Source organism: Eutrigla gurnardus (genome assembly GCF_963514095.1).
Source record: "Eutrigla gurnardus genome assembly, chromosome: 17".
Lineage (NCBI taxonomy): Eukaryota > Metazoa > Chordata > Actinopteri > Perciformes > Triglidae > Eutrigla > Eutrigla gurnardus.
Genome location: NC_139928.1, coordinates 8,821,464 through 8,881,567, shown reverse-complemented (window position 1 = coordinate 8,881,567; position 60,104 = coordinate 8,821,464). Strand labels below are relative to the sequence as shown.

Below are 60,104 nucleotides of genomic sequence, written 5' to 3'. Positions count from 1 at the left end.
GACCTGAAAGAGAAACTAGAGACTTTTTTTCCCATTACTCACACGATACAGAAGAGCATTCCATTTTATAAAAGGTTCCTCTTTATTGGTTGGGTTGACCTAAACAGCCAGAAAAGAACCCTCTTTACAGATGATTATAGTACGAACAATAAATAGCTTCTGTTGATGAAAATAAATCAGTCATTAAATAGCTGACACCCTGTGGAAAGCTGACAGTGGCATAGGAAGCACATTCTGGCTGATTCGTCTCGAGAAAAAGTTGTTACTTTTGTCTGAATTTTTTTTATTACTCTCTGAATTCATTAACACAGGATATTTTTTTGTTGGTTCATATCTTAACTCATTCCTTTTTCCCTACATAATAATCAACACACATTTACAAAGATTTACAGCACTGCATTGTGGGAGACGGGACTGCCCATTGGGACATGCTGTTGCCAGGCAACAAGAGGACGAGATCAAGCTAGTCGTTAGTCTCTAAAATGGGACTTGGGAAGGAGGCGGGGACTGGGGGGGGGGCAAATGTACACATGAGGTAAATCAAGGATTTCACTAAAGCCTACATTTTACAATACAGTACGGAGTGTCAATTTCAATCATTTATTGGTCCTTTTTGTACACTTTAAAGGCATCAGGTGTCATGTCGCAAGAGAGAAAGGGCAGTTAAACTTCCAAACATATTAAAAAAAATGCACATGTAAAAGTGACCATGGTGTAACAACAAATTACCTTTCACCATGCTTGTTTTCAGCTCCCCTCAGCTCAAAGACACTGTGGTGGTGGGAGATAAAAAAAAAAAAAAAAACTGTTCCTCTTTCACTGCTGGGATATTTGGATGGGACTGACACGGCCATCATCCAAAAACACTAGAGAATTCAGAAGGATGTGGGTGGCTGTGAGCTGCTGTTGTCATGGTGATGTGGGGGGATTAAGATCAGAGTAAGTCCCACCAATCAAAACTTCGGTTTTGTCAGTTTCAGGAGGGGGCGCTACACACCCGGTCACTGTTATTGTCCCCTAACTTTCATTCTCGATGGTGTCCTCTTTTTCTTTCTCTCTCCCTCTCTCTCTCTCTCTCTCTCTGTCTCTCTCTCCCAGGTGGTGTGAGCTGCTGCTGGAGGGGCAGGTCTCTAAACATTGGGTCCTTTGATTGTTCCCGCCTCCTGTAGTCTCGGGGAGGTGTATGCAGACGCTGCCAGACACATAGCCGCCTCACAAAATCCTGGGAGACCTGCCGAACCCGCCTTACCGGGACGACCGGCCTCTCCGGCGGATCCCTGAGGTCCTCTCTCGCCGTGCCTACCGTCCCTAGCCACGCCATCAAGACCAGGACGACCTGCGGAGGAGGGTGAGGGTTCAACATAGGATTTTGAATTCCTGGGTGCGAGATGAATAATTGCACCATATTTACATTGAGAAAATCTCTCTAAACCTCACTCTGGGCTTGGATTACACATGTGTGCATGTATTTAACTTGTGTGCACAGGGGGAGGTGTGAGTGGGTTTTGGACTGTTTGAATTAAGTGTGTGCTCTTGCAATCCAATTACATTCTCATTTAAGAGCATCTCTTAAATGAACTGGAGTTAATGATGCTTTTAAAATGTGTCTGAGCAGCCTCTCCTGTGGCAAACGCTGTAATACATTCAGTTCCTTCAGTTTCTTATTACACTTCCAAGCTTCATCACAATTAGATGCTGTTTTACAGTACACTCCATGGATGCGTGTTTCAGCTCTTACCTTGTATTCCAGGGGGTCCTGGTGGTCCTGGGTGGGGTTTACCAGGATCTCCTCTGTCTCCCTTTGCCCCTCTCTTTCCTGGGGAACACAAAGAAGGACAAACTCAGATGTAGCCTAAAAAGCTCTGCTTTCAACTGTGCACTCGTCATATATTTCTACCTTTAAGTCCTGTGTTTCCAATCTGTCCAGCTGCTCCAATCATGCCAGGAATGCCACGGGCACCATGTAAGCCATGTGGCCCCTGGGGGCCAGCTGACCCCGGAGGTCCAGGGGGCCCGGGAGGTCCCATTACACCTGCTCCACCGAGCACAGCCCTCTTGGCGCTCACCGCCACTGCAGCCAGCCTCTCTGTAACGGAAGAGACAACATCATCACTTTTGATTAAATTACCTTTGATGACGACCGACTGATTGTTCGGGAGATTAAAGCAGTTTCCAGAAACGGGCAAATCTAATCCCCCCTATGGACTTCAAAGGTTATTATTCAGGTCTAGACACTCACCCTGCAACATCTTCAACACCACTTCAATAATATGCTGGTCAGATGCATCGCGTCCCTGGGGAGAAAAATAGGAGACTGAGCAAAGAGACCGCATCCAGCCAAAAGCATCAGTCAATATTAGAGTGTTTATCATGCACATAGAGGGACCTGGACTCACTAATGTTCCCTGAATGCCTGGCATGCCGGGTACACCTCGCTCTCCATTGAGCCCCCTAGGACCAGGAAGTCCTGATGGTCCCTGGTCTCCAGGTTTACCGGGGTCTCCAGTGGGTCCATTGTGTCCGGGGTCACCAGTAATTCCTTGCTGTGAAGTGAGGAGCAGTTCAGAAGAGGGATTTATGGATGGTAACGAAAGAAGCCTATAAAAAGTTTATGGTTGTCAAACGTAAGTTATTTTAGAAACAAATGAAGGAAAGACATTTCCACACAGCCTCACCTGTCCTTTGGGCCCGGGTTCACCAGACAAACCCTGTCAGAGCAAACAGAGTCCTTGTCATTTTCACATTCATCCCTTCCATCTAGCATTTCCCTTCCATCTAGCATTTCCGCCTCAGAGACACTCATTGAGCAATAATTCAAGAATGAATATTGTAAATGAATGTCTAAAAATGCTGCTTCAAAGAACCAATGTGCATCATTGCTTCACTGTCGAGTAAATAGCTTGTTTGCCATCTGGATTATAATGTGGAGTTGTATGCAAATTCAAAAACAGACTTCCTCTTAGTCATAACTCCTGCATGGCTGTGACATTTTCTGCCATGAATCACTTTGTTTTTGATGCATTTTGAGTCAAAATGTTTAAACTTTCCTATCTAAAGCAAGTTGCAGTGTTTTGTAGACTCAGACTTTTGTGGTTCTTAACAACAAAAGGTGTTGAAACAGCTTTAGGTTGTGAGGTAATGATTTTTTTTTTACCTTTTCACCTTTCTCTCCAGCCAATCCCTCAACACCGGGGTCACCCTAAAAGCGACATAGAGAAAAAGATAAAGAGGGGGCAGAGAGAAGGCTGACTGTAGAAAAGATTTGTCAGCATTGGAGCTGAAATACAACAATATGAGGTTATTTATGTTGTTATCTGGTTTAGAAATGGCAACTCACATCGTCTCCCTTTGACCCAACCTTTCCTTGGAAGCCCTGGAAGGAAAGATGTTTCGAGGACACATTAATGTGGTCAAATATAGATTTTAATATCCTCCATTAAAAACAAGAACTAGATGTTGATTCAAGTTTGTGACATACAGATCACAAAGTAAGAAAGATGTTGTCTCGTCTCTAAAACACAGAAGAACAAGGATGCTGAGATTATCATTTATATTGCTTATTTATATCGACTCATTCAGTGATTTACTGGGGATTGATGTGACTTTTATTCATGGGTAAACACTGCCCCCAATGGGCTAGTCTGGGTAATTAAATCATTATGAAGCGTGTGTGACTATAGGGAATGAGGCACATGCTTTACGGAGTACAATGCATTTGTTCATGCACACACACAGACCTTGTCTCCCTTGGTTCCACTTAGACCCTGGGCACCTGGAACACCGATTGGTCCTCTCTCTCCTTTGTTTCCCTGTGAAGATGCATCAGAATGTATATAGGACAGTATAGCTGCAGATGAGCTAAATACAAATTCAAAGAAGCAACTTACAGCCTTGCCGACTGTTCCCTGTGGCCCAACTGCTCCTCGCTGGCCTCTGTCACCCTGTAGAAGTCAGATATGCGGTTAGTATGCATTCAAGTTCAAGTTCCAGGTTTTAATGCTTCCATGTGACGATTCTGGATTCGCACCTTGGGTCCAGGAACTCCTTCCATACCAGCCTCACCAGGAAGACCAGGCTCACCCTGGAAGCATGCAGTAACAGTGCAGTTAAGTTATTCACTGTCCTGCACAATATAAGAATGCAATTGGAATACTTGGAGAAAAAAAATCCAAATTTTGTGTGTGTGTGTGTTACCAGAGGTCCAGATGCTCCAGGCATGCCGGCATGACCCCTAGGTCCAGGCTCGCCCTAAGAAGGGAAGAATAATGATACGCGAAAGGTATACATTGTTTTATAAAAACAGGAACATTCTTTAAAAAGTAATAAAGGTCAATACAACACAATATGAAAAGGCTTACCTTAGATCCAGATCCACCTTTTGACCCTGGGCTGCCAGGCAATCCCTGCAGTCAGAATTAACAAGACTGAAAATAGCTAAAGATAACTCTTAAAAAAACACATGACATCTGTTTTCTTGTGTTCTGACGTACAATTTGAAAGACTGGGGATGAACCTGAAAACACTCCTGTTAATGATTATGGATATTAGTATGTGGGTGCTGGTAGTTGGTATAATAATAACTATGACAATAGGCCGAGCTGCAGTGTTGGCATACACCTTGCAGCAGGTTTCCTTGCAGTGATTCTGTGTGCGATGGTATATCACCGTATAAAGCATAAAGCAGGGTAAGTTATGGTGTTTGAGTTTGCAGCAGTGTTGGTGTCACTGCAGTCTCCATACAGCAAAGTGTGCATCTCATGCTCTATTACCCCATTGTCAGAACGAGACACACACACACACACACACACACACACACACACAATGTACCCACTGGTCTGATTGTGATAAATCACTCGCGGTGGGAGGGAGAATGCTATTTCAAGGTGGTTTAAATTCTAAAACAGTGTGGGTCAAAGGGTCACTGTTGTCTGGATGAGTGCCCAGAAAACAAAACATATCAAAATTTACAGGCTGCTACACACAGTTTCCTCTGTCTGTGTTCTAGCTTTTTGTTGAATGGGGGAAGAGAACAGATTGACCCCCCTACGTGGTCCGAGTGACAATAAGCCTTTACAGACGGGCTCATTTGCATTCGCAACACTGAAGTATCGCTCACCGCTGCTCCCTGAGGACCAGGAGGACCAGGCGTCCCGGCCTGGCCAGGGCCGCCCTGCAGGGGAAAAACAACAACATATTAATAAATTGCCATATTTTACCAAATTGGAAAGTCTCTCATCATTATCACTGCTGGCAGCCCTTACCTTGATTCCAGGAATACCAGGTGTGCCATCTTTTCCATCAATCCCCGGCAGACCCTGAAAAAGCAGGTGGATGAGTCAGTGGACTGGCACGCTATGAGCTCTGCCGCAACTGTGTAGTGCACAAACAAACGTGCGTTCACTCACATTCTCCCCCTTTTTGCCAACCGCACCTTGTGGGCCCTGGATACCCCGGCTGCCCTGCAGAAGATAACAAAAAACAGTGTCAGTGTATCCGCATTGCACTCCTGAATCACTGTCTCCGTCCAAGTTCTGAGAAACGTATCATCTTTTTTATTCTTGACAATAAACTTAAAAGAGAGAGACACCTACTTTGTCTCCCATGTCTCCTGCCTCTCCTGGCGGTCCCTGAGGCCCCTCCTCACCCTGCAAACAACAGAGACTTAGAGTAGCCAAGGTGTTTTGTGGGAATCTGTTTCAGTATGTCTGTGTGTTCTTACAGGAGGCCCAGGTAATCCTACAGGTCCGCCGATGCCCTTGTAACCCCGAGGCCCCTACGGGAAAAGAGAAAAAGTGTCATCAGTCACTTCAGATCAGGAAGGATGCTAAGTCATGGTAGCCTACTATTCATTGTGATAAAGGGGTAATTAGTGCTTAACTCACTTCACTAATGGGAGCTACACAGAGAGCCAGCCACTCTTGCTTTGGCACTAAGCCGGGGCGCTAACTTGGCTAACGCGGCTAATGTTAACAGTAAGACGGATGGCTACAGCGGATCATTAACTACAGATGGAGGCACCGTAGACCCAGACAAGCCCAACTCATTAGAGGAGGGGAGAGATTTGTGTTAGCATCATTTCCATATGTCCCCATTGCTGGTAATGGATGATGTTTGTGTAGAGGGGGCAGGTCTGGCTGTGCCTCCTTGGTGCTCTTCTAAGAATGAGAACAGCCTTGTACCCAAAGAGAAAGAGGACAAAAAAAGTTAGATGTGACTGTGAAAACACTGGTGGGTACTCACTGCTTCCCCTTTAGGACCCATCATTCCCGGATACCCTCTCAGTCCCATTGGACCCTTAGAAGGAAGCAGGGAAAAACATTGGGTCAGAGACCATGATCAAATATTAAGGAAACGCTACAGCATCATGTTCTGTCAAATCAAGATGATGACATGGAAAAAACAACATGTAAACAAGTTAAACAAGTTGAATTTGCAGCATACCGGAGGTCCTGGGATGCCCTGTTCCCCAGAGATGCCGACTTCTCCCCTGGGACCCTGGGCGTGGAAAGGAAAAAGATCAGGCTTCGTTGTGAGCTCGATTTTTGGGGCTTTGACCCCCGAAAAATATAAGCCGGACAGAAAATCCAGTTAAAACCAATATGCTAGCTGCTTCTAAACTGGTCTTTTGTTTGACAATCTTATATGTTACGGGTCAAGGTTATTATAAACAAGCGCAAGTCAGCCAGCTAAAGCTAGCTGGTCAAACCAACCTCTTAAAATGACATCATCAGGTGGTTATGGAACCTAAACCAGTTAGTTTGGAGCTGGAGACAGGTGTTCGCCGAGGTTAGCATACGTAACTGAAGCAGGGGCTAACAACAACATACAAATACACCTACCATTTCTTAGTAAAGGCTTGTGACTTCCCCCGTCCTTTACGAGCATGTAAAAAAACAGCTAGTGGAGATGTAAACAGCTTGTGCTGGCTTTAACAAAAAGCAACAAGAAAAGAGAGAGCAGCACCCCAGTGCAACCTTGAGAGAGACAGGTCTTTTAAAATACCAGTCTGACTCGGAGGAGCGGTAACTTGGTGCGTCAAGTGTTTTTGAGCGGCTAAGGCTCCTTGTGTGGGAAGATCAGAGGCTAATTCCTGGGGCCTGGCTATCTGCTCACTCGGAGCCCACCGTGTGCTCATTAGCTGTGCTTAATACAGCAAGGTGAGAGGGATACATGATCCCTGGCTTTCTCATCCTACCCTTCACGAACCAGGCTCTCCACCACCACTTTCATCTGGCTCGCCGCATGCTGACTGCAGGGCCCGGGCCAGGCCTGACTAATCACAGCCAGATTAGAGCCAACCCTGTGCCTCTGGGGGGGGCTTCATTAGAGGTAATCCTCGCCTCTGCTGGTCCTGAATGGTCGGCGAGTGTGTAACGTTTACATGTATGGGTGTTTGAGTACATGTGTTTATCCGTTCTAGCAGAGATCGTGCAGCTCACCGATTTCCCTATGCTGCCAGGCTCTCCGAGGACGCCGCCACGTCCTTTGTGGCCCTAGAAGGCAAAAATCATTACGTTGTCATAACAATTCACCAATATAACATAATTATTGATTCTGTAAAACTATGCATATCCGTTCAAGGCGACATGAGACAAATTACACACCTTGACTCCCTGCAGTCCCTGGGGGCCTTTAGCTCCTGCTGGACAGTTGAGAGGGCACTGTTGTCGAGAGGAGGAAACATGGATTATGTAAAGTCAAGTTGTGTCAAAACAGATTTGTAATAACAAGGATGACCTTACCTGGAAGTCTGCACTTCCCTCTTCTCCGCCGAGGAACTTCCCTGGAGGACCCTAGATGGACAGACAGGCAGACAGACAGACAGAGTTATTATAAAGTCCGCCTGGTCACAGTCACAATCTCTCTCTCTCTCTCTCTGTCTGTCTGTCTCTCTCTCTTTTATAGATTGAGTTAGGAAGTAAAGTATCTGTACAGGTGATTTATTCACGCTACTGTCAAATGAGACAGCCCACTGATGTAATGGGGGTTTATTTACCGTAGGACAACACCAAAGCTAAACAAATACACTCCCCCGGGTCGGGAACATCACTCTCAGTGTAGACACACCCCCTTCTTGGACCCACTCAGGAGACTACATACATCGTTGGAATATAGCCTTTAGAGTTTAACGCTGAAAACTGCTTGTGGTATTTCAACACTCGCTGTCTGTTGGGACCTGCACAAGCAGCAGGGAGCTCTGACTGTGCTCGGTGCTTCATTATCAAACACTATATCCGAAAAGCGTGTTAATTGCTGCTGATTTTGCAGAAGAGAGCCCACTTGATCACAGCTGTGATGATCACTGCAACACTTCTGGTAGCTCATTTTTCTCTCATTCTTTTTACAGCTGATGTCACCAATCTCACTGAAAATAACCTCTTTTGAGTTCATCCAAGTGGCATAGTTGTATTCAGTGTTTATCCATCAGACCATAATAGCTTATTGCAGATATTTTGGAATTGATGTATATGTCAGCGGATACAAAAATCAATTACAGCACAGATATGCCAAATATTATGTTTAAAGTTTAGTTTGTCCACAAGAGGAAAGTTACAAGTGTGTGCGTAGTTCTGTAAAATGTTCAGCACAACACAAATATTAAAAAAATTAAAGGTTCCATATCAAATAGTTTAATAAAGCAAAAATGTTTTAGATTTTATAAACTCAAATAAAAAAAAGCAGCATTGTTATTGCTATTACTGATGCTAAAGAGCAAATTCTTTTTCCACCCTAACCATGTTGAGTTTTTAAAACGTCAACAGTGAGCTGATTGGTGTTGGCACTAATCGCCACTCCTTCAGTCCGCATGTCGAAGTGTCCTTGGGCAAGATACTGGATCCCAAATTGCTGCCGAAGGCTGTGCCATCGCTGTGCGAGTGTGTGTGAATGATTCGATTAGATCGGTTCTACACCTTGTATGGCAGCCTCTGCCATCAGTGTATGAATGTGTCAGATTCTGTTCTATGTTGCTATTGTAATGCACTCTATTTACAGAGGATGGTCCTGTTATTTCCTCCATCACCACTACAACAAAATTATACTCAGTAGCACTCCAAGCTCTTGATCTCAGGTTTTCCAAAGGCATTTTTACCATCAATATAATAAAATCTTTGTTCCAATAAAATATGAGAGATGAGAGATACATAGGATATTTCCTGGTCAACTATTCCTTGGTGGACACTTACTGGCTTGCCAGGAGGTCCGGGAAGTCCTGCGGCTCCAGCTGATCCACTGACACCCTAAACGAAACAGAGGTAAAGAAGCTGTGAACAATAATGTAAAGGGTCTGGTAGCTTAGCATGTGTTTATGAGATGTTTGTCAGGCAGGGTAATGCATTGAAGCTGGTGTCCTACCTTTGATCCAGATGATCCAATTTCCCCCGGAAGACCAATTGGCCCTGGAGCACCCTAGACAAAGAGACACAGAGAGAACAATGCATACACATGCCAGCAGCCACAAACTCCCACACCTCAAAGCCATTAAGTGATAAAGGCAGTTATGACATATGAGCTACTTACAGCCAGTCCTGGCAGGCCGGGTCCCTGCGTGGATAGAAGGGTCGAGGGGTTAAACTACTGCACGACAAGTGGAACCAATCCATCAAAGTATCAATTAACATTTGTGAAAGCCAATTAATACTGGCAGCAGTAATTCAGTAACACTTGTGTACAGTGTCAGAGTGCAGCGTAAGCACTGCTCAAAAAGAACAAAGGCACAGAACACAATCACTTTATGTTTGCTGTGTCTTTTGCTTGGAATTAATTATTAACAAAGTAATTAAGTAAATAAGCCTTCTTTGAGGAAGAACAGCCCACAGGGCCTGATCTCCAGTCTGTGCAGCGTGAGACAGCTGAGTGTACAAGCACAGCCCCCAGACAGGACGCCTGTTACTGCTAAACAAGGGATTTAACTAATAGTGTTGCATCCAAGCATGACATTGGATGACTGTGGACTTAATGTTGGAATACATAGCACGATGTCAGATGGACATCAAGCACCACCTAGTGGCATTAGACAGTGTTACAGATTACGTGCTGGGACATTGATTGGCCTTGCATGTGCTCCTCAGCAGTTTCATTTAATGAAAATATATACATAAAATGTGGATTATTGATAGCACCTTTCTTCTTTATTAACAAGTGTTTAGGAATAAGGCTGCAGAAGGCATATGCCACATCTGGGTAAAACAAATCAAAAAGTGGGCACAGCTGGTCAGGCATTCGGGCGTGGAGAAAAAGGGATTCGGGAGGTCTTATGAGACCAGCTGGGTTACAATATGCTTGTTAGGAAACTGACTCAGCATCAAGCAATGTCTAATTCAGCCCATCAAAACTCATTTTCATAAGTGTCATGACAACCCTACGAGATCAAATGTTATCTAATTAGTCATAATATACGTGTATATCCAGAAATAATTATATATAAGCACTATAGCTGTATTTTATACCACTTCTACTCGAAACAATCCGAAAAATGTCAAAAAAAATGAGTGCAATTTTGTATAGCAGAACATTGTTTTCTTCCTAGTTACCCAATGGATCATCTTGTGACCCAACTTGACCCCCAGGGTTGAAACTAGCTTCACCTCGACCAGCTACAACAGTAAAATGCTACATATGCATTAATACGTCAATATGAATCTAATAATGCAACATTATTACATTCATACAATTTCACTCAAATAATAGTTGTATATTTTTGTACTTTGTCAGGTTTGAATGCAGAACTTTTATTTGAATTTGAGTATTTGTGCATCATTGTGTTGGTACTTTTACCTCTATGTATAATATATGAAATAAAACATAAGATATTCACTCATCATACTTAATAGTAGGAAGAAGGTGATAGACAATAACTATACTGTTTACTTACAGGAGGTCCAGGTTCGCCACTTGGTCCAGGTTGACCCTGCAGACCAAAACAAAAGCAACAATGTAACTATGGTAGCGACGTGCTAGGATCTTCCACAAATAGATGACAATGTCCCTCAGTCACGTATTGACCTCAGGGGTTAATTGTTGGGCTCCACATGACTGTGACAAGATAATGGGAACATGACTTCGAAACGGACCCTCGTGCTTAGGTTTTCCACAGAATAGCATTCTAACAGTGTATTTGTTCTCATCATCTTTTCATGTGGAGGTTTAGACACTTGCCTTGGGCCCAGGGCTCCCAATAGGACCTCGATCACCCTTCGCTCCAATCAAACCCTGCAGACAGACAGAAAGAGATGTTGGCAGGCCGATATGCTAGAGGTCAAAATAGCAAAGGAGGTTGGAAAGGAAATTACCCGGGTACCACTGTGCTTTCCACGGGCTATATGGGACTTGAATTCACCTCACAAAGGGGTCAATGCCAGATTTGATCCAAACTGACACTGTTCTTGTAAGTAATTATGAAACAAACCTGAGATTGAGATTCCAGGACGGATTACTGGCTAAACCTCTGAGGAATGCATGTGAGTATGCGTGTGTGTGCTTCAGTAAGCATGTGGCCAAGAGGCTTTGACACTCAATTCACCTCCAGCAAAGACTGAAGCAGCAACTGAAGCTGCACCACACTGAAAGTATTGTGAGGTAAATAAATATGTGCCCCAAAAGCTATGGAATCAATTTAAACTCATCTTTACGAGGTGGATGTAAAGTGGATCAGAGTTTAAATTGATGTCATAGCTTTCTCATTACAAGATGCATAGTAACCAGTGTGTCGTCAGCAAGGGATGACTGAAAATGTGAATATAAGAATTAATTACTAAATCCCTGTGTTGACAATGAAGCAATAGACGCCAATTAGGACCTAGCCCCCAGAGGGAACATTGAATGCTTCAATGGGAAAATAACAAATGAACAGTTGATGTGTGTACAGTAACTTAATGACCTGCTTTTGATTAAAAACCTTGAGTTGGGGGAAAAAAGAGCAGTGAGACATGAGATGTTTTAAATACATAAATGCTAAAACAAATGACTATTTAACGTTTAATAAAAAAATGTTTACGCCAACCTTACTGACTTTATACTAACGCTACACTGTAGATTTTAGTTTTATTTAATTGTAAACAGTTTTGTTTCTATTCAACATTTCTAATAGAAATGTTAATGTGTAATATGTATCAAACATTTTCTACCTCATATAGCATCTGCAAAAGCCAAATCTCCAGAACAACTGAGTAAATGGAATTGGAGAATAAAAGAAGTATTGTGTCAAAACAATCAAAACTCAAAGTCCTAAATGTGCAGATAGGAATCATATCGGTCAGTAAGCTCACATGTGAACAGTTCTCCATCTCCATGACAACAGGGCAAACTCCATTGGGACTGTGTGATCCTATAAGTACTATAAGTGGACCTGAGCCGGGATTGTTGTGTCAAAGCTGCAAAGCCCAAAACAAAACAAGACTCTCCAGTCAGCACAAATGTACATCACATCACTCCAAACCAAGCTATATATGTTTGTGTGTAGCTTTAAAAGTTTAATCTTGTTCGCTTCAAACATTGTTTTGATTTGTGAGGTTGAAAAATAAATAAATAAATAAATAAAAATGCACTATTGTTTTCTTACAGATTCTTATTTTATGATAATAATAGCTTGTTCCAAACATCATTAGAAATATTTATATTTTTAAAATAAAAGGATTTGGCTGTCTTTTCACAAGTTCTATAACATCCTGTTTCTTCTACGCTGTTTCTAAGTCTTGCTATTCCTGTGAGAAATTGTTTTTCATCTCCTATTTAAGCTGATTTCACAGTAAGCCTTTCCGAATGTTTCTTTAAGGAAACATGTTTTTTATTTCTCCCTCTTTCTTTCACTCTTTTGGATTCTCTCTCTCTCTTTCTCTCTCTCTCTCTCTCTCTCTCTCTCTCTCTCTCTCTCTCTCTCTCACACACACACACACACTTTACTGTTCCTTTACTTACATCAATGCCATTCTCTCCTGCTGCTCCATCAGGACCGGGCTCCCCTGGCTCTCCCTTAAGTCCCTACAATGAATAAAAAAAACACTAGTCACAGACAAAAAACAAGTCTGGATAAATCAAAAATGAACATTTTCATATTATAAAAACTGACAAACTGTCCAGTCCAAACTTACTGTTGGACCAGGGGGCCCAGGTGGTCCATTGTCTCCCTGCAGAGAGACAGAGTGGAGATGTTAGCCCCTTTGACTCAATATTTGTCCATCTAACAGTATGGGAATTTGGCATTTGATGTGGCCTTTTCAACTAATTCATACATACATATGTCTATCAACACAATGCCTTATATTACTGATATTCTGACAGTAGTCACAGGTGCTAATAAACACTGTGGTTCACTATGCATGTTTTCATAAAAAAAATATTCAGGCACCTTTAACGAGTGTGAATCTTCTCGTGGTATTGTTTAGCCCTTTCAACTGACTTGTTATATTGCTAGTAATGGAGGTGTTATTGAACTGAATTATCACAGCTTTATTATAGTGGCATTCAAATGGTGAAGAGTTAGAGGGACTCAGCAATAGATCAGTCACAAGTCAAAATGCATATTCATATAATGAGGGTTGTACAGTAAAGGTTAAGGTTATCGTAAAACTTGCTGATTCAAAGCAATCAAATATCTCACGCCTGATTCAGAACCAACAGCACGGTTTTACAGGCAGTTTGTTTCCTGCTCCACCAGCCAAGCCGTCTGCATTTCCAGCATATTTATACAACCTGTGTCTAGTTAACCCTGAAAATATCTCAAATGTATCACATTACTGCGACACAAACTCAGGATTGAGGTTAGGGTAAGGGTCCCTTCTCAAAGACCCCTCTCTCTGCTGGGAACAGAGCTCTTTTGTGGCACTGTGTTTTCATTTGCAGTGCCCTCGGCTGGTAAGACTCCAGTACTGCAGATGAGCACAGGGCTGGTATTTCTCCAGCACAATGATGCTCTTTGTGACAAATCTGCTGGGCAAACCTGTGCGGATACTCACATCAATGCCGTCCGACCCAGGAATGCCAGAGGGGCCTGGTGAGCCGGCCTGGCCCTGAGGTCCAGGTGGACCCCTCTGAAACACAGGTACAAAGAAAATGTTAAGACTGTCAAGTAATGACGGCAGTAAACCCCAAGAAATTGTTACAGTATTGTGCAAATGTGACAACAATATATTATGAAGTGTAAAATACTGTATCAACCAGAATATTATGGTGACACCAAAAATTACAATAACTTTCAAACACGACAAATATTGTCTTGTAAAATGACATATACATAATAAAACAATAGTAGACTTGCATGACATTGGTGAAGTCAAGTTTTCTGCATGTATTGTGTCAAACCTGTGTTGTATGAAAGCATCACAATGAAAACCAAAACAAGAAAACTCAACTAAAACTGAATAAAATTGGTGTCTGAGAGGTATAAAAACAAAGGAATGAGGAGGAATGTAGGAGGAGGGGTCATGAGACTGGCACTGTTTACCCCCACAATCCCCACCTCACCCCCCCACCCAGCCCCCAAACCACACATCCCAATGTCTCCGTCGCCTATCTGGATTATCATTTCAGAAGATCAATCAGTCCATCAGGTGATAAAAGCCATTCTAAATCCGACCTTGAATCCTTCAACTGTTCAAATGTGTAAAATGTAAAATGAATAATCCTTAAGAGTGAACACTGAGACGTCCGGTGGATAACACATAGGTGTCTGTTTGGATGGGGGCTTTCACACTCAGTGGACAACGTTAGTGTGTGAAAATCTTTTTCCTCCATTCTTCGATTAATCTTCTTCACGAAAAAAGGGAAAAAAGGAACCCACGTAATGGCAAATCCTTTCCTTAGTGTTTCCTCAGTTAAATCTTCAAGAGTGATAAGAGTCCGTACATGATGAGGACGATATTCCACAGAAGATGATCCGGTTTCATGTTGTCTCCACAGCAGAAAAATACATTTCAACATTGCAAGCTCTTTCTTTTTTATGCCAGATGATCCCTAAAATTACAACTGTGTTGGTTCAACCGCCAGCATTTTGATACTTTCAAACAGCACACAACCTTTCACATCACCTCAAGACATCTAGTACCCGCTTGCCCTTTCTAGGGGCCCTAACTCCCCCTCATCCCCCCAAATAAAAGGAGCTTATCCTGAGCAGAGCAGGTCTCAAGCTCCCCTCTCCACTCACCACTTGGGCCAGAGCCAGGCACAGGGTCTGCAGTATCACCCAGGTCTTCAACAAGGCAGAGAGCGCAGCCATGGTCCCTCTCCCCTGTTTGTCTCTCCTCGGTTCACCAAATCCTCTCTTCTCTCTCCTCTTTCCGTTCCCTTACTCCTCTCCAGGCCGGCACAGAGCGGAACTGGTGGAGCGAAGCTGTCCAAGAGGCAAGGGGGGCGGGGGGCCCGAAAAAATCCACCCAGGAGGAAGGAGAGAGCTGAGGGTGGAGAGGGATGGACGAGGAGGGGTGGAGGTGGAGAGGACAGAGACAGAGGTGTAATCTTGCCCTGCAGGGCCGGCCCTCTGAAAGCAGAAGAAAAAAACTCTATGTACCCATCAACAGTGTGGAAAACACACACACACCTATATATAGTTACACACATACACAGTATGTGAAAACTTAGGTTTTCACTTTAGATTTGGGGCAGGAGGGAACTCTCAGACTATGTGCTCAACATGCAGTTTCTGTGATTGGTTGATTTATGAAGAATTAGCATATTTGGTACCATGTTCTGAAGCCAATTGGGCTGTTCAGCCTTCAGGCTCCTCCCAAAAGCTGTGGGCATGGACCAATGAATGAAACCTCAAACACCTTAACACAGGCCTTTGGATCACTTTGGAACTGTCTGCCTTTGTCACCTAAGGCTACTGCATAGTGGTGTACATATCTGCAAACATTTCCCATATGAGTGTTGAGGAAGCGGAAATGCTCATTGGAGGATCCAGCAGTGCACTTTACATTAAGATGATTTAATCAAGGAGGAGGAGTGTTGTGTGTCCCTTTATGTCAGTTGACAGTCATGTCAACTTAACTGACACAAGGGGACAAGTAAGGGATAGCAAATAATCAACCGAATCAGCAGCTCCCCTCTTTATGCTTTAAAGTAATTTGCTGACATCTAGTGTTCATTTTACTAACCTGCTGGTTAGTTCCCACAGTAGTCCAAAGAGGCATTCTGGGGCTGAAGGATCAAAATTCAGGAGATGTGGAAAAAAAACCCCACCAGTATAGTGACCCCTTTTGTTCAGACATTGCATTACACCAAACAGGAATAACCCCCATGTCCACTAGATGGCAGCAAATACACATTAACAACTGCCAGACTGCAGAGCAGCTGAGTTGCCGTGGAAGCCTCCACCTACAACTGGGGGATAATACAAAATGTTCTCCTCAGAGATGATAAAGACGAAGCATTTTTTTTATTAGCAAATTGAGACATATTGCTCACAACAGGGAATCTCAACAGACCCCATTAAATAAATTAGGAAACCAGCTCCGTGGTGGCTTCTGCACTGTATTTGTATACTGTATCACTTACACTGCATTTATCTCACTAATACAAAAACATGTTACTGCCCTTTTTCATACTTTGCCCAAATGATTAAATATTAACTTTTTGCCCAGTGAACACTTATTTTCCAATGTCACATTTTTATTATAGCGAATAGTCATTAAATATAATCATTTGAATTAAACATGCAGACACACAGCATAGTTCTGAGTCTAATGCATCTATTTAAGCACTTATTTTACAACAAACTCAACATCAATTTTCTTAGCCAAGAGTCATTGCACACACAAGTTGTCAAACCTGTTGTTTTCTTTTGTTCGAAAGTAAAGAAAGGCAAACATATTTGACAAAATGACATACCTTAGAATATAAAGCAGTACAATAGAAGACACTTTGAAACATCGTCGTATTCCTTATTTGTTTAAAATTGATCAATTGGTTTAACTAATTTCTGAAGCCATATTGCTGTGCTGAATCCATGAATTGCAGTATATAAGATTCAACATTTTTTGTCCATTTAACTGCATGTCCCATCTGTGCATTCGTGAAATCAGGTTGATTATGTATAACAAGATGGATGCTGTGGGTAACAGTATCCAAAAAGTGTGCACACAACCTGCATTTTGCAGGGACCTGAAGCAGGCACTGTTTATGATCTTCTCATTCATCATGCTCTAGTGAACTGTGAAGTGTTTGCCTCGATGCCACTTCTCCTACGAGTAGGTTTCAAAGTGACAATGTCAGCAAAGTTCTGAAATCCAAATGACAAAAAAAGTGTGTAATCCTTATGAGGCACGTTCCACAACATGTTCAAATTTGCAACATCAAGGAAGGGATTAAGACAAAAGCTTCAACTTTGTCACAGTTTTTTTCTATCATTATGTTTTGTATATCTGTGTTTGCAGTGAGCTGGATGAGAAGTTTGAAACCACACAAAGAATGGTATCAATCTTCTCATCTGACTCTCGGCAAGGAAGCGAACGTGCACATTTCCCGAAACGTTGAGCAACGGTTCTAAACAATTCTCTCAGGTCACCTTCAGCGAACACGGGCTAACAAGTAGTGTTTCAGCCAACCATCTGATACACATCTACTGAGCCTGGCTTACTAATGCTGCTCTGTCGTCGAAAACACTGCCACTGAGAACCGATTTGGATTTGAATTTCAGGACATTGAGAGTTCAAATGCATGGAAATGCGTGCCGTCTACATCCAAAAAACCTGCTGTGCAGATCTTCTCACGGACTGAAAAGAATCATCAACCGGTTGTTGTCATTCTCATTATAAAATGATTCCCCAGACTCCTCAAACTTCGAAAACAGACAAGGAAAACATTGGCCTCTCCCTACTTTCTCAGTCCCTTTCAATCTCGCCCGTCTCTTTCTCCCTGCTCATGTTTAAACTCTCCGCGGAATATGACTAAACTGTTACTTTTCTAAAAGAAAGCATTCGCGTCTCGTTTCACAAGTGCATAGCACACTTATCGCTGTTTATTGAGAGACGTATGAGGTAAGTAGCCACCATAATCCAACCAATAAGTGGTCATCACATCATCTGGCCTCCACACAAATGCACAAAACAGAGCAAAGCAAGTACACACATCCAGGCGTGCTCATGCATTTAAGTAGTCCCTAATTGAAATATTATGAGTGACCGGGGGAGTTTCTTGGTTCTGTGCTGGTATTCAGCTCTCTGCTCCCACTTTTGCTGAGAAAGATCAGTTTCACACAGACAGGCTGTGTCTGCTCACTCTCTAATAAGACACCTGAGAGAAGGGGAGAATGGAAGTCATCATTAGTGTGTGAAGCAAAGACAGGCAGGCACACACACAAACACACACGCCCGCCACACAATGAGCTCAGACTGGGCAAATATTATTATTGAGTGCAGGTGCGAGGAGTAGCGGCGAAGTGATAACGGAGGACGTCATTAACAGTCCGGCAGGGTTTGAGGTTGGCCCCGCGGCCCATGCTGTGTCGGGCCTTCCATCGGAAAAGGCAAAGCATCCAGTCAGAGCAGAGGGAGGAGAGGTACACACTGACACACTGATGATATACATCCATCCATCCATTTTCTACCGCTTATCCTGTATTGAGGGTCGCGGGGGGGCTGGAGCCGATCCCAGCTGTCATTGGGCGAAGGCAGGGTACACCCTGGACAGGTCGCCAGTCTATCACAGGGCCGACATGTAGAGACAAACAACCTTTCACACTCACATTCACACCTACGGGACATTTAGAGTCACCAATTAACCTATCCCCATCCTGCATGTCTTTGGACTGTGGGAGGAAGCCGGAGAACCCGGAGAGAACCCACGCTTACACGGGGAGAACATGCAAACTCCACACAGAAGGAACCCGGGCCGACCCGGGGATCGAACCCAGGACCCTCTTGCTGTGAGGCGAGAGTGCTACCCACTACACCACCGTGCAGCCCACTGATGATATACAGGCAGAGGATATTAGTCTGTCTGGTGTGAAACACATTCATTAGGGTGTTTCTTGGTTATTCCACTGGATGCGAAAATCGCTCCTGTCAGACGGAGGATAAAGCTTCGTTGACATGTAAAATTATCGGGGAATTCAGCACATGAAGACAGTTTGTGGTGCAATTTGCTTGTCCATCATGAAGCTAACGCCGCAGCTTATTTAAGGGGTGTGTGCATGTGTGTGACAGAGATTAATGCTCACACATGCCTTCAGACTTGCCTTCCTCTTTGTTCAATGACTTCAACCCGAAAAGACACTGATTAAAACACACATATATTGTGCGAAAACACTTTCAGAGCAGCCGTCTCAAAGATCCGTCTTCTTCCGCCGAGCCTGCAACCTGACTTGAACCTGATGTAGTGGAGAGACCCAGCTGTGCAGTGAGAACTGGCTGAGAGTCGCAGGCTGACAACGTGATGACTGCTGCGGGGATATAAAAACGCACCGTTTAGCAACCGTTGACCTCCCTCTGAGCTAGGTGAGGTGTTTCTAAATAACAAAGCATGGGTATCATGTCATCATCGCATGTCGGACCAAAGCCCACAGCTGAGCTCCACCACCATCAAGGATAAGGGATGAGGGGTGAAGGGGCGGCAGATTGTTAATATTGCTTTGTTGTGTTTGCACTGGCTAACGGATATTTCATACTCATTATTATGATAACTACATACAGCATTACAGTTGTTTCCCAGCCTCCCCTGAATTTGATTTAAGTTTTCGGGCAATGAAATGCTGTTTTCAGCAAACATAACTGGTGAAATATGTCCTGTGGAGGTGGTCTGGCATGATGTTATGTGGCCTTTAAATCCCACTTAAGCGTTTAGTGTGAGATTCCCAAACTCGAAGCGTCATAAATAACAAACAGTGAATCAGAATTATCACAATGTTTTGCAGATGTAAAGTGCGAACAGGCAGATTATGTCTGGATAATGTTTCCAGGCTTTATAGAGATTATGCTGCCATGTGACAAGCATTTTGAGCTGGCGCACTCTTACGTGACCCTAAAACGAGGAGTTTGACATTTTGGAAATAGGTTACACTTTATTGGGAAGCGTTAGATGAGGAGAGTGATACCACTATGTCTGTATTCTAAAGCTAGAGGCAGCAGACGGCCAGCTAAGCTTAAAGGGGGAATATCATGGCAATGGTCAGGGACATATTTATATTTGAAGTGTCTCAAAAAAATATTTCCTTGCTTTTATTCTCAAAAAACACTATTTTTTAACTGTCTAAAAAAGAAAATCTTACAAGATTAATCTGGTGCCGAAACAAAGTTTGAGTTATGCAACTTAAAGCCTGGGTTGGTAGCTTAGGAGAAACCTGCAAAAGTATAGGCTAATGCTAGATTTTAAAAATGTTCCAGCCAAAAGAACCAGCCGTGTGTTGTAGCCATCAGCACCAGCTCCAAATGCTGCTAAATCTAGCAAGAAAGTTGCCAAATCAGCAGCAATAACGACCCCTTTCTAAAGGCTTCTGTCTAAAGCCACTCCACCTAAAGCATCAGTATGAACATAAGCATATTATAATGTATGTAGACACTGAACATGTCTATTGTTAGCACTGGCAGGTGTTAATCTTGAGCTAGTGGAAGACTCCCATGACAGGAAATGACTACATGGGCACGGGCTTATTATATTCCTGCCACGGCCCTCTGGATTTGAATGTGAAATAAAGTAACAGCTACTTAACATTTCTTACAAATATGTACCGTCACTCTCTAGTAGAGGAGCCAAACTCAGTATGCTAACCTCAACTCCCCCTCTCTGCCTGGTTCACACACAACAGAACACCAACACCCCGCTGATCGCCGTCTGCACCGTTTTCTACACCCAGCCAAGAATAAGCTGGGGCTTTTGGACCTGCACAAGCCTCCTTGAGGAAAAATGAGAGACAAACACTGCGCCAGTCTGACAACTGCGCAGCACAGGAACTGCCATCGCATTGATAGAATGGGAAATAAATCAAAATTAAATCCACAATGGAATGCTGTCAAATATTGATTCAAAAAAGCCCTGAAATCAAAATGAGCCAAGACAACCAAACAATGGTCATGATCAGTCCAGCTCCTTGCCCCCTGGATGACCCCAAATAATTACTTAAAAAGGGATACACGAACATTCAGCAGTATCTTCTCAGATTCAAATATCTGTATGTGCGACAGGAAGGGGACATTGTCAGTGTATCACTATTCTTCAAAGTTATTTAAATTACATAATTAATTACTTACTGTATTTATGATGAGGGATGTGATGTTACTGTGGTGAAGTGGTTCCGTGACATGACAGGAGGCATGAAAACTTCATGTGTGTTTGCTTTAATCAACCCTGATTCCTGCACAGGCGTTCAGGGCTTCGTACAGTAGGCTGACATGTTTTCACAAGTGCACAATACCTTTGTCATATCCAGTTCTCAGTTCTCACATACACAAAATATCATACAGCACACAGACATGGCAAAAAAATAACTAATATAAATGTACAGAATTTTTACAAAGTAAAGGCTTCTAAGGTGAAGATCTAAATGAGAAACGTGATGTGAAGGCATAATATGTTAGCTTTAGAATTATATTGAAATGCTTTAGCTCCTTAACATGCAAGACTGATTTATAACTTAAAGCAAATGACTGTGACTAAAGATTGTGATAAAAACAAATTCATGTTGAAAATTGAAAATACTCGACATTTTGTCAAAACTGCCTTGTGATATTTATATACAAGTAGTCATAATATATGTTTTAAGTAAACTATGTTAAATTGATGTTTTCAGTTTATTTTTTATAAAATAAGTTTTCTGAAATTAAATGTCTTTTAAATTGTACTCAATACATTTGATTGTGCTCAATCTATAATTAGGAGAGACCATACTCAAAAAAAGTAATTTTGCTACACTAAAAGACTGAATAACGAAAACTCCTACTAACTACTACTACTTAAAAATGCACAAAAACACCTCATCCACTTTTAAAGATAAAAAAATAGAAATACAGCTCCATTGCTTGAACTCTTTTCTTTTTTTTATTAAAGTATGAAACCATCATTAAAACATATCCTGGAATGTATATTTCATAGAAATAGGAAAAACAACATCTCACAACTATGACATGTTACAACATGTTACTTGATTATTGGGTAATTAATCAGCGATGATTTTGAACAGAGCTGGAACTGACTCTAAATTTTTAAATACAGTTAAATTTCCCTGTTTTCACAATTATTTGTTTATAGTATGTCTTAACAAAGGTGAAAAATGCAGCTGAAAGAAACAATAATGTAATAAGATCTTAAAAAGGAGCAAATATAATTTAAATAAATACATAAAAAACGTGTGTGTGTGTGTTTGTGTGTGTATAAATCAAATGTCACAGACATGTAGTGCATCGCTAGGTGAGGTAGATACAACAGTGTAGCCACATAAAATAACAATTTGAGCCAAAACCTTGCCTGCTGTCGGTTATGATAGTGAGGAGAGCCATTGGAGTGTCTTCAATGTCTGGGTCCTCTTCACACTGTAAAACACCAACAATAATGTAAGGGTCATTCCAGTAGCAATGTTGCAATGCATGCACTGTAAGTCTCCACACACAACCAAAAGCATATGTTCATATTTTTCTGTCTGTCTTGTACAAAACTCACACAGGTGCAATGATTTCTTCCGTCTCAAGTGGCTCAGTAATCTATTTTTGATTTTACTCAACTGTAATAGCTGGAAGACAAAGTTCCTGGTCCTCATTCTGTATTACAATGCACCTCAAATAACCATTTGAAAACTCATATAAGGCTTTGGCTGACATCATATTACAAGTATTTTTAATATTAGCTCCTCCTACTAAAAAAGATATGCCGTTTAAAAAAAAAAAAGAAAAAAAAAAAGGTTATAAAATAAATGAAAAACCTATCCTCTATTTGAATCTGTAAAACGGTGGAAGTGGCATTCAAGTTGGTTTCCTATACAATTACTCATGTTGTAATTACTCAATGTAGTATTGACATTTATGTGAGTAAACCAAGTACATACGTTGCAAGTCTTGAAGAACTACGAATCATCCTCCTTCAGGTACACTGGGTGGGCCGAAGGGCCAAACTGCATTGCGTGTGTTCAGCATGTTGTTCCTAGGTTGACAACAAAGAAATTACAATCATTATATACATATTTTCCCAGCACATGAAGCTGAACAGTTCCATTTATGTTCAAATCTCATATTTCAATGAAATTAAATTAAAATAATGCATTCATCCAGCTGCAATTTCCAAAAGAAAAAATACAGACAAACATAGTGACTAAAACAATGCATTGGCAATGGAAACTGGGACTCCAAACTATGGTTTTGTTACACCTGTTCAGGAAACATCTGATTAAACATTCATGAATTGTTTGTGAAAACGACTGCTATTTAAATTAGATGGCACTTTGATCATAGTCATCACAAAAACATTACATTTATAAAAGAAATGTACCAATCCACCATGTCTGCCCAAAGTTTATTTTAAACTTACGTGAAGGTCAAAAGTCCTTAGGACCTCTCAAAGCGACTCTACTGTCTTCCCTGTTTGTGATGCCTGCCCTCTGTACAAGGCAAGAAGTCGAGGTGTGTGTCTGTCAAGTTCCCAGCAGAACTGGTTCCGTAGGCTCACATTTGTAATGCGATAGAACTCAGCAAACACCTGCAGAAACAAATGTTTATACATTCATAATTCATGCATGCATCAATTTCATGTTTGAATTGGCATGGCTGCCTCCGTTATAAAAGAAAAATACAGTTTTTACCTGCAACTCCATTTTTAGGGCTGGTCATCTAAAAAAAAAGTCCCTCACCTGTGGATTTCCTCACATGTGGATTTCACACAGTACAAATGCAATTGCTGTAGACACATGGCACAGGATAGTGCCTAACAACTTTGCCCGGTATCCACAAACACACAACACCAACTGCATTTCCAATCCATCTCCAACCTGCAATTTCATCAAGACATTTTTAAAAGGATGCATCTTTTCAGGTTGACATTAACATTATATATGCTGACATTTAATATGCTGATGCTTAATTTTAAATGCATCAAAAATATATTATGATTCATTCTACAGTTTACAAGAGGTTGTAGGTCACAAGATACATTTAGTTCCCACTTGTTTATAACCTGTTTCAGCAAGAAAATGCACTGCAGTGGAAATTAATTTTATAGAAATTGCAGTGATCAGTTAAGGTGAGGTAACCAATCTCTGATATAGTGAGACTGACAATGTGAAATCAAACATTTAACCAAACTTCAAATCTATTTCAGGAAATGTCTTACCGAGGTGTCTTTGAAGCTTAAGGAAACTCAGGAGACACTCTCCACTTGAGCCTATGGAGACAGATTCATTACAAAAAAGATACTGTACTATACTTTTAACATAAACATATGGTATTCAGTTACACCATTCAATATTTATAGTTCAGTTGAGCTATTTATATCACAATGACGTTTTCAATCTTCCTGGTTCAATACTTACAGTACATGATTGTGGAATATTTAAAACTTTCAGAAGGAAGTGCCAATTATTTTTTCCATTTGTTTGGAAACCATACAGAACTAATTACCTACTCCAGCTACTTCAAAAAAATGTTTGGTGTGCAAATGGGTGAAGTTAAAGGAATACTTCACCCATTTGCATTGAGCTTTGTATCGTTAGAAACCCACTAGTATTTTTGAGTGGCCATGCATCATTTCCTCCTTCTCCCCAGAGACCAGAGATATCTGTATTTCTATTCTGAAAAAGAACTTCCGATGATGCAAATATCATAATTTAGCGCCATCGGAGGCTGCTTTGGTTAGAGGGGGTAAGACTACAACACTAGTTCCTCATGTTTTTAACCTACTTGTAGGGGGTGATACCCACTGACACTACAGCCCTATTACGGATCAGTGGTGGGACCTCACTTCAGACTTTGGGTGTGAACTGCACCGGTCCTTTTATAATAAAAGTGCCGCTCTGCGCTCTGTCCAAAATCCGCTTGCCGCCGGACTGGTAAGACTGGCCGGCAGCGAACGGAACAAGCCGGCTGGCCGGAGCACGCCGATCCAGAGGTCAAGTGTTTATGTGCAGACGCGATTTGTCAGTAAAGTTTCAGTCATGTTCTCTGTGTTGGTCTCTCTTGTTGATGACTTTGAGATAGCAATGTGTGAGATCAGTGGGAGTGGCCTGCGGAGCTGGTCATTGTGGGAGTTGTCTTCCTTCCACATGCGCCAAAAAGTCACTATCTGCCTTTTCTCGGTCAAGAAGGCACCACATTCGAAATCGCTGTGGACATGCACTCAGAAACATTGATCCACATCAAATGAAAACAAGCGTAATCTTACAGAAAACTCAATTTATTGTTGGGTTAACTGAATAGCAAGGTTTGATTTCTGTAGCCATCATTTCTTTGAGTTAGTTGTAGGGGGTTTACAGTGTAGGCCTCAAGATTCAATGACGATTTTCATTTCAAGGCTACTTTTTCATCAATTCATAACAGCAGTCGGAAGCCAAAAACGGACTACAACAGCCAATAATACAAAAAAAGCTGCATCATTTCAATACCGGCATCTGTGTAAACGTATCATGTACAGCAGCTGGATGCTTGCAATGTCACAAGATCACGCAAGGATCGGGGGATCACATATCACACCAAAATCCATTTCGTCAGGCTTCAATTATTGTGTTTGTCGGGTAAGCCAGAGCACGGACTGATCAGCATCCTGTGAGAAGCCTCTGGCATGGCTTCAATGTGTGTGAGACAACACAGAGGCGACTGTTCATTTAAAACAACAACAGCAGCTCCTGAAGAGGTTCAAATAGATGTTTCGACAGCATCAATTATATCAGAACTGGAGAGGATTTATTTATTGAAAGAAGAGCTAAGAACTACACAGACGGCTTTTTTCAATGGGATAGATGTTTTTTTTGTTCTTCTACAGTTTGATTCACAGATGGCTCATTCGATCACCTGCCAAGTATTTGTAGAAAGTGCCTACCCTTTTCCAAACGGTTTCCCAATTGCAGCTTCTCAGAAGGTTCTGTGTAACAAACCGTCTGGCGCGTCAGGTTATGTGTGAGTCACCTCGGTACAAAAATATCACAATCCTTCTGCAAAAAAAAAACATGAATCCTTCTGCAGTGCATTACTGTCTTAATGTAGTCTTCAAAAAGTGAGGTTTCCACAAGGCATAGCTAAGGAAGCACTGCACACTGCACCAATTAGCTCAGCAGCTTGTGGACTTGTTACCTATTCCTTCCTTTTAACTCTTAGCCAGTTTAAGTCACTGGATCTTCTGATAGGGTTAACAACATAACAGCCTGAACTGATTTTTTTCAGATCAAGACTGTTGACAACAGAGCAGCTTATATTGGTAGCAAGAGCAACAAGCTATGAAACACGAATCAGTGGAGAGCGGAGAAACAAGTGTGACGGATGGTAAATGATGGCAAAATACAGTATGACGAGGACTATGAGCTGAAATTAAACCAAACAACACATTATGTCCACGTCCAAATCACGATGCATCTTAGAATAAAGAAATCCCCGCACCTCTACTACCTGCTCAGGTAGTCAAAGCCTGAGAGATAATTAGATACAGAAAATTAATATATATTTGCATATTCTCACAGAGAAACGGGAGGAAGCTAAATGAAACAGCACTTCTATTCAGATCTGGGGAAATAGGAAATAATTATATTGGAGATGGAAACTCTTAGAAAATGACGCTCTCTATTTTAATCTGTGCATTATATTCATCTCATACAACACGCCTTGAGGATCATTTACCAGAAAAATAGATAAAATGACACTCAATTTCTGCATTAGTTCTTGAATTCAAAGTGGTTAAATAATAAAGACATCATAATTACTGTATTAAATCTCGATGGCAAGCACAAATGGATTGCTAACAATGGCACATTGAAACTGAGAACTGTAATTAAACACAATCCCTGCTGTGACATTGTAACATCGGCTCTGAAACGGATTAAACAAAGAATAAACTAGAGCATGATTCAATTTCTACAAGCTCTTATTCACATTCAAGCATTATATATATATATATATACACGTTGCAAATCACTCTCCCCTCAAACTCAAAAACAAGCGCCGATGTATGCAAGCAATCGGCTCCAAGTCATCATAGAATGCACTTCATAACAAATTGCCAGCAACAAAATGAACTATGCTAGGTTGCGGTGAGGTAGAGGAGGGTGTGTACTGGTACATTCCATTAGCTTTTCACGGTTAGCCCAACAGTCTAAAACAATAAAAGTGAGCTGCAGAGCGGTGGCCAAGAGGTACAGAGCTGTTAGCGTACCACGCCGTCCATTCCATTAACCGTTACCAAACACACCACAAACTGTCGTCATCCCACTGTGGGCGCAGAGCCGCCGATGGGGGGTGGGGGGGGGGGGGGGGGGGGGTTGGGGATTGACTATCACTAGCTGCCCCTACTGGCCTGGAGCCAGTTAAGAGTCGTTAGTGAGAAGTCAGCAGGCAGTCCACGTCAGTATAAAACAGGCAATAAAAGGTGTTTTGTCTCCTGGCGAAGATAAAACTAATAATCCAGATTTTATACGTCTAATTCAGTGAACGTTTGTTGCACTTGGCTATATTTTGATCACGACAGTGAACATGTCAGCGCGTGCATGTCAGCATGTTTTTTTCTGCTCCATGTGAAGTCTGAAACCAAGAGGAAAACATCAAATAGACTGGCCGCCTACATGTGTGTGGACATAGAAGACAAACCTGCCAATGGCGTACGGTCCAGAAGGTTCTGGTTTAGTCATCTGGACTCGCTAAAACCACTCCAGTGTGTTCCTTCCAACTTATAAATTAGAAATGATTTCTTTGTCATACATGATTTAAAGCACTACTGACAAATACGGCACAGTTGGAAACTATCACACTCAATAATGACATATTGTGAATCAAACTTACGAGCACGTTTCTGCACACACTTGCAGACGCACCTGGTTAAACACACATAAATTCACCTTCAGACTCTCGGTGAGCCACGGAGCCCGTGCTGACATTGTCTGACATTTCATTTCTAAGTAGAACGCGTTACTTGTTAATAACCAACATTCTTCAACAACACACACCCACACGCACACACGCGCACGCGCGCACACACACACACACACACACACACACACACACACACACACACACACACACACACACACAGGCTCTTGAGTAACACCAGATGCTACACAACCGGCTCTGTTTCAAGCATTATTTAAGCTCTGATGTTGCCTTGTCTTGCAGCCTATGGTAATAAAAGCTAGCAGTGGGTTATTTCAGGCGAGATGGAACCATTTTTACTACACAGGACAATTGTGAAGTAATAGGAATAACAAGTGTCAGTGTTTCATTTTAAGAACATTGTTGGGTGGAGGAATAAAGAGAGCTTTTGGCTTGCTGCATCTCCTCTGTTGTCCATGTTTCTATGAAGCCGACCAGCTGTAACATTCCCATCATCCCCTCCTCCGTACGCCGCTGTGGAGAATTCTCATCCCACCTCTCAGGCTGATCTTGTACGATAAGAAAACTCCAACCCACCGTATGGCTTTGTGTCCTCTTATACCCTAACCAAATTCGTCCTTCTCTGGACTCCGTGAACTCTCTCCATTCTGACTTGTGTTCATTTGCGTTATCTCAGACCATTCCCCCTCTTCTGTCTCCTGTCCACCTTCATCCATCTCTTTATCTCCCACTCTTTCATTCCTTGTCATTCCTCCCTCTTCTCCCAATAACATGCAACCTTCAGAGCACTCGCAGTACGCATTTGTCACTGACATTTTGGTGAGAGTTGCCATACCTTTTCTCTCATACTGCATGGTTGATTTAAAGTCCTCCTGACCAGTGATCCATATTGCTGACAACATTTTACTTTAATACCACCATCTGACTTGATACTTCCTCCATATAAAGACCCGGGGGGGGGGGCTTGGCATGCAGAACCCTAAGTACTGTGGTTAAATACATCTTCCTTTAATTGTCTTTTTTTTATTTAAATATCACGCTGATCTGCATAGCAGATGTCAAATCAAGGATTTCTTCTAAAAGGAAACATAAAAAAAGCTAAAATAAACTGGATCAAAGGTACTTTTGATATACAAAAGGCAAACAATTATGTGAGATGTACTTTTCTTGAAGGAAAGGGAATTACATGGTCATCTCTCAAGGCTGCTGGTTAGTAATAGCTGTTTTCAGAGGTAAAATCCATATTCACTGCAAGGAATCCATATGTCCTAAATCGTACAAAGGGATAATTGGTCATGGAACCAAGTAGCTTTATCTGATGGAGGCATGCAGTTATAAAGGCTAATTATGCAAATCAATATTCAATCAGTGCTGATAAGCGACAAAAGGGCGGATAACAGGTTTGATGGGGTGGCCGGGAACAATTTCACAGCACACATCATAACGATGACCTTGTATTTTAAAACATATTTAAGTGTGTGTAATTGTGTTTTCCAGCCTGCCATTGCTTGCACTCGGAGGACATTTTGTCCTCACTGCAGTTGTCTCTTTTCTTTACCTTCCGCCAAATACAAACCGACTTCCTAGACAACCGGGGACTGAGAATTGAATTCGGAGGAAGCGCTGAAATTGGTGTTTTAGTTCATGCAATTCTAAACAGGCCACTGTTGCGTTTTAATATTGTTTGGATCCCACCTGATGTCAAACCCACTTTTCCAGAGCTGCTACTGTGGCAAGGGACCATGCAATGAGTAAATGAGTAAAAAAACAAAACAAAAAAACAAACACACAGAACCACACGCAGCCCTCTTCTCAGGCAGAGCAGCCGCAAGCGTCCTTATCATTATTGGAGGGATCTGGAGCCCTCCCTCATCACCATCAATCTGTCTAAATGACTCCTCTCTCTGCCCTGTCTCTCCACTGCTGCTGTTGCTCCTCCATTTTATCCACACATTTTATCTCCCTCCAAGTCATATCAACATCTCTCTCCCTAGCTCGCTCCCTCTCTTTAATTCCTTTTTTTACAACCACTTAGCTGCAAGTGTTTTTTTTCTTCTCCCTGTTCATTTTCTCCACCATTTCTTTCCACTCCTCTCGCAATATCTTTGCTCCATCTCCCTCATCCATGTACATGTATCCCCGTCTCCCCCCGCCCCACCTCTTGATGAAACTGCTTCATGACTAAGTGAGTCCCGGTGTGATGGATAGCTTAGTGGAAAAAAATGAAGCATTAAAACCATAATTCACAGGCACACAATGTTTCGAAGCGTTCAAAGAGATCCAGTATGTGCGTTCGTGTTAGATTTTCTGTGTTGTGTGCGCACGTCCACGAACGGAGTGCGTGTTAATTTGTGTGGGCGTGGATACACTTTGTCTTGAGGCTGTGTTGAAATCATACTCAGACGTTTTGTGTATAGTTTTGCTTCAACATGCCATTAAAAAAAAGAAATATTGTGAATCATGAGCTTTGTTAGTGTCGCTGTAAACCAGCTGGACAATTTAAGACTGCAGTAAATGCACCGTCTCTGCAAAATTGTCCCTCCTCTGCTTCCCATCATGTCTCATTATATTCAGATACTGTACATGTGTGATGCATTGTTGTTGTTTTTTATCTGTCTTACAGGCTGCGTCTCACTTTTTAATCTTAAAGCTCTTTTAATATTTGACCAGAGACCCATATTAAGTTAAAGCTAGCTAGGGAGATCGTTACCTAAAGATACAATTTTCTTGACCCCTCTAAAGCTCAGCACCTAAAGTGAATTTTAACGTAGTTGTTGCTAAATTTGGGACTAGTTTTCGTCTCTGAAGCTAATTTTCCCATGACAACTGAAGGGGGATGCATTCTTATATTATTCTCCTGTTTGTCTTATATCAAGGCACACATTTAGGCATAACTGAGGGTATGCGTGCCTTACCAGGCTGCTAGCTGCCTGCGCTGGTTGGTCTCCCCAGGACCACCTCAGGTCCAACGCTAATCCATCTCTTTGTGCACTTTTGGATGAGCTGGGAGTTAAGCCAAGATGGCGACGGCCGGAGCCACCCACGTTGACCTTCTTCAATGGCTTCACAACGGCCCTTCAGAAACCTGTGGGTGACGTCACAGAGACCATGCGTAGTTCGTCTATTGTGAGTTCTAGCATGTATTCAACATCGAATAAACTGCACAAGCAATGCACTGCTACATTCACAACATTATCATGACTGCTGTCTTCATGCTCATCAAGCTCTCTCTCTCTCTCCCTCGACCACAAACTCGCTAGTGTTACGCCAGGCCTGTTATACATTGGCAGAAAACCTGAGCTGGCAAACTTGCAACCTAAATAAATGATGTGGTAAGAACGTACTGGGAAAGGGATGCATGTGTCCCCAGCAAGGCATTCTGGGGACCATTGCCTGCTTTGCGCATACACTGCAGCTGGCAATAAGTGACAGAATAAACAGTGATCAGGGCGGCCTGTTATGGCATTTCAACCACAGTACCCACCGCCCCCCTCCCCTCAGCCACATGCTAGGCTCTAATCATGTCGGTTAACAGTTATTTATTGGCTAACAAGGCTTGGCTATCAGTGAGACAAAAAAAAATCTAAATTTGCATCCAAAATCCTACAAACACACGGTCTTACCATGAAGTATTTCCCTTGCATTCGCCAGAAATTATCAAACAGCAGAGAAGACCTACCCTGCCTGTACGTTTTAGGCATTATTTATGGTATATTCCAACATGGAATGTTGATATTCCTTTGACATTTTAGCAGAGCCCTATATACGGGAATATACATTAATCCATTAATTCACATTGACACACAGTCACTGCCTACACACTAATGAGCTCCAATTAGTGACCACGTTGCCACCTTCAGAACTGGACACCAGGGGCCTCGCCACACACGTGTGCACATACAACTACATACACATACATACACGCATACGGATGTCCTCGGGGTGAAACGGTGCAAAGCAGAAAACTGCACCCAGGTGCTGGTGTGGGGAAAAGGAAGTTGACTACCGAGTGTGTAAGGGGTCGGAGGTCATGTTTGCACGTGTTCCACGTGAACCCTAATGTGAGACGTGCAAAGCCATATTCAGTGTCCGTAAGACTGTCAACATGCTTCTTTTTTTCTGCTTCTCTTTCAACCACACACAGATGTTAAGAACCCCATCATCCGTGACAGATGTGCTGACGAGGCAGTTGTAATACAGCGACAGTATGTTGATTCCGCGATGGTCAGTAAAAGCAAACAGATTAGAGCCTCCTTTACAACAAGTCTACATTTTTCATTAGCTTAGAAGGTAGTAGCGGTAGGGCACTGGGGCGAACTTCCTGATCCTCAACACAGAACAGAGGTGATGCAGGAACAGCTGGGGAAAAGCAGCTGCTTCCAATATGCATTTCATCCATAAAATACTTTGTATTACCTAATCTCACTGCACAACAAGAGAGGTGCCTCCTAATCGCGCACACGCACACACACACACACACACACACACACACACACACACACACACACACACACACACACACACACATACACACACATACAGCCTGGTTTGAAAATCACATATGAAGCACATTATAGCATGGTCTTTATAGCCGGATCACGTGTGGAGCCACTGAAAACCTTTTTAACCAGAGGGAAGGAAAAGAATGGAAACAGACATGTTGCGGGAGCAAAGGTGACATGAGCTGTGATTGCATGAAGCAGATTATTTTTTTCCTGACAGTTTACAGTTTTGGCTCTTTTGTGACATCACCATAGCTCCTTCATTGCCGGTCGTCACACCCTTACCATAAGTCACCACTGGGCAGGAAGCAACCGTGGCAAAAACATGCAACATTACAGTCTTCATCTGCCCATTGCTCTAATGAATTACACCTTGGCTTTGAACCGGTTCTTGTGGTGTTTTACAAGAGACAGCCTGCTACGAATAATGGTCTCTGGGCTGTGTAACAGCTCAGCAGCTCTCACACAGCAGTCTGCATGTGTAACAGACTGAATGACAATGTAAATGGCGAGAGAGAGAGAGAGAGAGAGAGAGAGAGAGAGAGAGAAGAGAGAGAGATTGAAGTCAGGACGTTTTTCATTCAAGAGAAGTGGATTAAATGGAGAACGGATGAGGAGGTCGATGGGAGACTGACGTGGATCTGGACCTTATGTTTCTGATTTTACGAGGACCGTTAAACTGTCTGTGTTGAGTGGTTGGCAGGCCTGGACATACACTAATCGCTACATTCTCCGAATTCTCTACCTGTCTACTATCAACAATCAACTGGATGCTGGAGCATGACTGAAAAAAACATTATTTCCTGTTGTACTTATTTGTCAACGCCATTATGTCTTCTGTCTGCATCAGTCTCAATCAATTACACACACCTCCATTTCTTTTCTTTTTTTTATTACAACATTTTTATGAACAATAACAGATTTCTCTTGCCAGAGCAGGAATCTCCCTTTTGGAATAGCCGGTAGCTTTAATAGGCGGGTCAGGAGAGGTAAAACTATCCTGTATCGAGAAAGAAGAACACCGACCGTTGTATTTGTTTAGTCTCCATGGAAATAAACGCGTTTCATTGTGTACACAATCAAAAGGGTCCAGTTGTGAATCGCTCTTCGGTATTTGAGTTACAATTCTCTGAAATGCCAGGGAGTCTAGTCTCCAGCTTTCACTGTGGAGTTTTGTTTGTTCTGGACCTGCCGGTTTGTGATTATGTCATCTTCAAGCATCTCTGCCCAAGTTATTTGACCCACGAGGAGCTTGATTTAGCTTGCACGTCATTAATGAACACGGGGACTCGTCTCACTCTTTGGTTTGTCGGACGTGGTTCATTCAAGTTCATCTCATTTCAAGTTCAAATTAGCGGAGCTTAACTTTGTTTTCTCCTCAGAAGAGCTCCCCTGGGTTTCCTGTTGCCTGGATGCCGTGTTCTCCCAGAAACAGAATGAGCGGAGGCAGTGAAGCTATGCTAACATCATCATTGTTTTCACAATCATTATTAACCCACTGCAAAGAGAAACGGGTCAGTATGCACAGGGCATTTCTCCCATTTCCCTCATTTACCAGTCTGGACAAACAGATCTTAAACAGATGGTCATTTGTTAGTGACAGCCTGAGCAGATGAGAGTGGATGAGGATGTTAAGTACTGTGGACGGCCTTGAAAGGAGGAACTTTTAAGAGGAATCTGGGGCAGGTCTGTTCTCTCTCTGGTGTTTCCACCCTGCCCAGGAGGAAGGTTTAGATTGCTGTGCGGAGTGATGTCTCCCACTGCGGATGGTTTCAGTGCAGTGAAAACTTTCAGCAAGTTTGATTCCTCTAAACAAAATAAAATATTGTATATAGCTCTTGTCCCACTTTTCTTGATCCTATTTAACAGAAAACAATTGCACAGTTTTGTTTCTGTTGCTTTCATAGCTCTTTTCTCAGGGGACGGGTTGGGTGACAAGCGTTGAAGACTAGGAAGAAACCCAGTCACTGTACCCGGACCAGAGGGAGGGGAGGCTCAATGTCACCTTCAAATCCAGCAGGCGGATTGATTTAGGGCCTTCAGGGAGCGGCGGGAAATACCTCGGCCTGACAGGAGACATTAAACTAAACAACCAGCGCTCCCCTGGGAGAGCGTTAAACTGCAGCGCACTATGAATTATGGGAGCAAAGTGAGTTCTTTTTACATCATACTTAGTTTTAAATGGCAGAAAGGGTGTTTATCTTTGAAATACACAATTCAATAAACAAAGCACTTAACCACATATATGAGATGCTTCCTTCCAAGTTCTGGGACAACCCTTAAAAAAGTGCGGGTGACTGACATTAATATATATCAACATTGGTTTTTATTGTAACACACACATTCATCACATCAAGAATTTTTTTAGTGGTTCGGCCAATGCATATGTTATATTTTGATGATCATTTAGTATGCAACACACATTTGTTTGATGCTATTTTTCATTTACTTTTATATCCCCCTATCTGTTTTTTGACTTGACAACCCTGACCATGCAGATAAAAATAAGACTCACCCATGCTAATGGCTCTGTCAGGCTGTATTTTGCTATGTTCATCATCTTAATGTGTTTGGGGGTTTGCATGCTACCATTTACTAGTTAGGACTAATCGCATACTACAGCTGAGACTTATGGGACTACCTAAAAGACATTTTGACGGGAAAAAGACAACATTATTAGAATTTATACTTGAGGGGCATGGGTGTCATGGCGATCCATCCAATAGTTGTGGAGACACTTCACACAAACACTCATGGTGGTGCAGGAGTAAAAGTCAGAGGAACAAAAAGGCCAATCAGATTCATCACGTGGGAATGATGAATGGCTGCATAAAAATGTGTTGTCCATGTCATAGGAGTGGAGCTATTTCAGGCTAGACCAATGAAGTTTAGCTAAATGGGCTAAAGAGACATGTACTGTATATGTGAAAAATGTGAGAAAGAGGAGAAAGTCTGTTAAAGTGTATCCCATGGCTTACTTACATGCACGGATACACAGTGTCATACGAGACGGAATGTTTTAGAATGAGATGAGAATGAGAATACTGGACAGCAGTCAAGCTGCTATCTGCACTTAGCAATGACTACTTTTCCCTTTTTGCACATATCGAGTTGCTTCACTGAAAGCAGGCTCTATTAATATGCAATATTTACTCTTATTGTGAATGAACGGCGGAAAGAGTCCAATTACACATAGTGTATTTCTGGACATACGACGGAGGCAGTGCGATTACTTATGGAGATGGCTTAAACATTCATATCGATATATATCACTCTCCAACGTGACTCACTTAGATTGCACTTGGTTTATTTCTGTTTGGCCCCAACCTCTGCCAAAAAAGATCTAATCCCATCTTCCCCTTTGGTCCGTCTTTATATGAAAAACTAAGTGCAATAAAATGTGAATTAGCTTTTCTTTATTTGGCAGAAAGGGGGCCACAAGGGGAACAACATTCTGAGTTCTCCCTCTGGGTATTACAGTGTCAGTGAGTTTGCACGAGATCATTACTCTGTTGTGTCCTGTTACCCGATACACTTGCAAGGATCCATCTTTCACTTCACCTCGGACAAGTCTCGCATGAAAACCTTTTGCACATAAAACATCAGCATGATTGAATCTGTGCATCTCAGTGGGAAGACTTTTTTTTTTCTTTCTTCAATTTTGTTGCGTTGCGCATATTCAAGTTTCCAGATTTTCGCAACTGTGGGACTGCACTGGACATAGAGTGACATATGATTATTATACATGGCAAGGAAAAAATACTACAGGGGATTCTATGCTGTGAACGGTAGTTGGAAGTCAGTTAATTTAATTAACATACGAGTCAATTTGATGCCTGGCCGACATCTACAGAGACACACTGCGCAGAATGCAGCAAAACCACACAAGGCTGAAGTAAAACATTCTTTGTTTTTCTTGTTTTTCTCAGGAAGACGTCACCACAGATGGCTTCGTTTGTGAAATCCGCGCCAACGCAATGAAGTTTCCCAATGAGAATCAATCAGTCTTGCTGTGTTTTAGAAGGTGTGCACATAAAGAGCATGCATGGATATGAATTGATGCATATCGCTATAGATCCAAGTCACTGGTATTCTGAGTGATGGGGCCACACACTGGGCTCGACTGCTGCTGGCTCATTAGGCGTCCACACAACAGTAGCAGTGTGGAATGCTCATCGGAGATAATGGATAAGACTCCACAGTGCATGAGAAACATACGTACGATTACAAATGTTGTATATTTGTCTCCTAGTGGGGAAACGCAGACACACACACACACACAAAACAAGAGTCTAACTGAGGAAGAAAGAAAATGTTGAATTTGAAAGTCTAATAGTTCCTCTTTGGGAGTATTGATCACAGGAAGCAAACAAACAGCCTTCATGTCGGATGTGTGACAGGGCAACTTCCTCTCTTGCTTTCCTTGGAGAGGTTTTGTTTTGCTTTTGTGAGTCGGAGGTACTTGATCACTACCACAGGAGATTATTGAGAAGAAACAGGATGTAGTGAAAGTGAGGTTAGTAGCCTGGGGAGACGACTTCCATTCAGACTATGGTCAATTGGACAACCTGTGTTATAAGTGTGGAATGAATCAGTGGGAGACAAAGCAGAGAAGGCATTTATGATGCATCAGAAAATAGTAGCGATATGAACAAAACTATGGTGACGGAGGAAATGAAAAGTGATGGACAGGCAGGTTTGGCTTACAGGGAACATTGAGAAACAGAACAAACAGTGGATGCAAAGCTTAACAAATCAAATATCTACTTGTGATTAGTATTGGAAAAAAGAACAATACAATTCTATAAACACTTAAAAAGCGAGGCGTGTGAATTTTGGCTCTGATTGTCATAATAGTAATCTAATTGTTACATTGTGTGGATGGCAATAAAACAAGTATAAAAAAGTGGGTTCAGTTCCAATGGCCACACAGAGAGTTGACTAGCTGGTGTAAGTGTGTGTGGGGGTGGTGTGTGTGTGTGTGTGTGTGTGTGTGTGTGTGTGTGTGTGTGTAGAGGGGGGGGTCTAATCTCAAACCGTCTTCATCTGATTCAAAGCACGGATTGCTGAGGTTACACAATAGCTGTGGTATTCCTTCCACAAAAGTGAGTGGATTTCAAATTTCAGTTTGAATTTAATGAGATGCATTAAATACAAACCGCGAGCTGGACACAGACAGACCTGGCGAACCGGAGAAAACAGGCAACAACAAGAGGTGTTTACTAAAATAAAATAACAATACCAACAATTGGACACACTCTCCGACTGATACAAAATTCAACATCTACTGTCATTGCTATGAAAGCAGCAACATATGTCGGAGCAAAGCACAGCCTGAGGAAACACCCGCAGAACACCACAAAATCTGCCTGCTTTTTTTGTCTTTGTCATCATGTTTCTTTCATGGTTACCATTATATTGCATTGTTAACCTACTTGCTAAACTCTACTTTTAATAATCATTATGATAATTATTGTAATTTTAATGATTACATTGCAACAAGTATTTCATTGCATGTAGTAACTTGTATAGTGTAGTATATGGTATATTGTTTAGTGTACAGCACAATACTTGTATAGGGTTTACAGTTTAGCAGTGAGCAAACCATTTGTCTGGAGATTAATTATTGATGGTGACACATATTTGTGGTTAAATAGTGAAATTGCAAGGTTCATGCTTGCTTTCTCCAGAGCTTTTGAGCATATTTCACAGCCTTCTTCTGAACAACATGGTCAAAAGTGAAACTTGAGTTTGAAATATGTCATTACAAACCATGTGTTGTCTTTTTAAAGTGCATTCTTAGTTATTTTACTTATTATTTTACTTCTAAAAAAATAAATGCTAAAGGTTTTAACATGTTTTATTGAAGTACTGACTAAATTGTGGTCGTGCCACGAAAGCAAATTTGAATTTCAGACATAGAACAGGAGATATAGACAGAGAAAAAGAGAGAGCTGGAGGGAGCAAAACATTGTCAGAAAAGGTCCCTAGCCCTCGCTCTTGTGGTGAGAAGTGCGTATTTCTGTAGCTTCCTCTTCTTACCCCCACAAAAACAGGAGTAGTGTAAGAGGGAGGGAGAAAATGAAAGAGGGAAGGGTGGCTGAGTGATTATGTGCTAAGGAGGTGCATGTGTGTTTGTGTGTGTGGAGAGGTACGCCACACACTCATTCTCTCTCTCTCTCTCTCTATCGCTCTCTCTTTCTCGACTGAGAACTTTACCACTTCAGCCAACATCCTGAAGCGGGCCACTCTCCACTTCAACCCCTCCTCTCTCCTCTCCTCTGGACCAACGCGTGGACTCAAGCAGCCTGAAAAGAACGCACTGAGGAAGGCAACTTTTCAGAAGAGAGATCAATGGTGAGAGGGAAGTCCGCTGCTGGTTTCCTGGACTGGAGTGTTGGAGTTACAATAGAAGGCAATCCCCTTTTCCTGTGCGTGTGTGTGTGTGTGTTGTCTGTCCGCCGCTCACAGGGACCAGCGGGAGCAAGAACTGGGCTACAGAAGACTTGTGGATGCAACAGCAAAGAGGAGAATCAGCCAAAAAGAAGTGTGAGTCATAAGACAGAGATAGAAGCAGCAGGAGTTGAGTTGAGAAGACTGGAGGAAGACAGAGTCTTGAGGGACATTCTAACAAAAGACGGAAAGAGATATAGGAGATATAGAGGACCAGAGGGGCAACTCACCTGACTCACTTCTCTGGTCTGCCTGGAGGAGCAGCCTCCATCTTCCCCTCTCCTCCCTCCCTCCCCCTTTCCCGTTCCCCTGACATGGGCCGCCTGCTGGCCCTGACCCTTGCCTACCTGGCCTACATTCTGGCCACCGCGATCGGCTCAGAGCGCCAACAGCATCGAGTGCAGCGAGGCCACTGCAGCTACACCTTCATCCTCCCTGAGGTTGAGCACTGCCATCCCTTAAAGGACTTCCAGGTCACCAACACCCTCCAGAGGGACTCCCCGTCCGAGGCAGAGCCAGATAGAAGCCAATCAAAGACTGGTAAGGCCCAAAAGGAGAGGCCATCCTGGCAGGAGAGGAAGCTGGAGAATCTAGAGAGTGCTATGGAGAACAACACACAGTGGCTGCAGAAGGTAAGGTCCCTGAACTAAAACAACTAAGTTATTCTCCATCATCTCAACATGCTGACTTCTTTGCTGTCAGTCTCTTCTTCTTGTCCTTTTCACATGACACATTAGAGCCTGCAGATTGTCAAACCAAATGCTGAAATAGGCAGAGGATGTCTACGGAGTACACCATAAGATAATATGTGTTGACAAGGCTTCATTTATTCAATGCTTAGCTGGGATTTCCTGGATGCTTGCTGTATGGATACCTGGCACCATGTCAAGCCTGGTGTATGAGTATGTGTCTGTATTTAAGACCACTGGGATGCCAGAACTCCCCATTGCATGCAACGAGAGAAAGACGGGATGAAATATGTTTGCTAATATCGGACAGTGCCAAATATGTCACACAATTAAACCCTCTAAATTAGCATTGCCCCCCCCCCGGGCAACAAGTACACGGAAACTTCACTGAGCCCTTTGTAAAGCGATGTGGGCTGGAAACATTGCGTACCAAACTCGCCCGACGTAAATATATAACACGTTCCTCAGAGAAAAAAAAAATGTTTATCTGCTGGAGACACATTTCAGCATGGCCCTTGGCCTTTGCAGTTCCATTTAGCTTGGATTATGACCGACTAAAACGAAACGATGCGATTAAAAGTGGCTTCACAATAGTGTTTTCATTGCTAAGGTCATCAGGGCACAGAAAGAGCGTTGGGCCATTGTCTAGGACGGACTGAGTGACACGCCACCCCTCTCCACCCGTCTCTCCATTCTTGTCTGCATCACTCCCGGAATATTTATGGTATACACTAATCATTGGGCCGATTATAAGGGTTTTGTGTTGAGTGTTTAGGTTGGCTGGCTATGACCAAACATAATGATTGTATTTAAGGATTTGAAAATGGGGTGTGATGAATGCCAAAGCTCTTCCTGTGCTTCTGTCATTCGCCACTCTCATTCACAATAAGACTGTGTGTGTGTGTGTGTGTTTTTTCTCTTCCTTTCCGCCAGTCTCCTTTTTCTTTTGACACTCAGTTCCTCTCCATCCATCTCTTTCCCTTCCTATCTGGACCGTTCTGTACCTCTGGGATGATGAATGTGTCCCATATCGCACCTTGACTTGTCAGCCACCAGATCTCAAACTCTTTGTCTATCTTGCTTGCGCCCTCTCGACACGCGCCCACAATCACAATTCCCTTGTCTGATGCTCAGTCTATTAATTAGCTTCCATGAAAAGCCTCCCACACGGCCACACTGAACATGTATACGTGTTGGAGCGACAGTGTGAGAGTGCACACGTTTCCCCCATGTGTACAGTATATTATTCATGCATACATAGTCTGCAAAGCATCACATATTGCACTCATCTTGGACATGTTCTGTGCAGCTTGTTGTCTCTCTCGGGTCCCTGTGATATGAGTGGCCATGAAAGAAAAGATCTTCAGAAAAAGCACTGCTGTTGACACATATCTTGGTCCGTTGCCAATCTTCCTCCACAAAACTTCTGGAATGAACACAAATATCGGAACTTTCAACAAGTTCCCCCCACCAGGCCAAAGTGATGCATAAAGGATCACACTATAGGTGGGATTTCTTCATAAACAAAACGAGACCCAAGGGGGGCTCTTTTACAAATGCACAAGGTTATGCTGACCTTTGGTCCCCAGATGGCAAAGCCTTCGCTGCACCCTGAGGAGCTCATTAAGCCTATCTGCATAAGTTTGGGGAGAAAGCGGTGATGTGTATGCGGAAGAGCCCGAGCCGAGGCAACTGTTTTTCGGTGTGTCTGTGAAACTCGACTCAAACTACGATTTCACTCAAAGCTCCCCTAGGATGATATGACCCTTACTGTGAGCCTTCAACCCAAACCCCTTGAAAGAAAACACACAAACTCAGGAGCACGCTCACACACACACACGCACACGCACACACACACACACACACACACACACACACACACACACACACACACTAATTCAACATGTTCCGCAGATGAATCTCCAAGTGGACGAGTGCACCAGGACTGTATTAATGTTCCAGATTCCTTCTTTGGTGTTTCCAAGAAGAAACCAGTGTTTGTTTTATTTTGTTCTAACTCCCAACACAGTCCCCCTATGTAGTCCTTTTAGTCCTCTGCTGCCCTTAGGGATTGGCAAAGAGGATGTGAGCGTGCTTTTGGTGGTGCTTTTAAGAGCCTATGTGGATTATGCTAATGCAGAAATCATGCACCGAGATCAAGATGGTTAGGATACCATCAGCTGACGTGATTTCCTGGCCCAGTAATATTTCATAAAGTAAGAATATAACATATATGACTCACATTATTCATTGGTCTCCTTTTTTACATTCAATTTCTACTTTCCATTCCACTACATTCCAAAGGACATATTTTCTTTTTACTTCTCTACATGTATTTATTCAGTATGAAATCGATTCATTGCTATACAGTAAACTAAAACACCCAACAACACATATTTTAAAGATTAAGTGGATGCCTTTGACGAATTTCCAGATTAAAAAAAAAACATAAAAAACATCTTTGAACGTGGATTTACATCACCAATCATCTTGTCATTTCCATGTAAATGTATTAATGACGGTTCCTCACAATCACAGCCGCCTGACATCCAGCATTATCATTTCCCCGAATACGTATGTTTCCCCTTTCCTCTGCAATTGTAGTTGAGAACAAATTTGACAATTAAGATATCAAGTGATACAGCTCTCATGAATTTCTCAGTCAGCACTGATCCCAACTCCCTCTTAGACAAAATAAAACCGAATTATGCTACACCCCAAATATGATTTATCTGGCTCCATAGTACAGCGTGTGACAGAGCTTCAATTAATGCAATTGGCAGTGGGAGATGGAGCGTATTGAGACCAAAGAAGATTGAGCTCTATCACAGAAGCCTGTAATAGGAACACTTTGGACAGGCGGCTGATAGCAGCTTCAATACATGAGGCTGATTATGTTGCTGGGATCTTTGGTTCTTCCTTTGGAGTTGGCTATAATCCGCTTGGTAATCTCTTCATAACCTTCATTACGGGGGGATTTTTTCTGCTGTCTCAGTTGTCAGACGCAAAATGTGAGAAATGGATTTATATAGCAAGAGGGACGGTTTGAATCAAAGAAGGAGTTAGTGAGAGGGATCAAAAGGAAGCAAGAGACAAAGCATGGACCAATATCGCATACCGGGCCAGTACTAATTCAACATAGCTGGATTGGGTATCAGTGACAATGGGGCCGATTAAATTATACATCACATACTAGGATTGTTTTTCCTGTTTAAATTTCGATTAACTTGTTGAAGAATTAAACTGTGATTCCGGAAAATAAATAACAATTTAGTATCTATCAATTTGCCACATTTATTTTACAAAGTTAGAATGTTTAAGTCAACCCTGATGTTGTCTTACATATAAAATAATGATCCTAGTCACTCCCACAGTGAGGCATACAGCTTATTAATTAAACAGTGATAATGGATTGGTTCTTGACATGGGCTGATACCCAACGCCCAGGTATCTGTATAGGTATGGGCACTGAGTTTGATCAGTGCATCCCTAGGGAGGAGACAGAGAGAGAAAGATTACTAGCCGGCAACCACTTTAATTGCAGATTCATCTCTATCTGCTGACTCGGATCAGTATTTTTACTCTGCATAAAAGATATAAAAAGGTATCTCTCATGGCCAGGCATTATCATAACCCCATTCCTCTCTGAAATTGGAATTTGTATTGAAAAAAAGAAAACAAGCAATCGTAGCCTCATTTGAATTCTCTTCGATTTTTACGAAAAGCAACTCATTAGCGGGATACTTTTGAATGCTTTGTCCTTAGAGACTTAATTTTCCAGTCATATGGTTTAACGAGTAGTCTGATCTTTTCTCCCCACAAAAGTCATAAATATTAATGTCCTCCGGTTCGATATTTTACTTTGCTTTATTGCAAGGCGCCGGCCATTGCCCGTTAAACGTCAAACTGAATTCCATCGTTCACGGCGGGGAAGCCCAGATTTGTCTTCCAGACGCCGTTTGCTCAAACCGACCACATTAATAAGAAAATCTATTTATTGGAGCAAGATGGATGCCATCCTATTTTTACTCCTTCTGCAACATAGAATGGGTTCTACCCATGCTTCTTTCTCTGACCTTGTGATTGATTAGAGAGTGTAGGCAATGGCCCCTAAAGTCCCCACACTAATATCATGAGGTCAGCCTCTTCGTGTATATCATTATTGCTTTTTTTGAACCACTGAAATGCCTATACAGTGCATGTTTTTATTAAATTATGAGTTAATATTTGCCTGAGGTAGACTTGTGGATAGATAAATGGGTGGAGAGACACTGTGAGTACCCTAGGGGTACTATGTTCCATGACAAAAATTGAGGTGAAATAACTTATCACCGTAAGGTTGCTCTTTTCACACCGCATCAAGCTGTCAGTGAATGTATTACCTCCTAAAATATGATCATCACCACAATGAAAAGAAGGAATCTAACATGCCGGATAATATGCTCAGAGTCTGCTTGTTCTCCGTACAGCTGGAGAACTTCATCCAGGAGAATGTGCGCTCTGGGATGGAGGAAATGAAAAGAACTGCGGTACACACCCAGACAGCTGCCATGCTGGAAATGGGAACGAACCTCCTCAGCCAATCAGCGGAGCAGACCCGCAAACTGACAGACGTTGAGACCCAGGTGAGCCCATCAGGAAGCATTTGAATGAGCCCGAGACAACTTGTTCGCAGCCAATCCAATTTACCAACTATGGGGGTCACAACCGTGCAAAAACAAATGATGTTACTTGCAAAACAGTTACACGAATAACTAATTAAATGCAAATCAGCTTGTAACCCGCCGAGAAGCCGCGCCCAAAGGTGGCGGCAACCGCTTTAAAACAGCTGGTATTTGGTTCTGCGGGTTCTGATTGACACAATGGATTGAGCTCTGCATCTGAAAACAAGCCAATTAAAACAGAAAGCTTGGTAGCACAACACAGATGTGTCTTCAATCATATCCACAGGGCTGTTATTACAGATTGGGCCGTTTTGGTCCTCATGCTTTCTTTTTCCCTTATCAAAGTCGATATGAAACCGCAACCTGAACAAATATCTGAGCTGCTTTGTTCGAGTTTTTGTTTCATCTGCACCTCCAAAACATGTCACAGGTGCATGTACGATCATTCTCGCTCAAGTTTCCATTGAAAGATCAAAGAACGAAACATCATGAGCCTTGTGATGTGCTGCATGACATTGTTTATCCCCCAGGGTGCTTTTCAGCCATTTCACCCCACAGATCAGTCCGCCATCCATGTCCATCCATTCTTCAACACTGCCCATACTGTGATGTAGTTATTCTTTTGTTTTTATCAATCTATAGGTGCTAAACCAGACAAGTCGCCTGGAGATACAGCTGCTTGAGTACTCGCTCTTCACAAACCGACTGGAGAAACACATTCTCCTGCAGACTCAGGAGATCTCACGCCTCAGTGACAAAAACAGGTGAACACACGCATGCTTCAAAGGGTAATAATAGGCAAAGTACATTGCTAGTCACTTAATATGTACATGTAAATGGTAAATGGCCATTTACATAACGCTAACCACGCCGTCCAACCATTCAAAACAGTTTTTTGTTCCACTGTGGTAATGTGATGGTAATTATTATTCCCTCAGTCATGTTGTGCAGTCATATTTGTGGTTGTTTTTGCTTTTAACTTCTCAGAAAAGCTTATGAAATGTCAAGTGGTTTTCTTTTCTTTCTATGTAGGTGGCGCTATTTTCTTTGTCCACTTAGCTGCTGCTTTCCTCAACCGATTCCAAATGAACTGCCGTGGCTGCTGTAGGAAACATAATAGGCATCTCTTCCTGAGCACCAAAGAATGTTTTCTCAGGAAAATGCTTTTAGACATCGGGTGGGAAAATATAAAAGGCTTCAGAAGTGTAATATACATTATATGTGCATGCAAACCAATCTGGAAAGAATGTTGAATGACTGAAAAACACGGCACTTAACAACAATATAATGCACATTGTGTATGTGTGTGTGTGTTTGCCAATAAACAGGCAGTGTGTTAGGAGGGGTTTCCCATTCTTCTCTATTGGAACACGAGGTCAAATTGGGGCCAGCAGAGGTTAAGGACAGGGTGTTGGGGGCTGTGAGAGGGAGCGGTCATTTTCTCTTTGTATCTGATTGTTTATCATTCCATCCATCTGTACCAAGTGTGACCAGGGGAACACAGTACACCTGTTACACATCTGGCCACACACACACACACACACACACACACACACACACACACACACACACACACACACACACACACACACACACACACACGTCCTTCAAGTTGTTGACATGCCCCTGACATGCAAATAAATGAATACATCTTCACAAGGGTAAACACCATGACAGGACGCGTGAAATTAGAAAGGTCATAGTAGATCTGCAGCCAGGCAGCTGTGGAATAAAAGAGAACCGCAGTGGTTGTAGGGGGACTACCGCTGCTGAACCTCGAGGGCATGCAGCCCGTTTTTTGAACTTCTGCCAACTAAAAAGAGCAGATAGACGTGTTTGTTTTCATAAGCATTACATGCTGTAAAATACTATTGGCAGCATTTTACAGAGAGAGGGTGAGAGCAGTGTAATAGCAATATACATTTGAATAATAATAAATAGAGAGAGTTCATAAGCATAACAGCTCAAATGCCCAGGATGCAATGTGATCCGAAAATGCCATGTTTGTTTTGTCAAACCCTTCGACTGTTTAAACAGCGCAGTGCCGGTTTACCGCCACGCGTTTCACTTTGGCTGTTCCTCAAAGTAGAAAAAAACAAAAACATAATGGAGGACAATTTGTTAGCTTGCTTTGCCACTTTTATTGAGTGTTCCCCCACAAGCTAAATATCAAATGGAAGTGATATTATGAAATGATTTGAATTGATCCAGCTTTTCTTCCAGGCCACATGCTGCCTAAAGTGGGATATTGAGGATATACGTTTGGTGTGGCGGCAGCGTGTGCGCAGGGCTGAAAAGTAGCTTGTTCAATCTGGGTGGCTGGATTGTTTCAATAAATAACTGCTGCACAGTCATTAGTCAAAGCCATAAAGATCAGGCTGCAGGGATTTATGGTCTTCATTTGGAAGTGTGGGTGTGGCACTTGTGCAGACACACACACAGTCGGGTTATTGCCTCATGGCTATGATCGGGATGTTTAGCATGCAGGACCATCTGTGAATGCTGCTGCAGTACAGGCGTTTATATGATGCTGGCCCAATGAGACTGTCACGCTGATGTCTATTAGTCATCATCATGTAAATGTGTAAGTTTGTGCTTCCGCAGAAGTAGGTGAATGCTGCTTGGATGGATTCTCTATATGCACCCATTCTCTTCTACCTTCTGCCACCCATGCCATACAATATGCATCTCAACACTTGGTGTAATACTTTAGATTCATTCATTTGTTTTCCTTTTTCGTCTTTGGTAGTTTTCTGGAACAGAGGCTGTTATCGCTGGAGGCTCGGTATGGGAGGGAGCTGCAGGGCTTGCAGGGCGAAAAGCAACAGCTTCAGGAGCTTGTGGAGAGGCAGAGCCGACTGGTCAGTCAGCTCCAGGGTGAACTGGGCAGCTCCACGCTCAACAGCACCTTACTGCAGAAACAGCAGGCTGTGCTCACAGATACTGTTCAGCAGATGCTGGCTATGGTCAACCACTGCAACGGTAAGGCTGAGGGGGTTTACCGTGCTTTAAATGAGCAAATTGTACTGCCAGCATTAGTCATTTTAAACAAAAGATATACATTTGCATAAGAAAAACGTCCAGTAGGTAAAACAGAGATTTATACTTACAATAGTACTTAATATGAAGCAGAGCATAGAGAACTCTCGCTGCTAGTAATTAGCATACACTTATATATTGCACTCCTATGATTCATTACTTCCTTAGTGCAAAAAAGACAACAGTTAAATGGGGTTTTGATTAAGGCTATAAGGTAAATTATTAACAGCTTGTTTTTCCAAACACATACAGGCATGCAACGCAGACATTGCTGGCTTGAGTTTAACGCTACAGGAGATCTCACATATGAAGCTGGGATGTTTATGCAAAACACATAAGGTTGCCATCTGTAAATAAATATCTGCATGTTTTTGCAGAAATCACCAACACGCCCAAGGTGGAGTCGCTTAGTTTCAAGGACTGTGCAGAGATCCTGCGATCTGGAGTGACAGAGAGTGGAATATACAGCGTACGCCTCCCTAACTCCACTCAGACCATCAAGGTATAAGGCTTTAAAGGCTACTGGTCTTTTCTTGCATAAATAACCTGCCTGGCATCTTTTTTGTATTTTACCTATTTGTCTGTGTGTGCGTGCTGAATAGTGACACACACACACACACACACACAGACACAGACACACACACACACTACATTATGGCATACTGAGGGCTCATCTTCACTTTTTGGACCGCAGTAAACACTGGAAGTACAAACTAGTCCGATGTAATGGTAGTTTGCAGGCACTTTTTGTTCAGAGGTTGATGGAAATGCCACGCTGGTTTTAAGAGGGCTAAAATAATAAGCAAGAGGACCATTATGCCCCACGGGTACCTTGGTGATAAAGTGTGTAGCCCTTGCTAACTCAACCATGGCCTCAGCAGGCGATCCTTTCTTTCAATCACAGCTAGCAATCCTGGTTGCCTTCTCGGAGCTTACCACAGAAATACGATAGACAGCAGTGAAACCGTTTTTTTATTCATTACTTTTAGTCTAGTTTGTTGTTTGGCACAATCTCCCACTGCCTGTGTTTCCCCTGTTCTTCCTCTTCATTTCCTGTGGGCAAGGCAGCCAGGTGTTAGGCACTGGTGCCATGTGTTTCCTGCCAACTGGGGCCAATGTGCGTTGCCACTGATGTGAGTTAGTGCTCCCCAACTCATCGCTGCTTTCAATCTATGCCATCTAATTCCATTGTGGCAGGCAATCTGGGTGGCTGCGTGAAAGTGGGGCAGATACAAATTGCCCTATTTTCAAAGCAGAGAGCGGGTTTTCTCAGTTGGACTAGCGACAGAAAGCATACACTTCTTTTTTTTTATGGAATACAGAATTGGTTATATGAGACTATTCATCCATGGAACTTTTAATCACCAAGGCTGTGGATAATGATGGTGTTTACAAACCAAATAATTCCGTTTGGATCAGCTTCTTTTTTAAATGTTTCATAACTCTGCTGTGCATGCTTCTGGAAGCCACATTATGCTAATGGACCATAACATTAAACACATTAGGGCTTCTCTAAACACATTGTGAAGCAACTATTGTGTCCCCTGAAAGCATTTTACAAATAACAACAACAACATAATATTTCGTAAAAATCCTAATTGCGCTAAAATTGTCTGGATTTCCGTATGCTATTCCATTGGGTTTGTCCTTAACTGACTCCTCGGTAGCTAATAAGTGAATTTGGAGTATAAAATATGGATCTGGTCTAAATCAGAATAACGACCACATTTGGGAAATGACTTAAATTAATCTATAACAAGATCCTGTTTTTGTATTCAGTGTGATGCCTTTAAGGCTAGAACATCAGCTTAATGTGCCAGAGGATATCACGGCACATTGCCAGTCTACTCTTGTTTTCAGCGGTAAAAGACCTGAGTGCCTTTTGACCTTGATTTAGATTTCCTATTCTGGGAAAGTGCTGGAAACTCTCATTTCATTTCTAGCAGAAAATACCCAATTGAGTTGTCGTAACAGCGACACCCCTTTGGGATGCTGCCCACATACCGGCATGCATACCGCCTGACTCTTGAGACAGTTAAAGGCGCTTTATATGGTGGACAACATTCAACCAACCAGCCAAACGAATAACTTTTGTTCCGTCAGCCATTAACCACATTGTAGGTTGTAGAGGTTATGGTTATTATTACTATGAGAGTCTGAAATGTCACTGACAATATCAATAATTTGAGTCGACAGCGGTGAATAGGGATTCAGACATAGTGCCGAAGAAGACTGACAAAGTCTCCACCCTGTAGCCTTAACGCATGCACACTGAATACTCGCTGAATTAAAAAGGATTTAATCTTACCACCCACGGGAAAAATATTCACACAGTCATTTCATCACGATAGAAGGGGAGCTGGAATACGTCCAGTCAAACACCTTGAATGTGTAAAAGAAGTCCCTTAACAGGTCTACATTTTCAAATTCTGTCACTAGATGAATGAGTGCGATCCATTCCTGTTAGTCCTCCCAGACATACAGAATCTACACATGGCAAAATGTGAAGCCAAGTACCAAAGAAAACAATGTGTGTAACCAAAAACAAAGACGTCTCCTCCTCAACCCCCACTCAAGGGGATGAGAGAACATGCTGATGTGTTAGTTTTTCCTTCCCACCTGGGATGGATCATTGCGTGACACCCCCCCATTCCCGAATTCCTGAGGCTTCCAAGGCATCCTTCAAATAACAGAAAAAACGAGCGTTTTATTTCTTCACGTTAATTCTTGTCACTGTTCTCCTCAAAAATATATCTATTTTTTAAATAAGATTAATTATTCAAAAATTAATCATGTTTGAATCTGCACATATCAATAGTATATCAACAATGAATCAAAAGGTTATGTGTCAAATGAAAGGGGTCATTCGTAGGAATGAAGACAATTGCAGTTACCCTCAGATCTACAGAACAGTTTGCCTTCTTTCTGCTCATTGTTTTGTCATCACAGCAGGTAGCTTTTTTTTTTTTTGTGAAAAGGCTCTGATATACCCACTACACACTACTGGCCCAGGATCAAACAACTGTAAGTGACTAATTGGTTAACACAGTGGGACACTTGGCTGCTAAAATGTGAGCCATTTCCCTCAGTTGGACAAGGAAGTATGACTATTGGATTTCATTATTGGATATTGGATATTCTATTTGCCTAGGTGGCTTGAAACACAACTTAAAAATAATGCTCTGTGTCTGGTGAATGGGTAAAATATTGTGCCAAATGCGGTTGCTAAAAGGTTCTAAAATGTCAATATTTGAAATGTTTCATTTGTATTAAATATCAAGCAATTATTACTCCAGCAAAATAGTGTCCTGATTTGATTAGGAAATGTAAAGAAGCCAAAGTAAAGACGCCAACGAATGTGACCGAAAAAACATTTTTTTTATTCATCACATTTGGTTGAGTTTTAAAAATGCATTTTGTTATCATGCCCCAGGCTACCAATGAAAGGTATTGCTGTTTGCCTTTAATCCCACAGGTGTTCTGCGACATGAAGACCAGAGGTGGTGGGTGGACGGTGCTGCAGCATCGGAGAAACGGCTCCGTGAACTTCCACCGAGGGTGGAGAGACTACAAAACGGTGAGTTCTGCGGAGGGCAGGGTCAAAGTGCAGATTATCAATACAGCTCGTATGGATCAGTATTGTGGGACTGGACAGGAGGTTCCAATAACTATCCACGGGTGATTTGGCATGGAGAGGCGTGGGATACCGGCTCGCCTGTGATCCCCGGTGACCTGCGGTTGTTGTATTTGGCCGCCCTCTTGTTCTGTACCAACCCCCATGTTATTGCACCTGCTCCCTTTCCCTCTCCCTGTCATACTCCCACACACCGATACACACACGCTGATGCATGCACGCACACGCACACACACACACACACACACACACACACACACACACACACACACACACACCTCATGTACTTCAGTGACTCACACTACACTACTGTTTGTACCCAGCCTTAATCCCAATAGCTTCCCTGCGTAGGGGAATGCTTGTGCAGTGATGAAAGTAACAGCATTTCAAGCTCCAAAAAACAAAAACTGGATATAATACAATCGTACACAAGAGACTATGAAGTTTCTCCAGCCCTCTGACTGAAGCAAGCGCGTTTGAACACCTTTGGCTTTCGTTTTGGATCGAGAATGCAGATGATGTTGTTTTGAACCTCATCACAACCTCATCACGGCATTTTCGCAATAGAATCAATGTTCTTAAAAACACATGCTCGCAAGCCTCTTCAACTGTTAAGTTACACACAGAACAAATTAGAGAGGATTGGTTGGGATTGAGCAGAGGAGCAATTTGTCACTCACCCTCACCCCCCAAATCAGTTGCTGCGGCTTGGATTGAAAATAGAATGCAGAGAGGACGGTGATGGCAAGCAGAACGAGAGAGAGACCCACAAAAAAGCTCTACAAAACTGTTTCGAGAACAATATTTTTACAAGTGGATGATAAATATTTGGTTCCAGTTGGGGCGTGGGAACACAGGGGCCCTGTAGATGGCAGATAACGTATGTACTTATATGCTTCACTGCCTTAGAACACACTCCATGTTCTCAGAAACTGGTCAGTGTTGATCAAGTGTTGCACCCAGGCCAAGCTCTTCAACTGACAGATGCTCCAAGGCTTCCCTATGTATTCACTTCCACTTACGACCAATAACAGAGTTTGACAGGGAGATAAAGTGACTTACAATTCAGAGGTTACCAAGGATAACATGTTTTTCTGTGAGACTGTATTGTGTAGTGTGTTATGTGCATGCTTGCACATAGTTTACTTCTTGATACTATACATTTACTCTTAACTGTGGTCATATGTAGCAATACACCTTGCAGCATTGTCTGTCTATGTATTCTATGTACTGTTTGTCCTAGCATTCATCAAAAATAACAATTGATCATAACAATAATAATAATTATAATATATAAAGACAATAGATACAGTTCTGGTCTTGATGTATACATGCAAATAACTTATGCATTCTCAAATTCATGTGGCCGCTCCACACTGAATCCATGACCTTTCACATTACCTTGCTGCAATCAATCATTTTGTACTCAATAGACCTCGGTGAGATTCATAAGCAGAAGCCACTTCCTGTCGTTTCCTCTTAAGCTGTCTTTTTTAACAAAACGTTGCATGTTAATATCTCATTCCCGGAGTGGTAACATCCATTGCCAAAAAGCATTCCGTTCAAAGCCTTCACCCCATGTAGCTCACAGTATTTTGTTTTCATTTGATGCTACATTGAAATCTTATTCATATTACTGTGACCTCAACCTGTTAACATCATTCAACATTGATTCCAGGTGCTGAGTCATGTCCTTGACACTTCTCTTTTGTAAACCTGTTCCTTTATATATTGCCCCTCCATTTCATGTACAAACTGCTAGAAAAAGCTGCCAAAATAGCAACAATACCCATCTCCGAACTCTGTTGGAAGAAGGAGCACCATTCCTTCAAACGATATCCCCTTGATTGGTTCGGATGATGGTAGTGGGGAACGCTGTCTAACATAATAACAATCTCCCTCAGCCATAATTGTTTGAGGAAGTGGGAGTCACTGCTCCATCAATAAACACCGATGTGAAAGCTGTACACCTGTTGAGTGCTAAAAAAAACAAAATACATTGTAGTAGACATATTATACAAATTATTTCTTTAAATGTATTTAAAGAAATAAATGAAAACATTCCATGTGGATGCTGAACTATCTTTTTTGTTAGATTGTGGTAGCTGACATTACAATTTCACATACTGGGAGAACAAGCTGCTGCTTCATACTCATCAAACCATTAAAACTGAGTGCAGAACTATTGTCTCCCCCGCCGGCAAAGAGAATAATTAAAGCAGTAATATTTGAATCTGAATTTGAATTACACAAAGCACTGCGCTCATGACGTGTGCCCGTAGATGAGCCTCCTTCGTGACGATCACTTTGTTTTTGGACTTTAATCCTTCCTTTGAACACACAAGTTTCTTTCTTATCTGCAGAATTCACTCCAGACACTTCTGCTATTCTCCTGGTGCAGCAGCTAACGTCCCTCCCTCCTTCCTGCCCTGTCATACTGTCAGACCGCGTCACCAATCAGAAGAACAGAATAGGCAGCCACTCTGTGAAGAACTACAAGTGAGAGAGCAAGGCTGGTTTGACGGCACACGCTCGTGTAAAGTTAACAACGCTGTTGCAGCATTAATAAATGACTTATTCTGTATGGAAGTACGCATCCATGCAATAGTTATGTTTCTCCTGCCCTTGTCTTATGTTAAATTGCCTCCAAAATCCTCAAAAATATTTGAAATAGTTCATTCTAACTTTTGAGAGTTGTGATGTGATAGAAAATAGGAAAATAGAACATTTTAAATAAACAATTGGTTCGTCCTATAGGGTTGGAAGGGTGCGTTTATTCTGCCAGAGCCGTTTGGTACATTACATCCTTACGGGACACCATGTGACACAAACCCCTGTTGATATCTACTACAGACACTCTATTTCTAGTGCACCAGGGGAGATGGGGGGAACTGAAACTCCAGGAGAAGAGTAAGGATAGATCCCATGACATTGTATGTATCATGTATATAGTTTATTGTATATTATACTTTTACTTGCCAGATTCGTGCCAAAACTATCTAAAGATCACGAGTTGGCTTCCTGTCTTACCAGCCATTTGGTTTAGACGGGTGCTGGAAGTAAAGTGGGCAGCACTTTCCTAAAAATCCCAGCACTTGCACATCTAGTGGTAAGCTGGCCTTACCCAGGTAGTGGCAGTGCACCAGATGTCAGCTGTAGCAGTGGTGTAGCTTAATAGTCAGCTTAGACTGGTTAGCCCAGTTAGTCAAGCTCATTGGACAACCATTTTAAACTGCATGCCCAAATTGGTCAACTGAAGTGGGGTTTATCTGTGGATACTTCTCAAACATTCAATTGGCGATGGCATTGCCTGAATGTGTCAAAAACAAGCTACAGTTCATTAATTAGCAAGAGCGTTACGATGGTGTATTACCTTTCAGATATTTATCATTGCATTTCTGCCGTATTATAGTAAGAATTGTGGCCAATGAGCCACTATTGAATAGTTAAATGTTTTTAAATAAAAAAAATGACCCCAAACGGAGGTGCATTCCTAACTCTGAGGTTTCTGCACCGTTCCACCCCTAAATTCATCCAAAAAGCAAGTTGTTATTTTAGTGTTAGAGGCAGAGATGGAGCATTGGTTGGATATTAGGGTAAAATTAAAGTCTCAACTGACTGGCCCCTTGCTTTGGGAGTGGAGTATTTCACTTCATAAACGCGGTGGACTGTCTTAGGCCATCAAAATGATAAATGTGGCTTCTTAAATTGGGGTCCATTTTCATATTAAGTCCAACACCACTTGGCAGACCCCTAACCCCCCCTCCCCCTTGTTAGAATGTTCTCCTGTTTCCATTCTTTCTCTGTCTTTCTGTCTAATCCAGGGCTTTGGAGAGCCGTCCGGGGAACACTGGCTGGGGAATGATATCATCCACAAGCTGACCAGCTCCCAGGAATACAGTCTGCATGTCCAGCTAAAAGACAGAGAGGGGAATGAAGCGTTCTCACATTACGACCGCTTCTACATAGATGGAGAGCACAGCAACTACAGGTATCAGACTCACATACAGTTTTAATTCATAGCTTCCAGCAGGATTTTTTCTAGTTTGTAATGACGTGTGAACCCTCACATCAAACTTCACTATTTTAATTATTAAATCCTCCAATAGTTCCAATATGTGATACAATGCTAAATTGAAACACATCTTTGGACTCTGGTCTGCAATTACATTATTTGACTTAGTCAGAAATCAGACATGAATAGGACTATAATGAAGGTGCTTTATTTCACTAAAGTGTTTTATAAGGAGCCCTCTAATGTGAAAGGCATAATTGCAATGCAGTAACACCCTTTCAATCGGTGCCTTCCCTGTGGGTGTAAGACTCTTAATATCACGACTGATTAGAAACTGTTATCAGCAGTTCAAACTCCTCTCTATTCTTTCATTTACTAAGCACTGAAGTTAAGGAACCACTTGGGCTGTTTTTAAGAATGCCATTCAAAATGCTGAGCTCGGTGGAAGGCGCACAGCCACTGTCTCCCATCGCCTTGGCTACTTCTGCCCCTGAATATCCCCAAGGGAAGCCACCTTCACTGGAGTATGACAGCAACGCTCGGCAATACCAGCCCCCTGCTGGGAAGCAGCGAGCCACACCAAGCTCCTCGGTAACCCTGCAATCACTAATGCGTTTATGTGCGAGTGTGCTGAGGCCGCACTCCCTCTGAACCAGACAGAAATAAAGTTGAAACTAAAGTAGTTTGGTTTAAATTTCACATACATTTTCTCTTTTTTTATTGGGGGGGGTTGAAAGTCGATGGAGATTGATGCTCTAAGAGATGAAAAGTCATACGTGGGTGTATGCTTCCCAAGATCCCTAATGGTGCAGCCAATTGCATTTGACTGACTTTGTTTCCACATAATAAGCCCGATCAAACTGAATGTTTCACAATATTGCTGTGGGCTACACTGTGTGAGGCGAAGCACCTGAATGAATATAATCACCTCTGTAGCTTGCTACCTCTGAGATCATGTTCTGTGTAACTAGTTCAATATGTAGCAGCTTTACTAGCATCCTCGAGACGCTGGCGTCGTCTGTGGGTTCATATTAAAACCTCTCAGGCCAGGGCTGCGGTGCTACACAGCCAGCCAAAGCAATCCTCCTCCTCAGCTGCATCCAGTGTGCTCCCTAGAGCAACATGGAGGTCTTCACCTTAAAATAATCAGTAACATTATTCATACATTAATCATCAGCGTGACAGACCACTTTCCCCTTTGAGGTAGCCAAGAACAGCCCGTCTTAGAGTGAAACCAATTGCATCCTTTTTAATGCAACAGTGTATTTGTCTTTAAAAAGGATACAATAATATGAAAGGACAGTCACCTTGAAAAGGATTAGCCTGTGGTGTGTGGTGTTTGTGGAATAGCTAATACATCTGTGAAATCATGCCAAAAGCAAAACGTTCTGCAGCGTAAGATGAGCTGGCATCGTCAACATGGGCCATCCTCTTCAAAAGGATGTCCTGTAGCCTGTGGTTGCCATCCTGACTAATTGATGGTTTTTAATTTTCCCCACATCACAGATCCATCATGAAGAGAAAAATTAAGTTGTCTAACAAAAATAACCCCTGGTGTATAAATCCAGCCTTCTATCATTATTTCTGTCCCAAGCACCGCCATTTCAACGCCCCTCATGCTGCCCTGCGTGATGTGTTGCCCTGCCCTGTGAACTTACAAATTCAAGAGGAGGATTCTTCATTTAGTCATCACAGACAGCGTGCCCCGGGCCACGAAGGGGGGGGTCACATAACTCAGGGGAGAGTCCGGTACTAACTAGACAGAATGACAGGGCAGAGGAGAGGCCAGACAGCAGGGCTGACCTCCTCGTTCACGCTCTTCAAAACACTGACACACACACACACACACACACACACACACACACACACACACACACACACACACACACACTCCATTGACAGCGAACGCTGTATGAAAATAATTGAGCGAATCAACTTAACTCGCGTCGAGATCGCTTTCAGACTGTTGGGGTTGTTTCACAAAGCACAGCATGGAGGGAAAATAATGAGAACTTCTTTAGGTTCGTTTTTGTATTGATGCTTGGCAACAACGGCAACTGAGGGGAGATACGTGTACTAAAGCGCATTGTACACATGCTAAACAGGCTATGATCTCCTAGTGGGCGACTGGTGTTTATAGCAGGTTATTCTTTCATCTTTTTTCGTTCATCCTTATTATATTTGATTGTGAAATCATTTTTCATTTAATATTTCACGAGACACAGCTCTATGCAGATTCAACAAAGACAAGACGGGGCTGCAATAAAGAACACTGACCTACATAAGATGCTGGCGATGTTTGCCAAAATTAAATCCTAATGTCAGCCTGCCCAGAGGCTTATTGACAAGTCAGACCAAGAGTGACAAATTCAAAGTGAGCCAAAAACTCCAAGCGGAAAAAAAGAACTCCCCAAGTTAGATATTTTGCAATCATCCCTCTGGTACCCTGCAATATTAAGGAATCACAGACCAGCTGCTTTGGTAAACACGATTAAGTTGAGCTCACTTCACCACAACATAAATTGATGATTTCATGAAAAACAAGTTCAAACTGATTTCGGGCAGTTAACACTCACTGCCACGCGGAGCTGCCAACAAGCGGTTGCCCAACACAGCTTTTCAATAATGGAAGCTGCCTGTGGCCGAGCCTTTTTGCTGAAATATTTTGCTCTCTCACTCCTCTCTCGACATCCAGCCTTCACGCCGAGGGCTTCAGTGGCACAGCTGGACGGACGAGCAGCCTCACCCACACCGGCACCCAGTTCAGCACCACGGACAGAGACAATGACCGCTGCACCTGCAAGTGCGCCCAGCTCGCATCTGGAGGTATGCAGCTTCCCTCAGCTTCCCCCTCTGTCTCAATCTGTCTCTCCCTCTAACACATCTTGTTAAACATTGCTATCCACCCCCTTGTAAAAAAAAAATGCCTTTCATCTTCCCTCTGCACCAATATAATGTCACTGCTGACTTACAGCTGTACATGTGGATGTTACATTTCATGAGCTTGAAGTGAATTCATTCAGACTTTTTCCTTGAACTCTGCCATGTTCCCTCTCCAGGTTGGTGGTTTGAGGCTTGCGGTCCGTCCAACCTGAATGGCATATATTACCCCAGCTCATCCAGTGTGGTGCGCTACAACGGCATTAAGTGGTACTATTGGAAGGGTCCAAATCTGATGGCTACCATGACAACCATGATGGTGCGCCCGGTACACTTCTGACAGCGCGGCTGGCTCATGATTCCACCCATGAAATGAATGTCTGCCGCTGATCGTAATAATAAACAATATCCAGGAAATGGTATATTTTGGCCGAGGAAATTTGAATCCAACTGTTGCTGGTTTCAGCTTCTGGACATCTTGGAGAGGAGCATTAGAAATTGCCTTGGGGACGTGTGCCGACTCTCAGCAAATGACCACGGTTTTAGTGAATTACTGAGGGAGAATTTCAACCAACTACATCTATTCACATACATTGCCCAGACATATAATAAGGATTACTCAGCTGTGAGAGAAGGAGGGTGTGAGCTTTGCTACAGATAAAAAAAAAACAAAAACAAAAAACAGTTACATATGTACATGTACAAGTTACTCCACCCAAAATTAAATGCAATTGAATAATGGATAAACCTTTAAAGACACTTTACGATAAGCAATACCTACCTATTTTTATATTAAAGTATGAAAACGTTTGTTGTGTTTGTCTCTTTGCTGTAAATAAATGTGACCAAAGTGCACACAGCCTTGTATATAATTTGCAGAAATTCAACGGATTAAATATACTCTTAATTTCACAGTAAACGCTTTATTGGATCTGGTATTTGTGATATGATATGTCTGATAATAACTTATACTTATCCTATGCAATGACATGATTTTACCTTTTTTTCCAACAGACTGTAAAATGCCAGTACCTTTTCAAAATTGCAGTTCAGTCCATATACACACTAGAACGTGTGATAACCTACAGTGACTTCATTGGTTTACCACTGTTAATAAAACAACACCACAATAACAGGCTTTGCCCTTTGCTGTATCTTCCAAAGGGCTTTTCAAAATGAAATATCCCCGATTCCTTCCAGGCACACCTCTCATAAAACTTTATTTGTGAGATATTTTGCTCATAAAAGTATATCATACACTTTCACTGGTGTGATTTACTTTCAAAAGAGAAACATTTGTAATAACACCTGGGAAACAAAGCTGTAAATTCATTTTTTTTGTACTTTGTTAAAACAATAAAATATTATATATATCATATAGTCTTTGATGCCTATGATCCACAAGGTGCTTGTTACCATGTAAGCTACATAAAGTCCAACGAGCCCCGCACGCCGGTCTCAGGAGGTCAGATGGGAAATGCCGACCATTGATCTGATGAATCATCCAATAACACCACTCCCTGTGGTACCCATTAGAGAGCGGATGGGTTTCACCTCGAGTAACTATGACCTGAATGTCCCGGTGTACGCAGGGGACATCAGCATTGCTAACTGGAAAGCAAGCCAAACGTAGGCTGATCATGTCTACGGCATCTGCTAATTGTTGTGCTTCATTCGCTGAAGGACGGACGGAACATCTCGATCTCACGTTCTTTTAAATCAGTCTCAGAGATAATTAAATAAATATACACTGTAAACAAAACGGAGACAATTATGTTGCAAATAAATGGCTTAAATAAATAGTTATTTCTCTGTACGACTTTACTGAATATGTGAAGGACTTACACGTGCTCAACTGCCTTTGATTTACTTCTCTATTAGGAAATATTCAGGTGCTGCTGAAGACGGTAAAACTACTCAGGGGGATAACACTGTTGCTACTGTGCCTGACCATGACAATGTGTGTGTACAAATATATGACACGGTCTTGCTAGAATCTACGAGGAAATTAAAAATATCACAAGTGACTCCGGTACGAGCAGCTATGGATATACAGAAACAATAGACCTGTGCCATGTACTATACTGGACAAGCACTAAAGCACACACATAAACACACACACACAAACACACTCACATGCTCTGACCCCTTGCTAAACAAGTTTATTACGACCTCCAAGGGCTGGACAGGCAATAGATCACAGCGGGGGTGGCCAGGGGTGAATCCATCAAAGCGACTTTAATAAAGACCACTTGATATGGCCTGCTGGCTCAACAGATGAAATGGTTGTGTT

The 60,104-nt window shown here is 42.3% G+C and overlaps 2 protein-coding genes across 2 annotated transcripts; one reads left to right on the top strand and one right to left on the bottom strand.

Moving 5' to 3' along the window:
• Positions 1-1,042: 1,042 nt before the first annotated feature.
• Positions 1,043-15,479, bottom strand: col9a2 (procollagen, type IX, alpha 2). The gene is made up of 32 exons (XM_084032109.1): positions 15,140-15,479; positions 13,953-14,027; positions 13,089-13,124; positions 12,916-12,978; positions 11,158-11,211; positions 10,874-10,909; positions 9,520-9,543; positions 9,355-9,408; positions 9,186-9,239; positions 7,743-7,793; positions 7,605-7,661; positions 7,440-7,493; positions 6,442-6,495; positions 6,241-6,294; positions 5,720-5,773; positions 5,592-5,645; positions 5,406-5,459; positions 5,262-5,315; positions 5,117-5,170; positions 4,359-4,403; positions 4,195-4,248; positions 4,028-4,081; positions 3,888-3,941; positions 3,738-3,809; positions 3,338-3,373; positions 3,155-3,199; positions 2,676-2,708; positions 2,397-2,543; positions 2,240-2,294; positions 1,898-2,086; positions 1,739-1,816; positions 1,043-1,336 (listed from the first exon to the last, which is right to left on the bottom strand). The coding sequence occupies exons 1-32, from the start codon at positions 15,209-15,211 to the stop codon at positions 1,131-1,133; spliced, it is 2,076 nt and encodes a 691-aa protein (XP_083888235.1). The 5' UTR covers positions 15,212-15,479; the 3' UTR covers positions 1,043-1,130.
• A 23,184-nt stretch (positions 15,480-38,663) lies between these two features.
• Positions 38,664-59,408, top strand: angpt2b (angiopoietin 2b). The gene is made up of 9 exons (XM_084031992.1): positions 38,664-39,522; positions 44,049-44,204; positions 44,886-45,007; positions 46,993-47,225; positions 47,660-47,784; positions 50,758-50,859; positions 54,741-54,907; positions 57,627-57,757; positions 57,991-59,408. The coding sequence occupies exons 1-9, from the start codon at positions 39,205-39,207 to the stop codon at positions 58,149-58,151; spliced, it is 1,515 nt and encodes a 504-aa protein (XP_083888118.1). The 5' UTR covers positions 38,664-39,204; the 3' UTR covers positions 58,152-59,408.
• The last annotated feature ends 696 nt before the right edge of the window (positions 59,409-60,104 follow it).

Excerpts from the sequence above, each read along its gene's own strand:
- col9a2 (XM_084032109.1), bottom strand. The coding sequence starts at position 15,211 with ATGGCTGCGCTCTCTGCCTTGTTGAAGACCTGGGTGATACTGCAGACC. Across the intron at positions 4,249-4,358 it reads AAGGTGGATCTGGATCTAAG|GGCGAGCCTGGACCTAGGGG; the intron begins GTAAGCCTTTTC and ends TTCCCTTCTTAG. Across the intron at positions 3,200-3,337 it reads TTGGGTCAAAGGGAGACGAT|GGTGACCCCGGTGTTGAGGG; the intron begins GTGAGTTGCCAT and ends TGTCGCTTTTAG.
- angpt2b (XM_084031992.1), top strand. The coding sequence starts at position 39,205 with ATGGGCCGCCTGCTGGCCCTGACCCTTGCCTACCTGGCCTACATTCTG. Across the intron at positions 44,205-44,885 it reads TGACAGACGTTGAGACCCAG|GTGCTAAACCAGACAAGTCG; the intron begins GTGAGCCCATCA and ends ATCAATCTATAG. Across the intron at positions 50,860-54,740 it reads GGTGGAGAGACTACAAAACG|GGCTTTGGAGAGCCGTCCGG; the intron begins GTGAGTTCTGCG and ends TGTCTAATCCAG.